This window comes from Diceros bicornis, chromosome 13, assembly GCF_020826845.1.
Source record: "Diceros bicornis minor isolate mBicDic1 chromosome 13, mDicBic1.mat.cur, whole genome shotgun sequence".
In the NCBI taxonomy this organism is placed as follows: domain Eukaryota; kingdom Metazoa; phylum Chordata; class Mammalia; order Perissodactyla; family Rhinocerotidae; genus Diceros; species Diceros bicornis.
This window is the reverse complement of record NC_080752.1, coordinates 44,036,253-44,098,906: the sequence shown is the minus strand read 5'-3', so window position 1 is coordinate 44,098,906 and position 62,654 is coordinate 44,036,253. Positions and strand designations below refer to the sequence as shown.

Below are 62,654 nucleotides of genomic sequence, written 5' to 3'. Positions count from 1 at the left end.
AGTCAGAAGGACCTGAACATGAATCCTGCCTCTCGCCCCTGCACCAACGAACAGAGTGACCTTGAACACGTCCCTTAACCTCTCTCGACTTCATTTTCCTCGTTTGTAAAATGAGGATAATCGCATCACCTCCCTCACAGGGTTGTTGGGGAGATTGAATAAGATGATGCCAGTGAAGAACTTAGTGCCGGGCACGCAATAAGTGCTCCATAAATAACTGTTATCATCCGTGGTTTTCTTGCGCCCCATTCATTCGCTCAATTGATATTTTTTTGGTGCCAAATATAAGAGCCGGGTACTATTGGGGATCCACCACTGCACAAAATCAGATGCGGCCCCTGCGTCCTGGGGCTTGCAGCCCAGTGGAGGAGAGAGACATCAATCCTAACACTACACTAATGAAGACAGAGTTACACACTGAGGAAAGTGAAGCATTCCTGTGGCAGGGCCTACAAAACCCAGAGGTCAGGACGGCTTCCCTGGGGAAATGACACCTGAGGTGAGAGGTGAAGTTTGGGGAGGAACTAATTTAGAGAAGAAACAAGGGAAGAGCATTCCAGACAAAGGAACCACATGTGCAAAGATCCTATGGTCAGACGGACCAAAAGGAGGCCATGAAGAGGAGAGGACAGGGAGCGAGGGTGGGGAGAATGGAATGAGGTGGTGGGCAGGGTCACAAAGACCACCTTAAGGATCACTCTGGTGGCTGTAGGAGCAGATGGAAAGGGAAGCACTTCCCACATCCTCTCCCAAACCTGACCAGCCCAGACCCAGAGCCATCTTCCTTTTTGGGGCTCATGTCCTTCCCAGAACATTCTCTCTACCAACCCTTACTCTGTTCCAGGCACTATGATAGGCGCTTTATCCGTGCATCAACACTTTGGAGTACATTCTATGGTTAGTATCCCGATTTTACAGACGAGAAGACTAGGCAAGGCACTAAATTATCCCAGATGGAAATTATTTCTAAGTGTGTTTCCTCCTTGGGGAGACCAGGCCTGATTGATCCCTGCACCTAGCAGAGGGCTGGGGTCACAATGGGTGCTCAGGAAATACTGGTTGGATAAATAAAGGCCCTGGGGTGGGGGGGAGTTGCCACGGGACAACATTGGTGTTCCTGAGCTCTAAACTCTGGGGTGATGCTCTTGGCCCTGTGAGTGGCTGAGCAAGGACCCCTCACTCATATCACTCTCTGACTTGAGTCCTCCATCTATGTGCAAGGCTCTTACCCTTTCCCGGAAAGAACAAAACCAGATTTCCCAAGTTCACCCTCCTCCCCATTCTCTTTGCCCCTCCCAGCTACTATCCAAGACCCCTTACCAGCTATAGCGGACTCCCCACCCCAAGGCTTTCCCACTCAACCGTCTAAGGACTCATCAGACAGATGATTTTTGCTGTGTGGTCACATGTGCTGCCAAAACTCTCTCCGCTGTCCCAAAGGGCCTGGTACTCAGAGATTTTTCTGGTGCCGGGGAGAGAAATTGGGACAGGAAGGAAGGCTACTTTTATTAGAGTTCTGGCACCCTCCTTACCCCTCCAACAAGCCAATTTTTTTCCTACCTCAGGACATTTGCACACTCTCTCTTTTCTACTTGGAAGGCTCGGCCACTTCCCCAGGCTAAATGTTATTCATCCTTCAAGTTTCAGCTTAAACATCACTTCCTCCATGAAACCTTCACTGACTGCACCTCCCTCCACCACCTAGACCAGGTGCTCTGTTATTTGTTCTCATAGCATCATGCACCTCTTCTTTACAGAATTCCCCACGTATTTGTTTGTGTAATCATTGGATTTTTGTGCATCACTCTACAACAGTTCTTGTGCGCATCTGTACCCCCACCTTGCTACAGTCCCTGATGCTCAATGAGTGATGGAATGGGAAGCTCAATTCCAACTTTGGTGAGCTCCCATGTTGATGAGGGAAACAGCAGATATCGATTAATATAGGACGAAGGGATTCTTTTAAGCGCCTAAAACCTTTTGTATAAACTCTGTAATCACATCTTATTTGGAACTGCAATACTAGTTCCCAGCTCCACCCCTGCTCTTGGCTTTTAGCTGTAACCAAATCAGTCTACCCTCACTCCTTGACAGTGCATTTGGGGCTTTCCCCAGTCTGGTCCCAACCAGGGGTTACTGCTGCCCTCTTCTGACTCCACCCCCCATCCCCGCCCCAATCACGTGCTCTGGTCATACGGGGCAGAAGGGAACTTTTAAAAATTGCATTCTGCAATGTTTTTTGAGTCCCTCCTGGGTACGGAAATGCTATGGTGGAAAGTCATAGCTATCGTGTAGGCAACAGACAGAAAAAGAGTTCCCTTAACTTCACTGAGCCTTAGTTTTCTCATCTATAAAGTGGAGAGGTGCAGGATTGGTGCAACTGAGAAAGGCTGCATGAGCATGAGTTATTGAACCGTGAGGTTGAGTAAGACCATTGCTCTCTTGAAAGAGCTCACAGTCAAGAAGCTGTGAGAGATATGCAGATGACCAAGTACATGAGTGAAATAATGGCTAAGGAAACATACATGCTGTTGTGGACTGCCCCTTTTAAGAGTTTGCTTGCTGCCTCTGCTCTGTCACGTGAGAATACAACAAGAAGGTAGCAGTCTGCAACCTAGAAGAGGGTCCTCACCAGAACCTGACGTGCTGACCCTCTCAGACTTCCAGCCTCCAGAACTGGGAGAAATAAATTTCTGTTGTGTGTAAGCCACTCAGTCTATGGTGCTTTGTTATAGCGGCCCAAACTGACTAAGACACGTGCCAATTGCACGTGAATTGCCCCCCTTGAGGACATTGGAAGAACACATGGAAACTGGAAAGGCATGGGAAGGGGTTTCTTTCATGGCCTCCCACAGAGAGTACTTTGAAGAGCTCAATTCTTACTTGGATGTGAGCATTCTAGTCTATTTATCTTTAAAAGGCAATCTCATTTCTGTGGTGACAACTCATAAATAATCATGTTGGCTGCCATTTATAGAGAGTTTGCTGTGTGCCAGGCACTGGGCTAAATGCTTTGTGGATTATTTCATTTAATCCTCAGCAGCCCTATAGGCATGAGGTTCTACTATTATTATTCCATTTTGCAGAGATTAGCTTAGTGCCCAAGCCAGAGCTGGGATGCCAAGCCAGGTCTGTGTGACTCAAAAAGCCAGTCTCCTTGGGCCGGCCCGGTGGCGCAAGCGGTTAAGTGCGTGCGCTCTGCTGCGGTGGCCCAGGGTTCGCCGGTTCGATCCCGGTTGCACACCAACACACTGCTTGGCAAGCCATGCTGTGGAGGCGTCCCATATAAAGTGGAGGAAGATGGGCACAGATGTTAGCACAGGGCCAGTCTTCCTCAGCAAAAAAAGAGGAGGATTGGCAGATGTTAGCACAAGGCTGATCTTCCTCACACATACACAAAAAAATGCCAGTCTCCTGACTACCACACTACGCTACCTCTCAGAGCAAAAACTAGAAAGTCACCCCCCAAAAACACAAGAACCCATCGTTCTTGTCTCTGCTCGGCAGAGTTTCCCCACTATGGAGGGTGATGAGTTCCTGGGAGCTCAGGAGATTCTTGAGTCCATCCCTCCTCTTGGTGGAGCAGAGTAGACACAGCCCTCCAAGCCTGGGTTACTGAAAGGTTTGGGTCTGCTTGGAGCTTGTCCCCATCCTTGACTTCAGGGTAAAAAAAAAAAACAAAAACAGATGGGAAATCCTGGGCCAACCCAGGGCATCAGCACGCGTCAGCACTGGAGAAACAGAAATCACTGAAGGAGTCAGAGCAGAAAGGAACTCCATGGGGAAGCTATTAACAATTTAGTACGTGGGAATGTGGCTCCCACCTGCCATCAAGACAGATCTGCCTGATGGAAAATACTGTGACTGCCTCTGAGAGAGCCGGCAGCTCCCCTGGGATGCCTTTCAGTCTGGCTCCATCCGAAAGCCCCAGGAGAGGGAGGTCCTCAACAATAACCATAAAATAATAACCACTTGCATTTGCAAAGTACTTTTGACTTTCCGAAGTGCTCCCAGATTGATGACTTCATCTTATCTTGACACCATCAGATACATAGGGAGATCGGGTTTCCTTATCTTCTTTTTATAGCTAGGAAGACAGACATCTAGAGAGCCTGGGTGAGATCCCCAAGGATACACAGCAAATCAGTGAAAGAAATAGGGTTGGGACCAACATCCATCTGGTTGCCCCGGCCAGACACCTGAGAATCATTCTTGACTCCTCTCTCTCTTTCCCCCCAATTCTCTACCTCTAAGCAATCACCAAGTCCTGGTCATTCTTCCTAGAGAACCCACGAATCCTGCCATTGTTCTTCATTCTTACCACCATCTTCCTAGTCTGCTGTACCATCATTTCTTGCTGAAACTACTGACATCGCCTCTGAAATGGTCTCTCTGCATCCAGGCTTGCTGCCTTCAAGCAGTAACATGGCTGCAGGATGCTCCATGCTTTTGCTCTCTCTCTACCTCACTAGTCTCTTGTTGTACCACCTTCCCCTTCACATGCTATGTTCCAGCCAAAATAAACTGCTTTCGGTTCTAAAAATATCCTATTTCTCTCACTTCTGGGTTAATCTGAGTGGTTAAGAGCAGGGCTTCGGTGTCAGATTCATTGGATTTGAAATCCCAGCTCAGATACTTACTGGTTGCCTGACCTTGAGCACGTTGCTGAACTTCTTCTGTAAGTTTCATAAAATGGGGACAACGAAAGTACCCGCTTTATAGTAACTGGCATGTAGGCAGTGCTCAGTATGTGTTAGCTATTGCTGTGATGATGGTTCCTCTGCCTGGAACACTCTACCGCAGGCTCCCCAGCCCTTTCGTCACCTAACCCACTCCTACACCTCTGTCACATCTCAGCTGAGATGTTGCTTCCTCCTCTGCTCCCCTAGATTAGTTTATATCACACATTGTCTGTTCCCTTGGGACATATCTTCTTCCTAGAAGCACAGTGAGGTCCTGGATTCCTAGAAGATCATCCCACCCAGACGTTGCTGGGGAGACCTGGGTCTGTCAAGAGGAGGGGGGCATGGAGTTGAAGAGAGAGGGTGGCCAAGGCAGGGTAGAGTTGGATTCCTTGAGAAGGGAGGACAGAGGAGGTTGTAGGTTCCTTGAGTGAAGACTTTGATGAGTAGTGAGAACCCAGAAAATTTCTGCAACAAGTTCAGAGTCAAGGGAGCAGAGAGAGAACCTCCCACTTTCAAATGGACCCCTGAGGCTTGGACAAAAGTGCCTCAGAGGTAACCTTGATGGACCAAATGCCAAGTCTTTGCTCCATGTTTCCTGGATCATGCAAACCTCAGGGAGGAGAAGGGCTAGACCCCTCCGCTGCGCACTCTCCAATGACTGACGCTGGATTTTCCCACAACCCTGGTGAATGGGGGCAGAGGCAGAGGTCATTTTATTTTATTTTTTTTTAAATTGTTTCTGCATCTGAGTGTCATGGAGGAAATCCATATACCTACCTGTTAGAGGAACCGTCATGAAGCCCAGACCAGGCATCAACAAAAGACAGAAGAAAATCACCCTCTTTGGAAGGAAGGTGACTTAGAGAAATTGAAGCTGCAAAATCTCCTTCCCCCTCCTTGTGCCTCGGACTAGCCCCCTGTCCAGACACTGTCAGCCATCTGACCAAGAGCCACCTCCTCCCCTTATTCCCTGCAACTCTATCTGATCAGGGGGTAGGGGTATTCCCTTGATTTTTATGGGGAAGGGAGCCTGCTCCCCTGCCTCAGGGGATGCATTGGTTCAAATAAATTATGGTAATCTGTGGTAGATTGCAAAATGGTCACAATTCTTCACTTTTCTCTATATCTACACCCTCTGCAATGTGAGTTTGCTACTCTTCCCATCAAGCGGTAGATTCTGTTTTTCCAACTCTCGTACTCGGGCCAGCCTGTGACTTGCTTTGCCCAAAAGAGTGGGATGGAAATGACAACATGCCAATTCAGAGCCTGGGTCTCAAGAGGCCTTGCATTCTTCCACCCAATCTCTTGGAACCCAATTGCTGCCATGGAAACAAGCCTGGGCTAGCCCGCTGGATGAGAGACCCAGTCACCCCGTCACCCCAGCTGACAACCAGCCAATACCAGACATGTGAGAAAATAAGGCCATCCTAGACCAGGAAACCCCCAGCTGACCCAACAGCTGACCACAGGCACACGAGTAAGCCCAGCCAAGATCAGCAAGGCCTGGCTCAGATCGGCAGAACTACTCAGCTATCCACAGACTCATAGCTATAATAAATGGTTGTTGTTTCAATCCACTAGGTTTTGGGGTGATCTGTTAAGCAGGAGCCATTATAATACATACATTCCTACATCAGTGATTGGTCTAGGGATGGATATGTAACCAATGAGATGTAAACAGAAATCTGCTGACAACATTTTTTTCCAGGATAAAAAGCAAAGCCGTATCAGAAGAAAACTGTTTGTCCAAACCCCTTGGGATGCTGGTGTGATGCCTGGAGCTATAGCTGCCTTCCTGCAATCATGAAGCAATAAGCAGAGGGTGAAAAGCCAATATGGTGAGATTGCCAGTGGAAAGAAAGAACAAGCCTGAGTCTTTGGTGATGTTGTTGAGCTATAAGTACATCAGCTCTGGACTGCCTGCTTCAAGATCTCTTGTTTAAGCCACTCCCAGTCATGTTATTTTGTTACTTGCTGCTTAAAGCATTTCTAAAGAATGCACCAGTGTGTGGGGAACATCCCAGGAAGAAGGAGACGTGGTTTATTGACATGAAAACATTGTTTTGAGACTGGAAGGTGGAATTCTGTGATTAAGAGTATGGCCTCTGGGTTAGAACACTGGGTCTGCCACATTCTAGTTACGTGACTTTGGATAAGTTTATCAACTTCGCCAAGCCTCAGTTTCCTCATCTATTAAGAGGAAATGATAATAATATATATTTTACAGGATTATGAAAGAGATACATGAGGTAATGCAGATCCAACGCTTGTGGCAGTGCCTGGCACATAGGAAACATTCAATAAGCTCTTAGCTAGTACTATTATTACAATATCATGTCTAACATTAATAACAATAACCATGTTGATATCAAACTTCCTTTCTTGCTCTTTTTTTTTTTTAAAGATTTTATTTATGTATTTTTCCCCCAAAGCCCCAGTAGATAGTTGTATGTCATAGCTGCACATCCTTCCAGTTGCTGCATGTGGGACGCGGCCCCAGCATGGCCGGAGAAGCGGTGCGTGCCCGGGATCCGAACCCGGGCTGCCAGCAGCAGAGCGTGTGCACTTAACCGCTAAGCCACGGGGCCGGCCCACCTTTCTTGATCTTTTGAGGCAAAGTGACCCCAGATTTAGACCGATCCATCCCTGGGACTTAGCCAGTGTTGGGTACACGTACTGAATAGTGTGCTGGGTCCTGCCTGGAGTTAATTCCCATGCACCAAACTGCAGAATTTGTTTGTTTAGAGTGGAAGGTGATGAGGGGAGGGATTAGAAGGGACTCGAAAGATGAATGAGCAGCAGCAGGGAAGGGACAGTGGCTTGGAGGAGAGAGTGGGACAGGCTTGGAGTTCCCCAGCCCATTGCCAACTAGACCTGCATGAATAGAGGTCTCAGTGTTACAGGCAGAAGGCGAGGGGCCTCTGAGGCATGGGGCCCCGGGAGCCCAGGCAACCAAGTGTGACCCAGTGGGGAGAAGGGCCTTCTCCAGACCTGTACTCCGAGAACAGTGCCCAGTGCCTAGTGCCTCTCCTGCCTGCCTCGGGGCAGGGGTCGGGGGGAGGGGCAGGGAGTGGCCGGTGAGTGAGCAACATGATGGTGGAGGTGAACATGTTCTGTCTGTCTCCTGTTTTTTCTATCAAGCTGTCATTTTCCTAGACAAAAATCAGTTCTTCCCTTTCCTTTCTCTGCTTTTTTTCATTCCCTTCAGCTTCCCGCCCCATCCCAAACCTCTCCCTCCCCCCCATTTGGAGTTCCCATTCCCTCCACTGGAATCCCTAATGCCATCCACTGCCTTTCCTCCTCCTGCTTTCTCCTCTGTAATTACTTTCTCAAGCATCAAACTGCCCACCTCTCATCTCCACACTGATGCTGAGGATATTAAAAATTGCTTTCAATTGACCTTGTCAGATGGGTACTCCCGGCTGGCAAGTCCCCAGTCTCCTTCTTCCAAGGTATCCTTCTCCCCGACCCCATCCGCATCCTCCCCAGCCTCTCCTCAGGCAGCCTGGGCAGGACCCTGAACCAGAGGGGAATGCTGCGGAGCCAGACTGAGTGCCCACAGCCCCAGCCTTCATGGAAAGTTCCTGCCCCAGAGGCATCTCTCCCTCTCCTGCAAAGGGCCTTCAGGCTGGGGTGCTGGCCTCCTGGCTGGCACCCAGGGCCATTCTGGTAGTGAGGGTGGGCGGTGTGGTGAAACAAATACAGCTTTAGGAGCCCTGGGATTAGCATTCTGTCACCAGATGCACAGAATTGTAGGACTGGAAAAAAGCTTAGGCATCATCTAGTTCAACCCTCCTTTAATTTACAGAAAAAGATACTGAGGTCCAGAGTGGTGAAGGGACTTACATGCAGCAAGTTAGTAGCAAAGTCAAGACCAGCATCCACGTCTCCTGAATCCTGTAACAATGCACTTTCCCCGACGTTGGGCGGGAAGACCTCGGGCAACTGCATCTCCTCATATGCTGGGCACTTTGCAAAGCACTTTTATGTATATGGTTTGAGTTAATCCTTCACATAACTCTTTCAGGGAAGGTGTGTAATGACCCCCAGTTTACAGAGGAGGAATCCAGGGCTCAGAGCAGTTCAGGAGCTTGCCCAACGTCACACAGCACATACAGGGGCTGGACTGGAACCCAGGTCTCTCCGGCTCCAGAGACCTTCCTGGCCAAGGCACAAAACCTCTTTGTGAAACAGTAAGCACCTGGGCCTCAGTTTCCTCGCCTATGAAATGGAGGAATTGAATTCCGTGGCCCTGAGACCCACCTATGAGGCATTGAAAGGAATGTCGAGGAGAGGCTGGCTGTTTGCTAGTTGCCCAATTAGTGGGAGAATTTCTCTGTTTTCCCCCATTTGCTTCAAAACATCTCGCTCTCAGGTTTGCACCGAGAGGATCCTAGGGAAGGTGCCATGGCAACCACAGTGGCTCCAGGGAGCCCACTTCACCTGACTTGGCCAGTCTGGCAAACTGAGTGACCTGAGGCCTGCGCTACCGAGAGGGTCAGGATGGAGCCAGGGCCCCCCCACAGAGGACTTGAATCAGACCACAGGGGGTCGGGGGAGGGGTTGAGTGGCCTGCACGCTACCCCTGAGATCTTGCAGCCCTGCCACCAGGGCAGAGAGAAATGGGTTTGCAGCCTGCAAATAAGGCTCTATGGTCAGATCTGTGACATATAAATTTGAAGATCTTGGGCAAATCATTTACTCTCTCTGAACCTCAGGGGTTTTTTTGTGGGTTTTTTTCCCTCATCTAGCACTTAGAATATGCACAAAATAAATAGCAGCTGCTATTATTATTACTAATACCCAAATTTTGAAGAGTTGGATGCCCACCAGATAATGAACTTGAAATGCTTTATATACTGCAGCACGACACAAGTGCAAGAGATTATTATTACCCAGTAAGAATATTCACACTCCCCTGGCTATAGAACCCCTTATTGCAGATAATAATTGAACCGAGCACTTTCTATACAAAAAGACACGTTAGACACCATGTTTGGGGAGAAGCACAAAGATGAATCATACATGAATCTTTACAGTCTAGAAGGTGGCATATAAGATACAAGGGAGGAGGCGTGTTATGAGAGAGGAAAGGGTCAGATGCAGTTGTTGGGAGTTGAGAGACAGAGACCATTGATTGACTTGGGGGAGACTTTCCTGGGGACATAGCCAAGTGGGCAGGCCACATCCTCACTGTGCCACCACTGTCCCCCCAACTGCAGACACCTCTGTGAATGCAGGTACCTCCTGGGTTGCAGTTATTTACAGACACTGTTTCTATCAATCAGGACTCTGTGGTTGCAAGTAACAGAAACCCACTACAACTAACTTAAGCAGGAGCGTTATTGTAAGGGAACAAGGGTGTCTGAAGATCCCTGGTCAGGGATGTAGACCGGCTCTGGGAAGACCCTAAGACCGGGAATAGAATCCGGAGGATTCACTCTGTTTCTCATCTCTCCTCCATTCTGTCTCTGCTGAGCAGCCTCCTCTGCTACTCCAGCAACAGTAACGGGTCTGACCACGCGCAGCTCCTAAATCCTCAGGTTTAACACCCAGCCTGTCACACAGTAGATAGGGTGACCAACCATCCTGGTTTGCCTGGGACTCTCCTAGTTTTACCAACGGAACCTCTCGGTCCTGGGGAAATCGGGATGGTTGGTCACCCTAGAGATAACTCCTCAGGACATGTTTATTGAGCTAATAAATGTTCTAGCGCAGGGGCAAGCAGGAGTAGCTTTTGAACCTCCCAGCTGTGCTGGGAGAAGGAAACCTGATTGGTCCTGTTTAAGTCAGGTGACCTCCCGCCCCGTCCAATCAGCCATGGCCGCAGGATGGGCTTGCAGAGTGCAAACATGGCTGCCACCAGCCAGCAGCCCTGGGTGGTGCAAGTTCCTGGAGAAAGTAGGGGGTGGGATGATTGATTCGTGGTCTGGGTAGATCCCCCCAAAAGGCGTCAGCTATAATTTCTGCCTCCATGAACTCTTCAGAGGAAAGGACCACGCCCTGTTTATCTTTGTATCCCCAGAGCCTATCACATGCCTGACAGAAAGTATGCAATACAGTATTTTATTTCTATTCTAACACATCAAGCTTGTTCTACCCTATGTCTTATAATTTTATTTATTTATTTATTTTTCTCCCAAAGCCCCAGTAGATAGTTGTGTGTCATAGCTGCATCTCCTTCCAGTTGCTGTACGTGGGACACGGCCTCAGCATGGCCAGAGAAGCGGTGCGTAGGTGCCCACCCGGGATCTGAACCCAGGCCGCCAGCAGCGGAGCGCGGCGCACTTAACCGCTAAGCCACTGGCCGGCCCCTACCCTATGTCTTGGCACTTGCAGTTCCCTGTGCTAGAATGCTCTTCACCCAGTCCCCATGTGGCTGGGGTCTCTCCTCAAACACCAGCCCTGAGCACAAATCTAAATTACATCCCTCCCCAACCCTAGCACTATCTTTCATATCAGCCTATTGCAACCTGTTATTACTTCCTGATTTTCTTCCCTGCGCTTATCACCACCTGAAATTCTCTTGTTCATTTACTGGCTTGAGTTGTGTCTGTTTTCCCAATACTAGAACGTGAGCTCAGGAAGGGCAGGCTCCTTCTCTCTCTTGCTCATCACCGTGTGCCCAGTGCAAAGATAGGACCTGCCCCCTGTAGGTGCTTAAGAAATTTTTGTTGAATGAACAAAAAAATGGATGAAATGTAGAGGAGGGGGAGGTGCATTCCAGGTAAGGGAACAGCACCAGGTGAAACACGGAGGAAGGAATTCATTGCAGGGTCTGTACGGGGAATAGGAAGTAGCTTAGTTTGGCTGGAGGGTAAAGAGCTCAAAGGGAAGTGGGCAGGGATTTGAGGAGTAGGTTAGTGGGTTAGGGCCAGACCTCCACATCCTAGTGTCCAGCTCTAGCTTCTTTATCCTGCAGGAGAAAGTTTAGGTGAGGCTCTCCTTTTTGTTCAGGTCTTCAGGTCACGCAGGTAGTGAAAATTTCTATCAAAAGACCTACTTTGTAATAATGCCAGAGAGGAGTGTAGACCTTTGTGGAATATAAAGAGCTTGCAGGAGAATGTCTTGTGTTCTGACGACAGCCATAGGAACAACACAAGTCTGGCTGTGGTCACTGTTCCGAGAAGCCTTGTGGTGGAGTGGAAAGAACAGCTGCCTGCATCGAGTTCAGAAGACCTGGGCCTTCTTTTTTGCCAGCTGTGTGACCCGGGCAAGACTCTCACCCTCCTTAAATTCACTCATTCATTCATTCAGTCAGCCACTCCTTCAACAAATAGTTATCATGTGCCTATTGTGATGATTAATTTTATGTGTCAACTTGGCTGGGCCACAGTTCAAAGATATTTGGTCAAACATTATTCTGGATGTCTCTGTGAAGGTGTTTTTGGATGAGATTAACATTTAAATTGGTGGAGTTTGGGTAAAGCAGATTGCCCTCCATTATGTGAGTGGGCCTCATCCAATCAGTTGAAGGCCTGAACAGAACAAAAGATTAACCTCTCCTGAGCAACAGGGAATTCTGCAGCTTGACAGCCTTCTGACTCCAACTGCCACGTCGGCTCTTCCCTGGGTCTCTAGGCTACCAGCCCACCCTACAGATTTTGGACTTCCAGACTCCATAACCACGTAAGCCAATTCCTTAAAATAAATCTTTCTTTCCATATATACACATCCTGTTGACTCTGTTTCTTTGGAGAACTCTGACTGATACAGCCTACTATGTGATTAATTCTGAAGACAGAGCAGTAAGCAAAACAGACTGGGTCTGTGGCCTCACTGAGTTTACATTCTAGTGGGAGAAGGAAACAATAAGAAACAAACACTACATTAAACACACTGATTAGAGATGTTTGCAAGTGTATAGAACCCCAGGGCTTAGCTCTGACTGAGCTGAAGGCCTAGCCAGGTGAAGGGCCAGACAGAGGGGCTTGTAGGCAAGGGCCCAGGCTTTCATTTCCGTTTCCTGTAAATTGGAGAAAAGAATATCAGCTCTGTTGTCATAGAGAATGTGTAGAATGAGCTCATTTTTGTTTTTTTTCTAATAAAAAAGGTGGATATGTCTAGCAGGATGGAAGGAATTGTCGCCTTAACAGATGGCAGCAGGCTCCTTAGAGAGAGAATTGTCTCTTTTTAAGATAACACTTCAATAAACCACTTGAGGCAGGAAGTGTACATGCTCCCATGGGCATTCACTCTCAGAGCAGCCTATGAGAGAGATGTGTCAGAAACAATGTGAAGAGGGGTGGGGGCAGCAGGAAGAGAGGAAAGGAAGGACGATGGAGGTGAAGCGCCCTGACAGAGAACCCAAGGACTTTCACCATTCGATTTTAAATAGTTTGTGTTCCTGTGACACAACCCCTCCTACCTTAGGAATGTTTGCAATACACATATGGCTTCTTGTGAAGAGGGGTTTTCTGGAAATGGAGGAAAGGAGCTAAATTTCAGGTCTCAGTTACCACCAGGCCATGTTGCCCCAGGAGTTACACACCAGAGCAGCCAAAAGGATGCAGAGCAGAGACTAAGAATTTGGTGGAATTAGTAAGTAGGAGCCAGGGCTGAGTGGGCCCACTTATGCGCCCTGGAGAAACTTGGTTTTGAGGAGGGAATGGGAATTTCCACTGGGCAGAAAATGAAGGGTTCAAGCCCATTGTTGGGGAAGAGGGAGAATCCCCCTCCTCCCTTTCCCTTAAGGTTCTTATGGCTGGCCAAATAATTAAAAGACAGGTTAGCAGGAGAAAATAATACCAAGTTTAATAACATGTATACATGGCAGAAACCAGGGAAACTGAATTTCTCAACAAAATGGCAGAGATTCTCATCTTAAATACTATCTTCAGCTAAAGACAAAGGAGGATGTTGGGGGTGGGGGCAGTCAGTTATGGGAGATCTCCAGAAAAGCGCACAGTAAACAAGTAAGATTATTATGTAGGTATAAGGCCTCCCCTTCCACATTGATAAGTTTCTAGAGATGGGGTCATCCCTCCTCTTCTCAGTACAGAGAGGGAGATACCTTTACAAATGGAGATTTCCCTTATAAATGTAAATGTTTGTCTGGCAACTCTTTTCAGGGCCACCTAGAGAATGTGGCCAGGAAGAGACAGAATTTTTCATAAGATGGGCTTGTTGGTGCCTTTCCTATTGTAACATCTATTTTACATTATATTACAGCCATCATATGAGAGTGGCTCCTTCCTGAAACAGGTCTTCTATGTTAAATTCTTTAGGCAGTTTGGGGGAGGTCAAATGTCCATCAGAGAAAATAATCAAGGTAAAGAGATACATTTCAGGGTGGCCAATTTTGATCTTCCACACCATCTTGTCTCAATCTTAAGACCCCAGCTGATTTCTGGGTGATCTGGATAATATGGATGCATAGGAGAACAAAGTGTGGAATGCTTGACACCAAAATGCTAATGGGTGCTGTTTCTGGTTGATGAAATGACATGATTTTGTTTACTTTAAATAGATATATAGATATAGATTGTAGATATAGATTTAAATATGTATCTTTATCCAACTGTCTAAATCTTTTACAATAAGCAGAAAAAATCCAACAAAGCTGTTTTCATTTTTTTAGAAATAAGTAAATCTGCTGCTGCCAATCTTGCCAGAGAGCCCAAGACAGCAGGTCTCTCCTCACCAGCAGGGGATGTGGAGAGGGGCTGGAGAGGAGAGAGGCTGGGTCTCCTTCCTCCACTGCACTTGGACACATGACTCATCTCGCTCCTCAGGCTGCTATGGAAATGAGAAGAGAGCTGCCAAGGAGACTCAAATTGCCCATCTCTCCCCTCTCTCTTCCCACGGCGAGAGCGAGATGAGCCCAACTGTCCCGCTCTCCTCTCTGAAGAGCCACCTCCTGGCCATTTGCCTGCCAGACCCAGAACCACCTCCGGCTCACCCCTCGAGGCCAGGCCAGTTAACAAGGTCAGTTCACTTCCATTTCTTTTCCTCCCAGCTCCAGACTCAGGCTTGGGTTCCAGAGAAGGCCTCCTCCCTCTGCAGCCTCCAACACCCTCCTGAAGCCCCCAGCCTTTGCGGCCCGCGGGCCCTGATGGCAGAGAGGGCTGCAGGCCTCAGAGGAAGCCAGGCCTCCCTCCTGGAGGCACCACCCTGACCCCGGCAGCGGCTCCTGCCCACAGCCCGGGTTTCCTAAGACGCCTCCTCACCCGCCTCACAGGACACGCCTCCTCCTCACATTATGGTCCAGGTAGAATCTGGTTACAAAACGCATCTGGGGAGGGGGGGGCATTGAAAGGGAAATACAGGTAAGAAAAACCTAGAGTGAAATGCAAGAGTCCATTTAGTAAATGGTCCAAGTGAGAGAAATTATTATGAAGACAATGGCAGTTATAACCCCAGAGCTCCTGTTTTCTGATCTTCCTGATTCTCCTTTTCCTTTCACATCAGAACCAAATAGGGAGGGGCCGGCCCCGTGGCGTAGTGGTTAAGTGCGCGTGCCTCGCTGATGCGGCCCTGGGTTCGGATCCCAGGCGCGCACCAATGCACCGCTTGTCAGGCCATGCTGTGGCGGCGTCCCATATAAAGTGGAGGAGGATGGGCACGGATGTTAGCCCAGGGCCAGTCTTCCTCAGCAAAAAGAGGAGGAGTGGCAGATGTTAGCTCAGGGCTGATCTTCCTAAAAAAAAAAAAAAGAGCCAAATAGGGAGTCCAGTCTTCTTGCCAGTATTTCTGAGGGTTCCTGGAGAGGAAGTACTTGTTAATAATAACAATGACAATAATAATAATGTCCTGTGTTTATTGCGACCTTATTAGGTTGAACCATATGAATTTACCTCTTAACCATATTTGAACACAAAACAGCAATTTCACATGGTTGAACTGGAGTCTGTGGGGCATGCGCTATGCTAAGTGATATACGCACAGTGTCTCATTTAACCCCCATGACAGCCCAGTGCTTATTTAACAGAGTAAAATTGAGGCTCAGGGAGGTTAATTAACTTGCTCAACATCACACAGCTTGTAAGGTAGAACCAGGAATCGAAACAAGACCATCTGAATCCAAAACTCAGAGTTTAACCAGAGTCAGGGGCCTTGTTTCCATGCAATCTGAATAGCCGCTCTGGTTTCTTCCTGGTTGTCCCAAGCTGTCTTGTACCCACTTTTTCAGGCTGCCGCCAGACTCCCAATCAGCTTCCCCCGAAGACAGGGCGGCTGTTCTCGCCTGCACTCCCCGAGCAGCACGAGCCTCAGGCTGAGTCCGGGGTGTGGGGGCTAACCAGCCTTGCCGACCCCGGGGAAGTCGCGAGCAAATTGCAGCTCAGTAAATGAAAACTTAAAAATGCTACCCCACCGGAAAGCTCCAATACGGACATCTCAAGGCCCCTCGGTCGTGGCCCTCTGGTCCCTCAGCCTCCCCCACCCCCGCCACATTAGCGGGGCCTTCTCTGCTCCGATCAAGGTCTTCTGTGCCTGCCCTTCCTCTTCTGGGTCCAAACTGTGCCCCACGCCCATGTCCTGGGTCCTCCAGAGAAAGAAAACAAAAGCAGCATTTATAATCAAACCAAAACAACATCCTAACAGCCTCTCCACCCAAAAGGATGCCCTTTCTCTGGTGGTGCAAGGTGTCGATCTCCTTTGGTCTCAACTCCCCCTCCACGTTCATTCCAAGACTTGCTGTGCTTAACGGAAGACCAAGGAGGTATGTTGCTCAAAAAAAGGCAGTCTTCCACCAAGATGAAGTCTGCCTTAGAATAGAAAATACTGCCAGGCAGCTTTGTTTTTTTTTTTTTTTTTGCTTTTTTGCTTTTGTCATTAAATAGACGTAACATGAAATTTACCGTTTCGGGCAGCTTTTTAAAATAGTATTTTTTTTTTCATGCCTGCTATGTTATGAATAAAATGGGCAAATGAAGTCTGACGAGAATGTGAATGGCAGGGGGCAGGAAGGGGGCATCATTTGGCCAGGGAAGTGGCCTCAAGTGCCCAGCGGGTGGCATGCGCTTCTCCCTGGTGTCCCCTGAGTTACCGCTCTGCCTGCCTAGTGGCCTCCCTGCTGGGCGTGACAGTGATGAGACTACTAAGTGGGTTGATCCTGCTGTAGACGCCTGAAATGCTACTTAGTTAACTATGTGCTACATTTCTAATCCATGGGGAGCCATTGAAGGTTCTTGAGCATGATCAGAGCCGCACTTTACTAAGATGCATCTGGTGGGAGGGTGAAGAATAGCGAGGGAAGATTCCAGGGTGAGGAGATGAGTTAGAAGATGGTGAGGGTATAGCTGGGTCCAGGTTCCAGCGATACAGGGTAAGGAGATAGAACTGAGACCCTCATATATATCAGGACCTCAAAGGACTACCCTCAGTGAAAGAAGAGATGAGGAAAAAATCTCTCCTCCGGCACAGAGAAACAAGGAAACTTGTATGTCAGCTAGGTAGAGTGGGAGCGTGGGTATCTCCCTGGGGAGTTTGTAATCCAAGCTCAGGTTTGGAGTTTGACTTTACACTACTCACAAGCTAAAGAATTAACATAAAACGCGTCCTGGACCCATAAACCTGCTCTGGAGAGACACACTTTCACCCCAGGCCTATATAGCCTGGGGCGTGCCAGAAGTCCCTCCGAAGGTGAGGGGATCCCTAGAGAGACATGGAAGGAGTAAAGGCTGGCTCAGAGCCTTTTGTCTGGGTTCTTCCTAGTTGTCGTGGTCTCCTCTGGGCACTGCCTTTGGGGATCAGACTGAGGGCCCCAGGGTCTGCACTCAGCACTCCCCCCAGGTTGAGGGCAGAGCAGCCTCAACCCCAAGCCCAGGAGCTCTTCATGAAGAGCCCTGGACTAGGTTCCGGAGGAGACGCCAAGGACAAGACCATAGGCCTCTGTCTGGTCTCATTGGAAGTCACAGCAAATGAGGAATTTTAAATCACCCATGGAATATTCAACACACACCAAGTGCATGCACACCACGAGGCTGTGAAATAACCCAGCAAAGGGGCTCAGTCAGGAACAGCTTCTCAGAAGGTCCATGTCTACACCAGGTTGGGAGAGAAGAGCCCTGGGCAGGGCAGAGGAGACAGAGTTTCACTGTTGGCTCTGCCTCTCCCTGGCTGTGTCCTTGGCAAGTCCCTTCCCTTCCCCAAGCCTCCACGTTCCATCTAAGGTCTCTCAGGATGCTAAGATTCTGTGTCCAGCTCGGGGAACAGAAGGGAGCAGAGAGATTCAGAGGGACTCAGCTCTGAGGCAGGGGGGAGCTGTGGAAGGAGGTGGGGAGCCCAGAAGGAGCTGAGGGCAGTGACAGGCTAGGGCAGGTGGCAGAGAGCGTGGACTTGGGGCCTTTGTTCTCATCTGCCTGAAACTCCACATCCTCGTCACCCACTCAGTCCCCAACACTCTGCACACTGGCCTCAGCACAGCCCTGAAGCTGCTTCCTCCGTGTTGCCGATGACCCAGGCACCGAAGCCCTTTCCTGGTTCTCATTCTCAGTCTCTCAGGAGCAGTTGACACTGTTGCTCACCACGTCAGCTGGCCTAGGTCCAAACTTTTCCTGCTTCACACAGTCCTCTTGTGGGTACCAGGGAAATCTTCCTAGAGTACAAATAGAAAATCTTGTTCCCTTGCTCGAAAACCTGCAAGGATCCTTACTGCCCACCGGTTTACGTACAAACTCATCACCCAGACATGCAAGGCGTCTGCCTCAACCTGCCCTCCCAGCTTCATCTCTCACCCCCCCCCCCGCCCCCTGCACAAATTGTGTCCCTAAGCACAGCCTCAGTGTTCTCTCCTACCTCCCTGCCTCTGCTCGGGCAGTGATGCCTTCCTGGAATCTTCCTTCTCTGCTGGTCAAATTACTTTCTACCATCCATCTCCATGCTACCGCTTCCTTGAAAATCTGTCTTGATCGTTCCCAAGTGTACCTGTAATAGTTAAGCTGCTGAAACAAAGACATCTTAAAATACACGGGCTTAACTAAGCCATCCTTGCTTCCTGCCTGTTTTCTGACCCTAGTTCTCCACTTTTCCTTTTTTTTTTTTTTATAATTTTTTATTTATTTTTCCCCCAAAGCCCCAGTAGATAGTTGTACATCATAGTTGCACATCCTTCTAGTTGCTGTATGTGGGACACGGCCTCAGCATGGCCGGAGAAGCGGTGCGTCGGTGCACACCCGGGATCCGGACCCCGGGCCGCCAGCATCGGAGTGCGAGCACTTAACCACTAAGCCACGGGGCCGGCCCTCCACTTTTCCTTTTGAGTCTGTGACCTGTTTGACAACCTCCCAATACACTCCTTCTCTGCTTAAGCTACCCAGAATTGGTTTCTGTTGCTTGCAATGAATAACCGTGACTGATATCCCTCCCTCCCTCCTCGATTGCAATCATCGAGTGAGATGCTGTGTACACAGGTGCTCTGTGAACACTGGAGCTCAGCAGAAATGTGATTTATCATTCCACTGTGTATTCCCCATCCACTGCCTGCCATCATCCAGCCGCCTCCGACAGAAGAGAACCAGCGGAAAATTCGCAATCACATTAGCCAAAGGGAGTGAAGGGCCAGAAGCGCTGGCAATGAGGCCCAAAATAGAACACTCATGTTACACTTAATCATTACCTCCCTAACTGTGATTTTTGCAATTATATAATCCCAAACTTTTTTTTTTTTTTTTGCGTTGCAAACAGATAGCAAATAATCTCCAAAACCACTTACTGATGATTCCCGACTCCATTAAGGGAAATTTAAGTGCTTTGTTTAGATCCTCCGTTACTGAGTCACCGAGAGAGAAAGTGGCCATTTCCCCCCTGCAGTTCCTTCTCCAGGCCATGCAGCCTGCCCTGTCCACTTAGCTAGAAGAAATTGCTCCCTTCTCTAAACCCCTCTGGCACAATTTTTTAAAAATATAATTTACATACAGTAAAATGCACAAATCGTAAGTGTACCATTGGATGAATTTTTACATATTTTGCATACACCCCCGGGTCCGCTACCCAGATCAAGACAGAGAACACTTCCAGAAAGTTCCCTTGTGCCTCTTCCCAGCCAATATTCCAGCAGGAACCACTCTTCTGACCTCTATCACCATAGATTGTTTTGCCAGTTCTAGAGCTTCATAAAAATGGAATTGTGTAGTATGTACTATTGCTTCTAGCTCCTTTCTTTCAACAAGTTTTTGAGTCCCCTGTTTGTTTTTTAATAACCTTTATCACTTTGTACGTGAAAGCTTCCTTACTTATGTACTAGACTCCTCTACTAGACTTAATAGCAGGGTCCATGTCAAATGATACCCCCCATAGGACCTTCCACAAATTAGATGCTCAATAAATAGTTCCCAAATGATTTCCCCAGTGAAGATCAGAACCGTGAACCTGATTTCTCTGTCCCCCTTACCATCTCTGTCATAATGCTGTGCACATCTATTGAGCACTTACTGTGTGCCAGGCTCTGGGCTGAGCCCTTTATACACATTAGTGTCGCATAAGCGCTTATGACAACCCTAGATGCAGGTATAACTTTGTCCCCATTTTCCATATAAGGAAACTGAGACTCCGTGATGTTACATTACTTCCCCCAAGGTCAGCTTACTAAGAAATGACAGAGCCAAGACTCACACTCTGGTCTGTCTGACCCAGAACCCAGACTGCTCACCACTGACCCCGCACTGCCTCTCGGTTAAGAAAGAAGCTGAGGTTCATGGCCTGCGGGTCCTTTGTGACAGCTCGTAAACTCCTCCCATCAACCCAGCAATGCATGTATTATTATGCCTGTCTTTCCTACAGGGAGGAGAACTGAGGGTCAGAAAAGTTGAATGACCTGTTCACACAACTACTAAGTGGCCAAGACTGAAAACTAGAATCCATCTCAACGCGAAGCCCTTGTTCTGACACCCAGGAGCTGCCTTTCTGTAGGAGACGCTGACTGCATGAAAGGGCTTTAGCAGCAAATCTCTGTGCAGGCTGGGTGTTTGCTTTCTTGAATCAGGGAGAGGTCAGGATCAGTGGTCTCCTTTAGAGCACAGCACCAGAGCGTGGTAGACTTGATTGTGCAAGGCTATGACTCGGGTGGCCGTGTCTGTGGCGGTATTTAAGATGTCATCCTCAAATGTTCTAAAAAAGCAGGTCCAAATGAAAAGGATACATCCTTTCATTCAGAGCAGTATGTATGGAGCTCACGATAGGAGCCAGGCATAGTGCCGGGCACGGGGGAACATGGCAGAGCTGGTTTTTAGTCTCCTGGAGCCTCTGGTCCAGCAGGGGAGACAGACATGAGTAACGAACGGCAAGTTCAGGACCATGGGAATCTATTACAGGGATTCCTAACTGAGTCTGAGAGGTCTGGGAAAGCTTCAAAGAGGAAATGATGTTTAATTTTGACCCAAATGATGAACCGGAGTTAGTAGTGGAGAGGAGTAGAGTATGTATGTTGGAGGAGGGAGTTCAGGCAGAGGGAGCAGCATGTGAAAAGAGCCTGAAGCAGGAAGAGAAAACATAGGAGGCTTCATGAGGGCAGAGACGTTCACCATGTTCACACCCAAGCACCTAGCACCACACCTAGCACAAATGAGACACTCTATAAATACCTGGTTGCCTGAATGAACAAATGAATGAATGCTTAAATGAAATTCAAATTGGTTGAAGTAGAGTGGGAAAAGAACAGCAGCATGAGATGGAGCCTGAGAGGTGGGCATCAGCCAGATCATGCAGGGTCTTAAAGGTCACAGTTAAAGGGCTTGGATTTTATATAAGGGAAATGGGAGGGTTTTGGAAGAATTTTGAGACATGGCATGATCTCATTTGCATTTTAAAAAGTCACTTTGGCTACTGAGGAGAGAATGGTCTGGAGAGGGGGCAGCTCAAGATGATGGTAGTGATGGGGATGGAGAGCAGTGGAAAGATTCAGGAGCTCTTGAGGGGGTGGAATGACCAGGACCTGAGTCAAGGATGACTCACACAGGCTTCCGGCTGAAGCAACAGGCTGGGTGATGCGACGATAAGGACCCTGGAGGGGGAGCAGGTGGGGAAGATGAGGAGTTTTTATACATGTTGAGATTCAGATGCCTAAGAAACATCCAAGTGAAAAGGTCAAGTAGGCTGTTGTGTAGGTTGTGTGGGCTGGAGCTCAGAGAAAGAGCTAGACAGAGAGCTCTGAGGACTGCTGACATCTAGATGGTAACTGAAACCACGAGGAAGAATGAGATCACCCAGGATAAAGCAAGAGGAGGCTGGGGCCTAGACCTTTAATGGCTGCAGAGAGGAATAGGAGAAGCTGGCAGATGAAACCAAAAAGAGGAGAGAGGCAGGCAGCAAACTGGAGAGCACAGGATCACACAAGTAGAAAGGAGGACGTTTCGAGAAACAAGCAGCCCTCTGGGGGCTGGCCCAGTGGTGTAGCGGTTAAGTGCGCGTGCTGCACTGGGGCGTCCTGGGGTTCGCAGGTTCGGATCCCGGGTGCTCACCGACGCATTGCTTGTCAAGCCATGCTATGGTGGCGTCCCATATAAAGTGGAGGAAGATGGGCACAGATGTTAGCCCAGGGCCAGTCTTCCTCAGCAAAAAGAAGAGGATTGGCATTGGATGTTATCTCAGGGCTAATCTTCCTCACAAAAAAATAAAATAAAAGAAGCAGTCCTCTGAATTAAGTAAAAATGAGGATTGAAATGTTTACAGTGGATTTAGCAATATGGAAGTGATGGATGACATCAGTTGCTATAAAAATATGTGATGATTACTATTGTCTCAGCCCTAAGGAAGAAGACTATGTTCTAGGGACAGGACTTAGGAATCATCTAATAAGGCTCTGGACGCCAGGGACCTCACAGGTTATTGCAATCCTTTCCCCTTTGTAGTCAGCATTTCTTGTCTTTAGAGGAAAGAAAAGCTGTCTATGAAGAGCTTCAGACACAGGGGGAAAGGATCTTGGAAAAAACACACTCGTAAACCATCAGCAAGGACATATGATTTAGCAAAGAAACCACTCGGAGTTCCATGATTCATTCATTCAACAACACATTTATTGAGCCTCTACTCTTTATCTGACACATAAATCTTAATCCATTGACTATTTCTTGAGCCCCTACTGTATGCATTGCATTAGTTAATTTCATAAGTCTGGGCCGGCGGCCCGTGGCTTGGCGGTTGGGTGCGCGCGCTCCGCTGCTGGTGGCCCGGGTTCGGATCCCGGGCGCGCACCGACGCACCCACCGCTTCTCCGGCCATGCTGAGGCCGCGTCCCACATACAGCAACTAGAAGGCTGTGCAATTACGACATACAACTATCTACTGGGGCTTTGGGGGAAAAAATAAATAAATAAAATTTTTAAAAATTTTTCATAAGTCTTTTGTCCTTTCATCAAAAATGTAAAACTCAGAGAGCAGAACGTTTTCTTTACCTTTTTATCTCCCACCAAATTAGGATAACCCAGCCATCCTTGGCAATTCACCATTCTCCCAATTTCCCATGAATCCATTCCCTCTTCCTAGAACATCCTCCAACTGCATAAATCCTCCTCATTTTCAAGGCCCAGTTCAGATGTCACTTGCTCTATGAACTTTCCCCAAATGCCTCAAAGAAACTTAATCCTCCCTTCTCGGGGCTCCTAAGGGCCAGAATATCACTTATCTTCCTATACAGAGTTAATTTCTGTGTGGGGCTTCTGTCTCCCTGGCCCAGCCGTGCCTCTTCTCACAATAGCCTCCTGCCTAGCAGAGTGCTTAGTAAATTTGTCAAAAATCAGCTACCTCCTCCCCTGGTCAAAAGAGGGCTCTAGGCCCCAAACTGTAAGGATCCCGGTGAGCTGACAACTCAGAAAAAACTCCTCTAGTGCCACCTCCTGGCACAATGAGGTATGACAGCTCCTGATTCCGGGCATTTTCATTGTTCCGAAGTGCCCTCAACAATTTTTCTTTCTTTCATTCATTCTTTTGTTCATTCTGTTCCAGGCTCTAAGTATACTGGTGAGCAAGAGAGACTTAGTTCCTGACCTCAGGGAATTTAGAATCTAGTGTAGTCTCCAACAGAAGAGAACCAGCTTTCTCAGAGAACCAACAAATCTCAGAATTGGAATCTAAGACAGTCTCAGAACTGGAGTGTGGTAGGAGCTGTGATCCTGAATGTTTTGAGGCCGCAGGAAAGGGGGCTGTTTTGACTGTTCCTGAGGCTGCTATCTCCAGAGGCAATAATTAGGGCATGGTCTGAGCAGAACATTGCCCTCTTGTGGCTGCATGGGCTCTCAGTAGGGAAGCGCATCTGTGCCATGCAGGTCCTCCACATCCCGTCCCCCACTACACTCCCCATCATTTTTTTTTTTTTAAGTTTATTGATAACAACAAAGAGAAACAATATACCACACTACAAAACAATTCAGTATCTCTCTCGGTGCTTCTGAATGGCTGGGTCCTGAAATCCATGTCTTATATTCCTGAAGACCTAAGATTAGAACCTCAATGTTAGAACTGGAAGAGACCGTCAATCTTTCATTCATTCATCCTGTAAATACTTACTGAGCACTACTAAATGCCAGGCGCTGTGTTAAGTGCTGGTGACATAAAACAAGAAAGAACATGGTATACACTTTCATGACGTTTAGGTTCTCTTTGGGGAGATAGGAAACAAAGCAAGTACACAACTTTTAAATATTTACTTATTTATTTTTAATAATACCACCTGGTACATTATATGATTCAAAATACAAAAAGGTGCACAATGAAAAGCCTCCCACTCCTGCCCCCAGCCACCTAGTCCCTTCCATAGAGACAAGAAGTGTGATCAGTTTCTTCTATACTCATCCAGAGATAACATACACATATACAAGCAAATATATTCTTTCCTCCCTTATTATACAAATGGTGGTATTCTATATACTCTGTACTGCACCTTGGGGTTTTTTCACTTAACAATCTTAAGAAATCATTCTATATCAATACATAGATTTCTGTCTTTTTTACAGTTGTAAGGTATCCCATTGTGTGAACATTGCATGATTTAAAATAATGTTACATTGTGATAAATGTTATGATGCAAACAGAAAACAAGTAGGGAGCTGAATTTTAAAATAGCAAGGGTGATCTGGCTTTAGATAAGGCAGTCAGGAAAGGAAGCTCACTCAGGAAATGACATTGCAGCTGAGTCCTAAAAAGTAAGAGGGAATCCACCGGCGGAACATGAGGAAGAACGTGCAAGCGAAACAAAGTATTGCCAAGGCAGGAATGAGCTTGGCATATTGGAGGGGCTGGAAACCACTGTGGCTGGAACCAGATGAGATGCAGGAAGCACAGAGCCAGATGGCAAAGGGCCTTGTAGGCCAGGGTAAGGAGCGTGAGAGTGATTCTAAATGCAATGAGAAGCCACTGGAGGATTCAAGAGAGAACTGGGATGCTCTGATTTATATTTGTAAGAACCTTCACTTAGGCAGCTATGCAGAAGGTGCATTAAAGGACAAGAGGGAAAGGAGGAGATCAGTGAGGCGGCTGACGCAGCAGCCCAGGCAGGTGATAACAGCACGGAGAGAGGGTGGTGGCAGCTGAGATGAGAAACACTCACAGCGTTGGGATTTATTTTGGAAGTAGTTATCAGGATTGGAGGTAAGTTAATTTCATAGATCACTTAGCCCAGTTCCCTCACTTCCCAAGCTGACCAAGCCTAACGACTTGCTTGCCACAGGTCAGAGAGCTCCTCAGTGATAGATCCAGGCCTCGAATCCAAGGTTGCTGACTCCCAGGTCAGTGTTCTATCACTCCAGGAAAGCAGGAGTTGGAATTTGAGAATAAAAACTGTACTTTAAAAATTCTGTTAACTAGTCATTCCTGATACTTTCAATTTTTTAAATTGTTTGACAGCTTTTTATTAGCTTTCTTGACTCCTCACCCAGGAGTAAAATGTAGGTAGTAAAATCTAGAGCTAGATCTAGGGTGGGTGGGGTCTCAGGTCCAGCACTGTCTGTAAGCCTGGAGCAAGGGAGGCAGGCAGCATGGGCGATGGGGATAGCGAATGCAAATAGGATGGCCAGGGGAGACTTCGCTGATAGGTAACCCTTGCTGGAAAACCTGAAGGAGGAGGAGTGAGTAGGCCTTGCAGATATATGAGGGAAAGGTATTCCAGGCGGAAGACACAGCTGGGGCAAAATCCCTCTGAGAGGAACCTGGCATGTTTGAAGGGTAGCAAGGAGGTAAAGGTGAGTTGAGCAGATAAGAACAGTGGAGACGGGAGCAGGAGAACAGTGAGTGAAAGCAGGAATGAAGGGTCAGATGGCATAAGGCTTTGTGAGCCAATGAAGGCTTTGGCCTTTTCTCTGAGACAGGAGCCATGAGAGAGTGCGAGCTGAGAAGTGACATGATCTGATGTACATTTTCACAAGATCTCTCTGCTGCTGTGTGGAGGGCAGACTGTAGAAAGCAAAGTGGAAGTAGAGACCAGATAAGAGACTGTTGCTGGCATCCAGGTAGGAGAGGATGGTGACTTGGCCGACAGACATGGCAAGAAGTGGTCAACCAATAAGATTTGCTGACAAATGATACAGGATGTCAGAAAGGGAGTCAAACATTATTCTCAGGATTTGGCCTGAGAACAGGAGAGATGAATTTGTTATTAAATGAGATGGGGCAGATGAGGAAGGGTAAGTGTTGGGTTTGAGACGTTGGTGAGACGTCCAGTGGAGAGGCTGAACTGGCAGTTGAGTATACCAGAGTTCAGGAGACAGACCTGGACTGTTCTACATTTGGGAGTTGTTGGCACATGGATAGTGTTTAAAGCCACAGAATGAAATCTACTGAGTGTAGAGGGTCAAGGACTGAGCCCTGGATCACTCTGGCATCAAGAGGACAAAAAGCAGAGGAGGAACCAGCCAAGGAGACTAAGTAGGAACAACCAGTGAAATAGGAGGGAAATCAGGAGGTACGCTATGCTAGAATCCAAGCGAGAAAGTATATCAAGGAGAAAACAGCAACAAGGCCACATGCTGTTTATAGGCCAAAAAAGATGAAGACTGAGAATTAACCAGCTGAGGTCACTAGTGACCCTGACAAGACCAGTTCCACCAGAATGAAAGGGACGAAAGCCTGAGTGGAGTGGGTTAGAGAGCATGGAAGGAGAAATGGAGCCAGTTCATAACAGCTTCCTCTTTAGGGTTTTGCTGCAAAGAGGAATAGAGAAATGGGGTAACTGGCAGAAGAAATGGGAGAAACAACAGCATGTTTGTATGCTGATAGGAATGATCCAATAGAGGTCAAATTGGGATGTGGGAGAGGGAGATTTGATGGATCCATGTTCTTGAGCTGGTGAGAGACTGAGGTCTGGTGCCCAAGTGGAGGGATTTGTTCTAGACAGAAACATGCACAGTCCTAGGGCACTGGTTCTCTAAGATTCATTGGAATCAGCTGGAGCACTTATTAAAGCAGATTGCTGGGCCCCACCCGCAGAATTTCTGATTCAGTAGGTCTGAAGTGGGGCCCAATAATTTGCATTTCTGCCAAGTTCCCGGGTGGTGCGATTCTGCTGGCTGGGAAACCAGGCTTTAAGAAACACCGATCTACAATTATGTGAGGTGAGTAAATGCAGTGGAGCGAGTCTGTGATGTTTTTTTCTGATTGCTTCAATTTTCTCAGTCAAGTAAGAAGTCATTAACTGAGAGTAAAGGTGTGATACAAGATGTTGGAGGTTTGAGGAAAGGGAGAAGGTATGAAATGGGTGTCTTATGACTAGGAAAGTGAATAGATGGAGGAAATGTTTCCCCTTCTGAGGTTGATGATCATGAATTTAAAATAAGACACTGGTTGAATGTTTTCCTCCAACCCCTTTAAACTGCTATGTAACCAGGATTGTGGTTTGTTGATTAAAATAGATGAAGCAAGAGAAAGGGGCAAGGGAGTTGATGTGAATACGAGATGGGGAGGAGGATTATGATGGACCCTGGAATCTAAACTGGGAAAGGAGAGGGACATGAGGCATGGTGAGGTAAAATGATAAGGTGACACACTTTCCTCAAAAGTGGATGCTTTCTTCTTAAAGCCTTACCCAACTTGTCTTCATCTCTCATCTCTCTGGGCTTGACTCTCTCTTCCAGTCTCAAACCCTTCTCTTGTTACTTTTCTCTATAGTACTCATCACCACCTGACAAATTTCTCTCCACCAGAATTAAAGCCCCATTCAAGGCAGGCGCTTTTAGTTTTCTGCTGTTACCCCAGTGCCTAGAACTCTGCCTGGCATGTGGCAGCCCTCCCCGACGTTATCCTCCCTATCCAGTCACGGCCAGCTTACTCTTCAACCTCATTGCCCAGGACAGGTCCTATGCTTCTGCATTGAAATGCCTTGATTTGGAATGATATTCATCTAAAAATGGAGTGCCTAACGCTTCAAAAGTTGAAAGGCTTTGGGGAAGCAGAAATCTGGAAAAGTTTGGGTTCCAATGAACAAAGTTAGAAGCTTCTGCCAAGTTGCTTTTGATGACGGAGACCCAGGCCCTTGGGGTGCTGCTCACCCCAGGATCCTAGAAGGCTATCCATATTAGGTTGTCATAGAAGACCTGGGTCCTCCTTTAGCTGACCAAAATAGAAAATTCATGCTATTATGACTAAGGTGGGGGGGGGGGGGGTGAGAGGAACCGTGCAGATGGTTTGGCATTATTCTATTTTTGTAAAACAACTTAAAATTATGTGGATGATACATATTTAGGAATACACACATGCTACATATGCTGATTGTATATGTTAGAAAGCAAAAGTTTTTTAATAGGTTTAGAAGGATAGCAAACTGTTGTACTAAGAAACACATTTTTTATTCTATATGTGTAACTGTTTGAATTGGTTGTTTAGTTTTTTATTAGAAAAGCACTAGTTAAAATGAATTTAAATCTCTGCAAAAATCATACAATCAAGTGGCTTTAGAAGTCATTTCCTCTTCCCAGTGAGGAAATATGTGCACAGAGCAATCCCTTGACTTGTCCAACATCACACAGCTTTTGTGTGTGCGCGTGTGAGGAAGATGAGCCCTGAGCTAACATCTGATGCCAATCCTTTTTTTTTTTTTTTTTTACTGAGCAAGATTGGCCCTGAGCTAACATCCCTGCCCATCTTCCTCTACTTTATATGGGACGCCGCCACAGCATGGCTTGACAAGCGGTGCCGTCAGTGCGCGGCGGGGCTCCGGACCTGTGAACCCTGCGCCGCGGAAGCGCAGTGCGTGCACTTAACCACTTGCGCCACGCAGCGGGCCCAACACAGCTCCCTAATGATGGAGCAGAGTACCCAGGAGTGAGAGCTGAAGCTGTGAAGGAGATGAAGAGGCAAGGGGCTCACGTGGTTTCCAAGATAAAGAAAAGCTAGGAAGGAAAATCCAATAGGGAAAGAGCAATCTTCTGGGTAGATGCCTCTCTTCTCTCCTTATAGCACCCTGTGTGTATCTCCCACAACTCCAAACTGTGTTACAGTGTAATCCTTAAACTGAATTCTGAGAGAACAAGAATCTTATTTGCCTTTCCCCTAGTGCCCAACATTAGCACCAAGATGGACCCACAAAATACATGCTGAATGACTGAATAGATAGAAAAAAACACGAGTACACTCACATGCAAAACCAAACAAAGCAGCAAAATTGGGAATTTCTTCAGGGAGCTTCCCCTTCAAGGGCAATTCTTAACTTTTTCTTTTTTGAGCACGTGAACAGCGCCTATGGCCAGTAGGTGAGGCCAGAGTAATACCTTTCGAACCTTTAGCCAGCCACACGTTTGAGCATTATTTTAGAACATAAAAGCGTAAGCCATGCTTGACACATATGACATCTTTGCCCCCCAGCAGGGTAGGGCGAAACGCCATTTTCCCGTCCCTCAGGCGACCTAGCTCACCTGTTAAGGTAAGGGGTTTGGCACGGGGGAGGGGCTTTTGCGCAGGTGCAAAAGCAGTGGCCGACACCATCTTGAATCCAGTTTCTCGCGGCAGAATTGCCACTCGGTCAGGGCAAGGGGACAGCGTACAAAAACAGAGGGTCTGCAGAGCGGCCCCGCAGGCTGCAGCGGGCTAGAGTTGGCAGGGGTCGCGGGAGCGTGGAGAGAATCAGGTTAACAGGGACAGCTCCTACGGGCCACAACGCTGCAGCCAACCACGCGGACGCCGCGCACGCGCTGTCCATCGCCGAGTCCCGCAGCCGGGCGGGAGGTGCCGTCCTAAGCTGCCCCGCAGGCGGAGCTACAGAGCCAGTCCCGGAAACCTGGAAGCAGAGCCCAGCAGGTTTGTGGGACCTTCTCAATCCACTTGACCTCGCTGTTGGATGGCTTATCCCACAGCCATGTCAGCTTTGCACGTGCAAACCCAGCAGATGTAATAAGTATTACAGTTCCAAAGAAAGGCTTCTCAGGGGTAAGGAGTTTCACCAGCTGCTCAGAAACCACTAGCAATGAGTGATACAGCCATAAGAAAGTGGCATTACTTTACATTGAAAAAAAAAAAAACTATTGTAAACTATCAGATCTGAACCGTAGGGACACTTTTACTCTCACATTTTCAGAACGAAGAGTCCTACATTCATGACACAGACCATATTTCAAATAAATCATTTTTCAATTAAAGGTCAAAATAAGTAGCAATATTCAAGTGCTATATTAGCTGTATAATAAGAAACAGAAAACTTTAGTATATGACCATTTATTTTCTCACAGGTAGAAAAAGCTCTGAACCTCTAAAATAGTTGTGGGGTGGAAACCAGTATTTCCAACATCTTGGGTCTCTATTTACAATGATAAAGGTAGAAATTATGGAAGGGTGCAAACCAGTCCACATTCATTGGGCCTCACTCTAGGTGAAGTATTATGTCAAGTGAAAGCCCTCTCGGTAACTCCAGAAGATTCATATATAGCACTACAAAAGGGGAGGAAGAAATGAAGTGTTTAGATGTTCTGATTAGGCTAAATAATTCTCCACGTACATCAGTGATAAAACCTCACTTTATAATCTGGTGCAATGTAAAGAATTGGTTAAAAAAAAAAAAAAGTCAAGGGATGCTTCCTAAATACCATTCTCCAAAAAAAGGAACCTTTGTTCCTTGGAAAAATAGGGCTGGGGGCAGGGAAAATACAAGACTAGCCAGGAACAGAAAGTAAGGAAGGGCTCCAAAAAACACTGGGGGCATGTCAAAAAGACACAGAAGCCACCTTGCAGGAGCTCCCAATGGCCAAAGCCGGGACAATCTGAGCAAAAAAATAAATGATAACACTGACCCCTGGAATAAAATATCCCTAAGTCCATACTGATATAATTGAATAAATAAAATGGGGAGAAGGGACAGCTCCTTCTTATAGTAGGATTCTAATTTTTATAAATGTAGAAGGAATAATAGCGAATTAACATTTGGCAAACATCACAGTAATACTTGTTGCACGCAATAACAATCCAAAGATGTCAAAATTAGAGAACCAAAGATTGATAGTTTTAAAGTATATCTCTCCACGAGTTACTCACTAATTACAAAGGGAAAATCAATAACTTTACAGTGGAGAAATCTGGCAGACACTATGTTAACCAAGTGATCAAAGTCAACATCACCAGTAATAAGACATATGGACATCATGTATCCTGATATAATGCACTGAGAAGGGTACATGACTTTTGTGGTATTCTAGCCAAAAAATAACCTCAATCTAATCATAAGAAATATCAGACAAATCCAATTCGGCAGTCATTATAAAATAACTGGATAGTACTCTCCAAAAGCATCGAAATCATGAAAGGTGAAGGCTGAAGAACTCACAGGCTAACGGCTAAAGACAAGTAAATGTGGGATCCTGGACTGGACGCTGAGCCAGAAAAAAAGACATTCCTTGGACAACTGGCACAATCCAAGTAAGATCTGTAGATTAGTTAATAGTACTGTATCAATATTTACTGTTTTTGATAATTATACTATGGTTATGTAAAATGTTAACATCTCAGGGAAGCTGAGTGAAGGGTATATGAGAACTCACCATATTATTTTCAAAAAAGTCTAAAATTATTCCAAAATAATTTTTAAAAAATGGAACATGTTGAGGGAAGATAGCCAATCAAATATAACTAAGATTAAATTGAGTGAATGTTAAGATTTATACATTTTGTTCATACTAAAGGTTCAAAATGCTTTGAATTAACACTGATGGTATGTGGTGAGATTGTTCAGTTTCTCCTCATCTTTAACAAAGGAGAAAAGTAAACATGGCTATCCAAAGTCTTACATTCACAAATAACAGAAAAGAACAAAGCATTGAGGGCAAATAGTCAAAAGTGAATCATTTCCACTGGCAAAGCTGTCATTAGCAAATAAGAAAACTAGTTTAGCTGCATTCTGGGGTCTTCACCAAACCAACTTTTGAACCAAACTCTTACGAGTAAACATAATTTTTTATACTACAGAAAAGGCCAGTATGTTGGGGTTTTTTTGTTTTTTTAATATACATATCCAACATCCTGACCCCCTCAACACTCACGGAGAGCTAAATGAGCAGCTCTGTTAGGGGCTCCAAATTCCCTTCAGTTTGCCCACAAAGACATAGTGGTATATGTGACATGAAAAGCAAGACTGAGAAGCATTGGCTTTAACAAAACTAACATTTCAAATCGCAAAAAAGCATCTTGAATAATTTCCAACTTGAATATCCAACTTGAATACAAGGTAGGAAAATCTAGGTAAAATTGCTTTTAAATTTGCTTTTCTCAGGGTATTTTCCCTTTTGAAGGTGAAATATTAAACAAGTCACAGAAGTTTGAGCTAAAATTGAAGACACTGAATGTTACATTTCTAATTCAGAAACTGGGCATCTTCAAAGTGATGAAAATACAAAGGACTCCCCAGTTTGGGGGGAATGTATTTCAAAAAGCTTGGCAAATAGGAATATGTAGGTATACTGTACTGTGTCTCAAGCAGCAAAAAGTTCTCAACTGGACTATAATGCTAATTACAAATCAGCATTTGCTAATTTTATCGCACCCTTGATTTAGTAGCCTGGTCTGTGTAGAATAATATGCATAAGTCATTTGAGGGCAAAACACTGTCCAACAGTATTAAAACCCATTTTCAGAACCCTTTCTTATTATATAAGTTCTCACACATTTAACTAACTCTCCAAAACTGGGACATCTTAAGGGCCAAAATTCTTTAAAGCAGAGAAGCCCCAAACCTTAGGAAATAAACAAGGGTGAATCAAACACCATTATGGTTATATGGTTCACAAAGACCCAAGCTCACTGCAATTTCTTATTCTTGGATCTGCATCCATGTGGAATCCTATCTAAATAAGCCGTATTTCAGATTAAACACTTGCTTCTACACGGTTAGCACAGTGCCTGGCACCTGATAAATACAATCAGATATTTGTTGAATGATTTAGCAGGGCTCTACCTTCTCTAGGAAGTATACAGAAATAAAGCATTATGAATTTTGGCCCACCTTGCTTTGCAGAGGTCATGGTTATCCAGCCCTGGGTACAAAAGCAAGTCTGAACTATTTCATCTCAACAAACTTTCTAAAAATAGTTGCCATCTCCTCTTAAAACTCCTTACACTCCAAATCTTTCATAAAATATAGCAGACTCAAATAATACTAATAAATGGTACTAGAAGTGATGCTCAACAGGATCTCACGTTTATTGAGAAGTGATTAATGGTAAAAAGAAAGGCAATGCCCTTTCCTCATTGGCTGAACAAGAAACTGAAAAAACATTCACTACACATTTTACAATATTTTTCTCTTCCAAAATGCATTTCTGTAAACAAGTTTTTACCACTGTTCTTAGCTTTGAAATCAAATTAATCCTGACTTAATCAGTATAATGTACAAGAACAGAACATTTCTTAGGACTCCTAGTACTTTACTTTGAGTAACAAAGGGTCAGAGAAAATGAACCACCCTTAAAGACACAACCTTGGGTAACACTGTTAAATCTCCAAGACAAAAATTCTTCATAAAAATGTTCTTCCAGTTCGGAAGGGAAAAACCAAATTCCCACTTTCTGGGGTGGAGGCCCAAAACCTTCGAAACTCAAGTGTTCTCCAAGTGCAAATGTCAAAATGGGGGGAGGAAAGGGTTTAAAAATTAGAGAAAACTGTATGCACTTACGGACTTTAAAATCCGAAAAACATAGTAAAAAGACAAAAAAACAAAGCATTATGCTCTGAAATCACAACCAAAGCCAAAATAAAAGGGACATTTTTCACCTAAGCTACCTAGAGGGATTTTTTGTTTAGTTTTTTCTTTTTCTTTTTTTTTTCATTTTCCAGTTAAGTCCTATGTCTTTTGTGAAATTCCAATACTTAAACTGCAAGTCTGCAATCGTCTCTGAAGTCAATGAAATTAAGAAAAAAGTCCTAATTCTTTTGAAGGTCATTTTTTTCCTCTTAGGATACGCAGATGCAACCGTTGCTGCAGTCTGTGCAGAACTGCCTTTTATTTCCCACGACCTTGACGTTCCTACAGAGGTAAAAAAAAAAAAAAAAAAAATTGAAATAATTAGTTAAAACTTATCTGAACATTCTTGCTTAAGAATTAAAACTTCATAGAATAACGCAACAGAAATTTAATTATCTCTGCTAGACAGAATATTCCAGAAAAACTTTTACTTCTTATATTTTAAACCAAAGTAGTAACACTCAAGCATGATATCAAATTATTTTTCTTTGACTATAAAATTTCTTACGTGACTAAACAGGTGTGTTTTCCTATTATAGTTGGTTTAGGCTCATACTTGTCAGTCCCCAAAAATATGGGCCTAACGGGAGTAACTCAAACATATATCAATAGCCTCAAGAAGGGAAGGACCATATATAGTACACTAAAAAAACCCTAACAGTACTAGAGTCCTCTCACAGGAGTCCGAAGGCCTTAGACATAGTCATAAACCTCAATTTACTTTTTTGTAAAGTGAGGATATGTATCTCACAGGGCTGTGGGAGAATTAATGAGGTGACATATAGAAAGCTTAGTCCATAACAAGAACATTATTCCCTTTCCCTAAGGAGAGTTTAAAATTCAGTTAGAGATGGTTTTTGAAACCTGACTGCAATACTTAAGTTTTCCCTGAAATAAATCTAAATGCTCATTTAAGAATGATTCTTCATGAGCCTTTCATAAATTTATCCTAAACAGTCTTCCATTTCACACACTATCTCATGTATTGGAATTTTTAAAAATGACTCAATCTACATGCTTTTTAAAAGCAAAAGCATCAAGTGGTTAGGAGTACACAGGCCTGAACTTACACTTCATTGATTAATCTACTTGAGTAGAGTCATTCGCTCCCATTTACCCCATGGTAACTATGGTTCTAAAGTTAAATATGATTCCTATTAAAATGAATAGCAACTACCACTCATGGGCTTCCATGTTCTAGGCACTGTACATAATAATAATTTTTATAACCACCCTGTAAGAGCTATATTATTCCTGATTTATTTTTTTTGCTGAGGAAAATTTGCCCTGAGCTAACATCAGCTGCCCGTCTTCCTCTTTTAGTATGTGAACCGCCACCACAGCATGACCACTGAGTGGTGTAGGTCCACGCCCGGAAGCTGAACCCAGGTCACCAAAGTAGAGCACGCCAAACTTAACCACTAGGCCACCGGGGCTGGCCCTATTCCTGCTTTAGTGATAAGAAAACTAAAGCTCAAAAAAGTTACTTGACCAAGGTTACCCAACTAAATAAGAACCAAGATTCAAATGTAGGGCCATATGGTTCTTTTTCTATACCACATTATTACAAATATTTATGTAAAAGTCAACAAATTTAAGTGAAGCTTTGTGATAGACTGACTACCCTACCACTAAATTACTCCATGGATATAAAAACAGCAAATTACTTATTCAGAAAGAATAGTCGTCTTTTTGTGACGTCCCACTTCATGTATCTAGAATCCAGGGATAAAGTCACCAACACACCAGACATGGGACGTTAAAATAAAGTCATTTTGAGATTTCAAATTTAATAAAATGACTCACCCATACACTCCTATCTCTGGAAATCAAAATCGATTCAAGAAAAAAAAAATTCAGTCCAGGGGCCAGCCCCATGGCTTAGCGGTTAAGTGTGTGCGCTCCGCTACTGGCAGCCCTGGTTCGTATCCTGGGCACGCACCGACGCACTGCTTGTCCGGCCATGCTGAGGTGGCGTCCCACATACAGCAACTAGAAGGATGTGCAACTATGACATACAACTATCTCCTGGGGCTTTGGAGAGAAAAACGGAAAAAAAAAGGAAGAGGATTGGCAATAGATGTTAGCTCAGGGCTGGTCTTCCTCAGCAAAAAGAGGAGGATCGGCATGGATGTTAGCTCAGGGCTGCTCTTTCTCACAAAAAAAAAAAAAAAAAATTTTCAGTCCAACATAAAAGAGACCTCAAAAATTTTCAAGTTCCTGGGCTGCGGTATTGCTCCCTCCCCCTTTGTTTGCTCTTTCTATATATACTCCCAAAGTTTTGATAATGAATATATTGTTTATAATAGAAAAACGCAATTTTAAAAAATCTCTGGAGTCGACCAAAGTCAAACTTTCAACAGCACCTTGCCTCTCATAGCAATTTTAAACTCACCTACCTGGTTTCGTCTTTTATAATTTGGATCGATACCATTTATTTAACCTCTCTTCCATTACTAATCAAAATATCTACCTTTGGCTTCAGGAAATCTGGACTCTGGTGTATTTCTTGATTAAATCTCATTCCTATGCTTTTATTTTTCTTTAAATCAAGAATGTCTGGCCTCAAGGTACAGTTCAAAACCTCTTCCTTCTTTGAGACTTCCTTAACCACTGCAGCTTTCAATGTCCTTCTAAATCTGCACCCACAATTGAGAATTAAATTGCATTCTGTCTTGTTTCACGTAAAATTAGTCACAACACAATCAAAAGTTCCTAGAAAGCAAAGAATAGGTCTTCAACTAACCTTACTCACAAACTACTTATGAGTTTAGCAGTGGATAACAGGTTACAATTGACTTTTAAATAAAATTCTGGTTCTCATTACAAGAAAAAAAAATTGTAACTGTGTTAGGTGATGGATGTTAACTAAACTTATTGTGTTAATTATTTCTCAATATATACACATATCAAATCATTATGTTCTATAAATACATATAGTTTTGTATATCAATTATATCTCAATAAAACTGGAAAAAAATTCTGCCTATTATCTCTTATTTTAATGTAGTGTAACCCCAGGAATACAACTTACATGCCTCAAATTTACCACTAAATTAGAAAACCTAGACTTTGCCAAATCCGTTTTTCCCTAAGAAACACATTTATATGTAAGTTCATTAGCATGTTTAATAACAGCATTTAAAATATTTAGTCAGAATAACTTCAAAACAGCATTGTGTAATTGCACTTACTCCATCATCTCATTTTTTAAACACAGAGTTTGTTCCTCTTTATAATGTGCTACTTATGTCCCACAAATACCTCTCTGTTCAATTTTGCCTCAAACATAATGTAAAACTATTCCTGAATCTTAACTATACAATGATACCAAGAAGGCAAGTACAAGCTGCGTCCTAATATAAACCTATATGCCAGGTTTATTTTAAATTATGCAAATTACAAACAAATGGCACTAGCTGCCTTAATCTCCTGATCAACATCAAGAAAACATCATTTTGATACAATTCAGCAAGCTAAATAAATTGCTCTATTTCCAAATACAGTTTTGATGTGTACATAAAAAATAAGCTTATATATTTAGAAATATTAAAGATAACATCCATCTTCTCAGAGATCACAAAGATACATAAGCATTCACATCATTTGTTATTAGTGCTGTCAAGCTGATTCTGACTCCTAGCGACCCTGTGGACAGCAGAGGGGAACTCTGCCCCGTCTTTCTGCAGTATCCTCTCACCTTCCAGTGCTCTATCAGACAATGCTCTGCTGCTATTCATAGGATTTTCATAGCCAAGTTTTTTGGAAGCAGGTGGCCAGGTCCTTCTTCCTAATCTGTCTAGTCTGGAACTCTGCTGAAACCTGTCCACCATGGGTGACCCTGTTATTTGAAATACTGGTGGCATAGCTTTCAGCATCACAACAACACACAGCTGCCACAGTATGACAACCGACAGACAGGTGGTGTGGTTCCCTGAAACGAACTTGGGCTGAGGCGTTGAGAACGAATCTTAACCACTAGACCATCAATTCACATCATACTATCTTGAAAAAAAAAATAAACGAATTTGGCACCAATTTAAAAAAAGGTACGCCATTTACAAGATTTCAAATACTAGATTAGATTTTTTAAACATTAGTTTCATTAAAAAAAAAAGACTGATTAGAAACAGGAATGAATCAGTAGGATCCTGTTTGAAGGGCCTCCCACTGCCCAAATTTGTGACAATTTGAGCATTACATAACCTTAATAAGTAAACAACTATCACAGTTAATATCTGAATTAGGCAAGAATTAGCAATGGATGCTAAAACTAAACGGTGAAAATTTCGATGAAGAACAAGATATTTATATACTATTTTCCCACTTATTAAAAGGAAATAGCTTTACAGTGGAGAACCTGATAAACACCTTAAATAAGTGATCAAAATTAACATTCCCCATAATGGCATAACAGACATCTTATACCTCCTAATGTGATGCCCTGAGAACACAAAGTCACTTAAGTAGTATTCCTGCCAGAGAAGCATAATCTGAATGTACGTAATGAGGAAACAGACAAATTGAGGGATATTTTACAAAAATAAATAGCACATATACTCTTGAAATTTATATAATATTACAAACCATGTTACCTCAATAAAAATAAATAGCATACACTCTTCAGAAACGTGAATCACATAAAATAAAACAGGTGGTTGGGTGGGGTGTGGGTATATGTAACCTTTGCGATTCAGAGACGTTGAAAACTAAAAGATCCTGAACTCGAACCTGGACCACAAAAAAACTGCTATCAAGGACATTAAGGCTACTGGTAAAATATGAGTAAGATCTGTAGATTATAGTACTGTGTCAATGTTAAATTTCCTGATTTTGATAACTGCACTGTGATTATAAGTGCATGTTCTTGCTCTTAGGAACTACACAGCAAAATATTTAGATGAAAGGGTGTGATGTCTGGAACTTGCTCTCAAATGGTTCAGGAAAAAAATCACCCACAACAAAAAGAATGATAAAGCAAACGTGGCAAAATATTACATTGGTAAATCTGGGTGAAGAGTATGTCAGACTTCTTTGTACTATTCTTGAAATTTCTCTAAGTTTGAAATTATTTCAAAATAAAAAATTAAAGTGGAAGGAAAAATGACAGTTTATATTTAATTCTTCTGCAAAAATTAGCTGCACTAAAATATTTAACAATTCATAAAATTTTGAAATGTGTTTTTTTCCTCAGACCTACACTAAAAGTCAAACACAAGGGTATTTTAGCAAAAATGAAAATAAAGTCTGCATAGCAGCTTATTACAAGTCTTTGAGAATGAGAAAAGAGGACATAGAGAAGGTTCTAACACCAGAATCATTATTTTTAACCACTTTTGGATATTAAAACCTTTTAGGTTTTCTCCTACAGGTTTTCTTTCACTTTTTTGACTATTTCCTATTACCACTAGGAACAGCTCCACTAAAAGTTGTGACTATATTTATGATCAAAGGGCTTCACTTATACGTCAGCTGTATTTACTGACATTTCTAACCAACCAATCCTACCCTGGTAATATCCAATAAAGAAAAGGGCGGTGGGGGGGCGCAGAATGATGATTGATATACGATAAAGGGAAAAGAGCAGAACACATAAAAGCAAACTTGGATCTCCAACGGGTCCAAGTCCCAGCCGGAACTGCCATAACCACAACATACATTTGTGTCTTGCTGGACACTCCAGCTTTTATACATGAAGATGCTATTAACTCATTGTAGCAGGGGAAGTGGTATGGCAAGCCGGTTTTCCCCATGGTGGTGTCATGAGATGCCTGCCTACCAATTTTTTAACCTAGTTCCCCTAGAGCCATGTGCAAGGCAGCTACAGTGACACCTGTGGTAGGAACAGGCTGGAGTGGCCACTCCAGGTTAAGCTCCTGCTATGGACTGGCTGTCCACAGGTGCAAAGACATAAACATAAGATCCTCAAGCACAAACACAAGATTAACTATAAAGTCCCAGTTAACCAGAAAACAGCCCAAATGCTACAGGGAAGGGAAGATGCATTCCCAGAGCTTGAGGATACTGTGATGGTAACAAGCAAAGAGCAGAGGAAAACAGCAGAGCCAAGATTTTTCCGAATTCACACTCCATCCCAAAATTCCCACTAGGAGATTTGAAATCAGTCCACAATCTCAAAAATAACAATGAAAAGACTAAAGAAACAATCTTAAGAAATAAAGATAAATTTAAACATATTAAGAAAGTATAGGGGTCAGCCCCATGGCGTAGCGATTAAGTGCGCGCACTCCGCTGCTGGCGGCCCAGGTTCAGATACTGGCACACACCAACGCACAGCTTGTCAGGCCATGCTGTGGCGGCGTCCCACATAAAGTGGAGGAAAATGGGCACGGATGTTAGCTCAGGGCCAGTCTTCCTCAGCAAAAACAAGGTGGATTGGCATGGATGTTAGCTCAGGGCTGATCTTCCTCAAAAGAAAGAAAGAAAGTATAAACCAGAGGAAGAAGTTTCTAACCCTCAATATCTGGACCACACTCTCCAACCACCTCAACTCAGCCCCTCTCCACTTGACATCTGAGATTATAAAATACCAAACTTCATCTCTAGAGGAAATATCCTAAAAGCCACAAGGTGGCAATGTTACTTAAGTCTGCACATTTGAAATCTCTTCCTAGTAGATCTCTCTGCTTATTTACTTTTCCTCTATTTAGCTTAGTATCCTTTCTCACTTCTACTATCACTCCTCTCTCTCCACTTTTAAGTAGGCCATAAAACACAAATGAAGCATATTTATATTTATTTTTTGGGAATAATTTTATTTACTTTAAAATATGATGTTTATCCCCCCAAAATTAAATTTACTTATATAGCCCTCAACTAATTTCTCCTATGTCCCCATGGGCCTTGATGGAAAAGAAGACAAATTTTAGTGCCCCTGGCTGAAAATAATGAATGTTTAGACAGGCTAACATGAAAAAATGTGATTATACTAAAATCACTTTCACTGCTTTATATGGTTTATGAAATCATCTTTATAGTCTCTGATGCTGTGAATGAAAGCTAAATGAGTCTAACAGCAGAAAGACTGAGTTATATATAATATTCTGCTTTCCATAGGTAAAAAGAACAAAAATATTTTCCATCAGTTCTCCAATTTAAAGTAGGGCTGTGATATTTAATTTAAAATATTTTCTAGCGCCAGCCCCGTGGCTTAGCGGTTAAGTGCGCGTGCTCCGCTACTGGTGGCCGTGGTTCGGAACCCGGGCGCACACCGACGCACCACTTCTCCGGCCATGCTGAGGCCGCGTCCCACATACAGCAACTAGAAGGATGTGCAACTATGACATACAACTATCTACTGGGGCTTTGGGGAAGGAAAAAAGTAGGAGGATTGGCAATAGATGTTAGCTCAGAGCTGGTCTTCCTCAGCAAAAACAGGAGGATTAGCAAAGATGTTAGCTCAGGGCTGATCTCCCTCACCAAAAAAAAATATATATATATTTTCTATCTTCTCATCCCCTTTTGAGTTTTCTAGGTACAGAAATAAACTTTAGTTGGAATAAATTTCTGGGAACTGAAGTAGGAGCACCAAGATGAAGTAAACACATTAACTAATAACCTTTCCTAAAATCAACTTCTTTTCCAAGACTGTTAATTAGTAGCTGAACTCCTATATACATTTTCACCAAAAGGATAAATAGTAAAAAGCCTGAATAATCCACTATTTTCAGTACCTGAATAATAAATCTGACTAGTAACAGAACAAAGGGTAAGATAAATAGATACATTAACACTTTTCAGCTTAACTAAAAGGAGAAAACACTAGTTCCAAACCAAAAGAAGTACTTCGACAGCCTTGACTATTCTCTGAATCACTCTTGGCTCTCCAATAAGAACTACATTTGAACCACAACTAACTTCACAAATAAAACCAATCTCTCAAAACACTTCAGAACACAATTAAACAAATAAGGTTTTTAATAGCTTGTCAAATCCCACCCCCCAACTCCCATAGGAGCATATTCTGCATTTGACAAATAAGTTTAGAAAAAATGAAACAATCATTAGAATATGCTTTCCAGCTATCTGATAAATGATATTCTCTTCCAGCTCCACCTTCAAAACTTTCCAGTGGAACCCTCCTCAACACCTCCATTAATACCTCTCTAGTCCAAGCTATTATCATCTCTCACCCGGACTTTGCCACAGACTCTTAACTGACTTCCCTTTCTACCCTCTTGAGTCTATTCTAAGGATTGAACCCCAAAATGGAAACCCAGTAGCACTAATAAGTACCATGCCAAAAGTTACTGAAGAATTTGACGACTGATCCAAAGTAAACGTGTGTGTATATCTATGCATATATATAAATATACATATACATGCCTAAGATTATGGATCACAATAATCATTCCATAAAAGACTTGTATGCAAACACTTCATTTATATACACATTTAATCCTCCTAACAACCCAATAAGGTATTCTATTTTTAAAAAATGCTAGGACTCAGAGAAATTTACTTGTTCAAATCAGTGATAGTGGCAGACAAGATATCAGGTCTTCTAGAGCCCCTAGCCTTTCCGCTACTATACATGATACGTTAATAAGACCACAGAATCTAGGATTCATGCTCTATGGATAATATCAACCATATATATATATATACACACACACACACACACATACATATATATATACATATACATACATACATATATATATATACACACACATACATATATATATACACACACACACGTATACACACACCCCTACATATTTTTTAAAGCCATATGTTATATACTTAATAGAATCCCTTCTCACACCCCAAAAAACTGATCACCTTTAAAAACCAGCCTTTAACATTAGTTTGGGCAACTTCAAGACTGCTAGTGGACTCTAAATCTTATAGCTTAAAATTATCTAACTCTCTAAAATATTAACGTGCTCACAAAAAGGAAGCTACAATAACAAAAACACTAAATAATGTAAAACTTAAAACATTAATGCCTCTTAGAAATAGTCATAAAGAGTAGCATATAACGTGAAGTTACACATGTAGGATATCAAGCCAAAGACACTGCCACTTTTTAACGGACAAAAAGTATAGGCAATTCACTGGAAGCTCATAATATTGATAGTTGATGAAAAATGGGCAAACTACTCAAATAACTCTCTTAGCCTTAAGGTAGGCCACAGTACTGAAAGGTACAGCCAGGCTTATCAGACACATGTGAATTCTAACTGCTTCTAAAGATGAAGTCCCAAGTCTAGTAAGCAATAGAGACCTTGAGGGGGGGAGCTGGAAGGACTACAGTACAAAGGAAGAAATTTTAGAAACCGAACTTGTAGGAAAAATAAGCACGAAAAATTTGAGGTGGGGGGGCACACAAAACACTGACATATGACATACATAATCCAGGAGTTCTTTAAATACAAGAGAATCACCTACATAGCTGATAAAATGCAGATTCAAAGGCCTCATCTCCAAAGATGCTCATTCAGTAGGTGAGGGAAGACAAGAATCTACAGTGTTTAAGTACTCTCAGATGGTAACTTGTACAAACTGAGAAACTTCTCTTCAATCACTTCTAATCCTGTAAAAAATACCTAGGGAGATTACTAAACAAAATTTCTAGTATAGTAAGTCTGGAAGTAGAGCCTAGTTACCAGTATTTTGTAAATACTTTCCAGATGACTCAAAGTTTGTTTTAAATCGTTGTTGCCATTTTTTTGGAGTTTATACTCTGAAGCTCTCACCCAAGTCCACCCTGCTCCCCCATCCCCCTCCCTTTGCAGGTTCATGGACTCCAAGTAAAGAAACATTTGTCATAAAGGACTTTGAATTACTCAAGAACTTGTCTGGGTTCTAGTTCTAGCTCTCTGCCACTGAAGTGGGGTAACCTTGCAGTCTGCATAAAAAATGAAAGCAGGTGGGGCCCATGCCCCACCCTGCTCGCTCCGCTTTGGCAGCCCGGGGTTTGCAGGTTTGGATCCCGGGCATGGACTTATGCACCGCACATACAAAATAGAGGAAGATGGGCATGGATGTTAGCTCAGGGCCAGTCTTCCTTAGCAAAAAGAGTAATATTGGCAACAGATGTTAGCTCAGGGCTAATCTTCCTCACCAAAAAGAAAAAAAAAAAAAAGGAGAGAGAGTAGGATATACTAAAACGTTCCCAATTTTATAACCTCTCAGAGTACATTATCCATTCCCCTTTATTTCTGCTGCCCGGCATTAGCAGCAACTTTCACAAGGTTAGGTAGAACAGATCCAACTCCCTCCGTTTTGATGCTTGCGATGAGAGAAGATTAAACCTGAGTGCTTAAATAAAGGTTTAAATTTCAACTAATTATGCTCTCCTCATATACCCACAAAGAGGTGACCGGCTACAGGTATGAATAGATAATAGAACACTGTTGGTAGCTATTTTAAATGATAAATGTGAAGATGCAAGGATAAGAACAAAAAAAGCTTTGGGGCAAAACAAATTCCAGCCCTTTTACAATCTAGCTGCTGATCTTGAGAAAGTCATTCCTTTTTGAATCTCAGTTCCCTAAGTGTAAAATAAAGACCTTAACTATTCTGCAGGATTACTGCAAGGGATCAGAGATAAGATATGTAAAGGGCCTAGATGTCAAAAAAACAGCTAAATATGGGTCAAGACCTGAAATATTAAGGGAAAAATATTAAGGATAAAATAAACACTATATAGAAAATGATTGTAACTATATAAACCACTTGTGCAGGCAAAAGATGAGAAGGAAAAATGCTAAAATGAATGAAGAAAAATTATGGATGATTTTTCTTTCATTTTCTATACTTTTTATAATTTGGTTATATTTTACAATGAAAAACAAATGCAAGGGCAAAATTTGCAAATATTAATAAAAATATGCACACTGTGAATTTTTTTTATATGCACTTTAAAAATTCTATATGCTATCCACCCCATGATTACCAAAAAAAAGTTCACATGAAGTCAAAGGTTTATATAAGTCTACCTTTTCTAAATGGTTTCATGTATTACACAAGTGATACGGCCAAATTTTTAACTTTGATATATGTAGCAGAGTACTAAATATCTCATAAGACCCATCAGATATCACAATAACAGTAAGTGTAAATGAATTGGAAAGAAGAGCAACTGCCTGTCTCTTCCCTTTCCCCTCCACAGCCAACAACTCAAACTCGGAGGTTTAGCCATTTTCTTCCTTCATCTTTCCACTATCTTTTCCTATCCATCCTTCCAGAACCAACTCAGATCCAGTTCCATAAAAATGTCTTGACTCTAGTCCTAACTGGTCTTGCTATTCTGTACTCGGTCTCATACTATAATATTAGCACTTTAATATACACTGTCCTATACTGTTTCATTTGTGATTATCTCATAATTACTTGATACCTTCTCCCTTTGGCTAACCAGAGTTAAATCAGTTCAGTAGGGATTGTTCATTCAGCAAAGGATGGAAAGCACTAGGGCACTATTTATTGAGCTAGTTGTTCTAACTAGAAGAATTTGGTCTGAAGCAGATGGCAGCAGCACGCAAATTTAAACTGAACTGGGCCGGCCCCGTGGCTTAGCGGTTAAGTGTGCACGCTCTGCTACCAGCAGCCTGGGTTCGGATCCCAGGCGCGCACCGACGCACCGCTTCTCTGCCATGCTGAGGCCACGTACCACATACAGCAACTAGAAGGATGTGCAACTGTGACATACAACTATCTACTGGGGCTTTGGGGAAAAAAAGGAGGAGGATTGGCAATAGATGTTAGCTCAGAGCCGGTCTTCCTCAGCAAAAAGAGGAGGATTAGCATGGATGTTAGCTCAGGGCTGATCTTCCTCACAAAAAAAAAAAAAAAAATTTAAACTGAATTACCTGTTTCTTCAAGATGAAGGAGGAGAAAGGCAGAAGAGATGACCTGAGCTACCACACTCAGGGCCTTTCTCCTTGCTCATTTGCAAACTTGAAGGATTCACAGGAAAAGATGAGATCACTTGTGTTTGCCCTAATTCAGGAAATAGAGCTTTTCCTCTTCCTCTACACGAAACTCCTGAACAGCTGCAGGTAACACTCCTTTGTCATACTGTCCCTTAAACTAGGGCAATCAAAGCCAATACTGTAGCCTCCTCACCTTCTGCGAGATGTATGTCTTCCTCACCTCCCCATCCCTAGACTAAACAAACCAACACACCTAGATGAGATGCTGAAGCTGCAAAATCCTTACATTTCTTCAATTTCAAAACAAATCCCCCACCCCAATTTCCACATGCCACTCCTCCATTTTAAAAAATTCACGTCATTCAATGAGCTCCAAATTATGCTTCAGAGATCTCCCAGAGGGAAAATGAGCCTGAATGTGTAAAGTCAGTCATTAATGGGGTTCTCAGTAAGATTTTGTATCGGGGGTGGGGGGGAGAAGGGGGAGGGAGAATTCCACTACTAACAAGTTTGAGGGGCCTGCCGGTGGCGCAAGTGGTTAAGTGCACATGCTCCACTGCGGTGGCCTGAAGTTCGCCGGTTTGGATCCTGGGCGCGCACCAAACGCACCTCTTGGCAAGCCATGCTGTGGCGGCGTCCCATATGAAGTGGAGGAAGATGGGCACAGATGTTAGCCCAGGGCCAGTCTTTCTCAGCAAAAAAAAATGAGGAGGATTGGCAGATGTTAGCACAAGGCTGATCTTCCTCACAAAAAAAAAAAAAAAGTTTGAAAACTGTTACAGGAGTGATCTTTACTTCTGGCAGGTAAGGAGAACGGCTCAAATTTGAGTAATGCTTGGTTTAAACTATTTAGAGTAGATACCAAATAATTCCAGAGCTGCTAACAACCCCTTGTTCCAAAATGTTTAAGTTTTGAAAAATGGTATTTCCCTTTGGATCAATCTTTAGCCATACCAAAAACATAATACTGCTATTTTTAATACCCAACTGTATTTCAGACATTTTTATATGGTCTAATTTACCACAACAGCCCATAATAACTATATAAAAGCTGGTCTTACTTCACTAAATCTCTTTAAGGCTTGGAACAGACAACTTGGAAGACAGCTTTGTGGGTGGGGAGGAGTTAGAACAACATAGAAACAACAAATACAGAGTCTGTTGAATGATGTGTGGTGACCAAAACCTGCAAACCCCTAACAACAAAGCACTCTCATGTTACTTGTATTCAACAGATAGCTGTTGGCATTTGCAGTCCTCATCTGCTACCTCTCTGCAGTCTCTGAATAAACAATTATACCCCACTGCCTGAAATTCTATTCAAAATACAGCCCTCCCCTTGTTCTTTCTAAAGCTCAGACTATTCCCTCTCAATCTCTTTCACTGTGTTCTTTAACCCACCCTTTAAATTTTGTTATTTCTGGGAGTTCTTTCTTTGGCCCTCTTCTCTCACTGTGTGCTGGCTCTAGAACCCCACTACAGAAGCAGGAACACCAGCTCTGCTTTCTTAGCTTGTGTGACTTGGCAAAGTTATTTACTCTTTTCTGTGCTTCAGTGTCTTCATCTGTAAAACTGAGATAACTGCACATACTTCACAATGAGAATTAAATGAAAACTTACTTACAAATACATAAAGTATTCAGGATGGCTGTGTGACAGACACTGGAGAGAGTGCTCAATAATTTCAGCCATTTTTTTATTGGCAATACTCTTGAATAATCTTAAATTCTTCCATGACTTTACCTATACTGAGGGTGGAAAACTCCCAAATTTTTATCAACAGATCTCTCTCCTGAGCTCCAGATCCTACTATCATCTTTCTATCCCACAGGCAACCCAACACTATTTCCAAAAGCCAACACATTTCCAAACCCTGACCCTAACCTGCTGCCCTTCTCGTATTCTCTAAATTTTTTTTAGAATAACTAATCAGCAAATATGTCTACCACATTCTTCAAATCCAACTTCCCCATCACCACCGTCTTGGTTCAGGCTCTCAATGTCTTTTTCTCCCAAACTATTGTAAAAGCCTCTCATTTGGTCTTTGAGCCACCTACGCCCATTTCTCTTCATTTAATAGCTGAGTTTAGGTAAGCTGCTAACCTAAGTTTCCATTTCTCTATCTGTAAATATGGAATATTACCTCCCAGGGTTACTGTGAGGATTAAAGTAAGGCTATACAACTGCCTAACAAAGTCAGTGCTCACTAAGTGTTTCATCCTTCTATCCTCCAAACTGTCACTCCACATTAACTACCCTCCCTTACAATCCAACTAAAGCAAAAGTATAGGATAAAAATCCAAAGCCCTTCATATACTGGGCCCAGCCAACCTCTCCAGCTTTATCACTTGCCATTCTTTTCCACATTAAACTTTTCATTATTCTGAAAACATAACCTAAGTATTCACAAGACCATGTTTGTGAACATGCTGTCCCCTCTTCCTAGAATGCCCTTCTCTTCACTATTCTACCTGGCAAACTCCATATACCACACAGAGGTCTGTGGGCTTTGGGGCTAGAGAGACTCCGTGGCTCTTTGGGTGACATTTCAACATACTTTATCATTTATTTATTAAGACAAAAGTGAAACAACAAAGGCATATGTCAGAACTTCACTGGTTCATCAATGATTTGAGCAACTTCTTTGCTAATATGGATGATAATTTTCAAATTCTGAAAGACTATTTCCTCAAATTTTTGTGTTATTCAAAATATGTCAGAGCTACAGACATGACACACTTAAGTTTAACCTGCATTAATATCTTCTCCATTACTTAAGTCTAGAAAAATAAAAAATCAAGTCCTGATTTGTATATAGCATTTACCAATTTCCACTGTGTAAATAACATGGCTGATTTCAAGCTACCAATGTGATATCACTGAATGTGGGGTTGAGAAGAGATGTGCAATAGCACAGTCATTATATATTGATAGGATAGGTGTAAATAACCTCGAGTGATGAATTTGAGTATTTATTATGGTTTAATGGTAATAACAGTGGTATTCTAAGTTTATGTAGTGTAATTGTAATTTATAATATTACGAACTGTAGTTTATAATGTAATTTAATGTAAACAGAAAGGCATTTAAAACTTTTTAATACAATGTGTTTAATTTTAAGTTTATGTAATTTGTTTAATAATGACTGTTAACAAGCAGCTGGCTAAAATTCTTGAAAGCTAAGCAGTTCACTCACTTAGCCAGCTCCAGCACATCATCACACTTACACCGAAATACCAACTCCACTGCTTATAAACTATGAGATCTTGTATAAATAACTTCTTTGAGCCTGCTTCCTCATCTGAAATATGACAATGACATATCAGATGACAGCTAAACATTTTTGTGCACTGTGTGCCAAGCACTGTGCCATCATTCGAGTGCTTATTACTCATTCTATTTGGCATGAGTCAAACAATATTTACTCCATGAAGCCTTTCCTCATTTTCCCAAATTTATCACTCTTCTCCAGAAAGCCAAAACATTTCTTCATTCCCCTATTACAGCTCTTAACGCCTTATTTTATCCATTTTGTTGTCCTCCTAACAACAGTGTCTGGTCCTAAGGCAAAGATGGTGCTGTGTTTATCTGTTCTATCCCAGCAATTAACACAAATATTTGTTGAAAGATGGATACAAACAAAGGGCATGGCTCAAAGAGATCCAAATTCAATGTCATCTACTCTCTTCCAGTCCTCCATTAAGGGGCCTCAGAAAGACATTTTATCTATCCACCAAGCAAGGAAGGTGATGAGTAATACAAATAGAATTTCCTCAACCCTTCTGGGAGAGAGACAAGTAAATTTATCTGCAAGATAGAAGTAGACATAGCCTTAGAATTTTATGAAAAGTTCAAGTTTGCCATCCCAATTAAAACAGGATGCCCACTTACTAGTTCTGAAGAGGAAATTTAAAATAGCAGTGGAGTGAGGAAATGCTAAATGGAAAGGAAAAATACCCCAAGGTTATTTATTTCCTAAGGATTTAATAATAAGAAAATATATTTAGCTAAAATGATGTTTTCTTCCTTTCTTTTATAGCACTAAAACTTGGATATTTTTAATTTTTTTCTACTGTTAAAAATGGACCCAAGGTGATTACTTCAAATATTTCTCAACAACTAAATGCTCAAATTAAAGGGTTAGGAGGGAAAGGAAGAAACAAACAAACAAAACTTCCTTATAAAGAGAAACATTACTTGCGCCAACACTGTAAGAAAACTAGACTAAAAAAAAGAAAAGGAGGGGCCGGCCCGGTGGCATAGCAGTTGGGTGCACGCGATCTACTTCAGCGGCCCGGGATTCTCGGGTTCAGATCCCGGGCGTGCACGACACACCACTTGTCAAGCCATGCTGTGGCGGCGTCCCATATAAAGTAGAGGAAGATGGGCACAGATGTTAGCCCAGGGCCAGTCTTCCTCAGCAAAAAGAGGAGGATTGGCACTGGATGTTAGCTCAGAGCTAATCTTCCTCACCAAAAAAAAAAAAAGAAAGAAAGAAAGAAAGAAAAAGGAAACATTTCTCTTAAATAATCACTTCTATGTTCCTTTAATAAGTAAATCTTTAATACACTCTCAGTAACAATTTTCTCATTAATATGTTAAGAAATAACTACCCAAATATTTAACCTGTACTAATATTCACTGGAAATCCACCAATCCTTTCTGTCACCCACGTCCTTTTAGCCTCAAGTCCTTTCCTATTTTTTATAAGTATTTAGGTCAGAAACTATAGAAGAGAAACAACCACCTTCCTAAAAAGACCTGTCTAGTAGCATCAATTCCTCTCCATGAACCTCAAATCTTATCTTGGGCCAGCTAACTCTCTCTTATCCTTGGTTTCTCTGGTCTAGACTATCCCATGTATGAGTCTTCTCTACAACATATTTAATAAAAGTTTCAGTCTCTTCTTGAAACCATCCTGTGACTAAAAACTCCATTTTTAGAAAGTTCTCCCTTTTATTTACAGAATCTTCCTCCCTATAACCACTACCCATTGGTTCTAGTGCTGTCTTTTGGCATGGAGAATAAATCTACCAGAATTTTAGAAGCATTTGAAAACAGCTATCATAGTCCCCTTCTAAATCATCTCTTCTAAGCTAAACCCTCTGCTAAACACTAAGGCATATTATGACGAGAAATAAGATAACGTATGAAACACACTGTGGGAAGAAGTGAGCTGCGTGTATTCAGTAATGATATCTAGTCACCTTTACTTCTACAAGCTTCCCATCGCCTTCCATGCAAAGGTTACATCAAGGAGCTCCTGGGCCAGCCACGTGGCTTAGCGGTTAAGTGCGCGCGCTCCACTACTGGCGGCCCAGGTTCGATCCCGGGCACGCACCGACGCACCGCTTGTCTGGCCGTGCTGAGGCTGCGTCCCACATACAGCAACTAGAATGATGTGCAACTATGACACACAACTATCTACTGGGGCTTTGGGGAAAAAAAGTTTAAAAAAAAAAAAAGGAGCTCCTCTATCCTGATTCAAAGTAGACCTTACTCCTCACTTTTTTGTTTTGCTGAGGAAGAGTCACCCTCAGCTAACATCTGTTGCCAATCTTCCTTTATTTTGTATGTGGGTCACCACCCCAGCACGGCCACAAGTGGTGTAGGTCCGCACCTGGAACCAAGCCCAGGCGACTGAAGCAGAGTGCGCCAAACTTAACCACTAGGCCACTGAGGCTGGCCCCTCTCCTCCCTCTTTTAAACTCGAGTACTTTTTTTTTTTTCAAAGCCAACTTTGTACCTGTCTCAGTAGATTCCTTCCATATCAAACAACTGCATAAAACTTTCATTCAATTCCCTTTTCCTAATTTAATCTCCAAACTTCCCTTTTGGGGAACTCATTCCACAATACCAATTAGACTTATTCTTGAATTGTACAGGAATTCCTGTTCTATGTTATTTATCTATACAGTGTCACAGATTTGGGCTACTCTGAACCTATGTTCACAGAGGTGTTCCTAAAACACCTCTGGCTATCTTCTATACATCTTTCAAGGCTCAGCTCAGAGATCACTTCTTCCAAGATTCTTCTACGACCAATCCACCCATGCCCCAGGCTGGGTTAGGCAATCTTCAAGCTTCCAAACTGGTACCCTGTGCATACCTTGAGAAAACACTTTCTGTTTTGTACTGTTACCTGTCACTAATGTAAGGCTCCCTGACAATACAATCCTGGTTTCTCTGTAGTGTCTAGCACACAGTAAAGTTGTTCAAAGAAAAGATAAATAGCTTCATCTCAATTCTTAAACAGCACAAATTTTAAGTACATCCAAACACACTCCAAGTCACTATTTTTAGATCTTCTGCTTGAAAATAAGAATAATTCTAGAGGTATTTAAGAAATCCTGCTATTCTCACTTAATAGCAATGAAATTTTTAAAAATATATACCTTAAGCTATTGTCCCTATAATCACATCATCTCTAGATCTCTCGCCCTACTCTCCCATTAGCTTTCCTGTTATTCAAAAAATCAGCTACCCAAGTGCCTGACTGAGTCTAACACTGGGCTAGGCTTTAAGAGAATTACACAGTCCTTAGTTCCCTCTACTTCTCTATTCTTATTTTTACCCATATTTAAAAGGCTAGATATATAAGACAAAAATTAAACCAACTATTATCAGGTTTATAAAAAACATAATCCAGGGAGTAACTCTCCCTTTATGCCACACTATTCCAAAGTTGAGACAAAGGGAAAGGTTAACTCACTGTTTTCTGCATAACAGCTGACAGTAATTCTCTCAAAAAATTTTTCAGAAGGAAAAAAAGCCCATATGGCAACATACAGCACAGCCAAGACCTTCAAAAAGCATACATCCTTTCACCCAGCAATAACACCGAAGGACAGATGTCAATCAATACTTATATCAAAGTATGTTCACTGCAGTGTTATTTTAGCTGGAAAAAATTATAAAGCTGACATTCAACAATTAAGGATTGGTAAATTATAATAAATATATGATAGAATACTATGTAACCATAAAAATTGATGTCACAGAAGAACATTTAACCATTAGGGAAAGGTTCTAAATAAATGCAGACAGCAGGTTACAAAACAGTATCTGAAGTATACAACAAAGTAACCAAATATTGAACATGTCACTAAAATTTGCTGAAGTTTCAAGCCAGATAGATCCAATGCTTGAAGGTTCTATGATACTGAATTAGACCATGCGACAGAACAAGTCAGTAATAATACTAGGCAAAAACAGCTACAGATCTGATTCAGTGTGTTCTCCCAAGATACATGCCCAAACACAGAACTTCAGAATAGCTATAACATTTTCAGCATGAAATTTAAGTTATTTCCCTACTTATTGCATTACCATATTTGGCATGAAGATTTTTTGCCATCTTGTCAATAAATACAAAAGCACACAAACACCCCACCTAAGGGAATCTACTGCCTCAATGAGCTATCAGTCCCATTCTCATGAAACTTGTTTTGTCTTAAAGCCTAATAAAGACTGAAAGAACAGTTTATAGTCAGTTACGTAAGGATGTTAGGATAATAGTGGGCAACACAGGAGTAATGCGATACTGACTGAAATGGTAACTGGGTCTAGAAGCATTCGTAGGGACCTTCCTGAAACCCCAGCAAGCTCTTCTTACAGTAGGTAAACTAAAAAGTAATCTGACACAAGTATAATCGAAGCTTCTATTTTTTATTCTTGTTTTTGGTGGTTTGTTCACCAGCCTCAGAACAATTAGGATATTCATTCATCAAAAGTCTTTATGGAATAGTTTTAAGAAAGATCCATTAGTTAGCTTAACAAAGACCCTAAATCTTGATTATCACACTCACTCTATGAAAACATCACAAGGCTAGTGATGTTTTCATATACAAATCTTACACCTACTTATCAAGTTCAATTATCATTCAATGAACCACTCAATTTAATACAAATACACACTTGATTAAAAGTTTACATAAATTAACAGTCCTCAAATTTACTACTTCATTTTTAAACCCAAGTTTCCCCACTAGTTCTAATACATACAAGTTTATCTTAGCATCTACGCTAAGCATTCCTAAAAATATTCCTGTCCTTGCCTTCCTGCTTTTAATCACAAGACATAGGACAAAGCCTTGCAGATGAAAGCAAGCAAATTCATAATATGGGACAGATATTATACATGTTTCAAGTGGTTAAACCTAGCACCTGAATGCCTCTCACACACATTAATAATCTGCCATGCCACTACATGATGCCTAAAAGGTCATGGCCTCCTTCCTTGTTCCTCTAGAAACAGATGCCTGTGAAGAAATCTTTAGAGCCTTTCAGATGTCTGGTAAAAATAATCAGTTAAGCTATCTTTTTTTTACAAGATTACGGCAGATTTTAAGTTAAACTGTTAGGGAAGAGGGAAATTTAAAGGACTAAAAAAGAGTTTTTTCTGACAGCCAACTTTTCAGTAATCTGGTTCCACATCCCCAATACTTTTAGCAACACTGACATGTATACCTCCGTTTCTTATTCATCTATACACACTAGAAGATAAGATGGCAACCATCCTGCTTTAGCTGGACGACTATGCACCTGATTCTGTGTTATGGAGGTGGAGACTCAACCAAAGAGCCCTGCTCCCACTGCTCAAAGGAATAAAATTTTTATAGAGACATAACAAGTGCCTCAGATCCTAAATCAAATATATAAATCCCTGTGAATTCATGACAAATTCAAGGAAAATATATTTACATAAGCTTGTTAGGTTTTGTTTTTTACTTTACATTTGAAGATGACCACTCAGGATTCTCTCAATCATTAATATACAGATGTTTTAAAAAAATTTTCTCCTTGCCCATAATCTTTTCACCTACTTCCAATATATAAATATGTCTAAGTCCTAGATAATACATGATCTGCCCCAGTATTGTATCATCCTCTTACAGTCCTAAAGATTACATTCACTCAATACACAAGGACCAAGCATTACTAACTCTTTCAAATAAATTCAACTCTTTAGTTTGGACCTAATCTCCATCACTCTGACCAAGATTACCAATTGTTACAGAGGAAACAAGAGAAAGTGACTCTTAGGAATACAACAAAATGTTAAGAGCAAAAGGCCAGCTTTTCCTGATTATCTTGTTTTCCAAGTTTTACATAATAAACATTAATGGGAAAAAGGTTTGGAAAAAAGTAATTAAGCAGAACACTATGAAGGATAGCAGTAAGGAAGAAAGTTCTGAAAAACATCCCCTTAACACTGCCAGTTGTCAGAAGGCAGGCTAAAAAAGCAATGTCAGGGCTTGGTGACACACTAACTTGAAAATAACCACAGTACCCGTTAAGCCAAAAGTTAATCCCAACAAAACTTTTACGTTTTTCTCTGTCATTTTACAGCCTCAATCTTTTCCTACTTTAATTTTCACCATTCTATCACTTCAATTATTCCCTCTGCATTTCTTTCAGACTCCTTTTTCACCTACATTGTTTCTGCTTCAGGCCCACATTTCTGTTCTCCATTAATGTTCCCACATTCCTTCACACTAAGGTTCAAATAGTTAAGACCAACTATACTTCCATAAAGGCTTGAACTGTTAAGTGATACCTGCGTTATTTACAAAGCTTTTATTAATGGTTCAGTATAATACCTCTCCACCTCTCCCGTTCTCTAGTTTCTTCTCCTTATCTAAGTCTTAAGAATGGTAAGCTGGTTACCTTTTTAACACTTTCTTCTTCCTCTTGGCGTTTCTCATAGTGTGAGAAGTCATCAAAAATGGAAGTAGTATGCTTGTAGCTGGCTATGATTTTCAACACCTGCTTAGCCTTTTCCAGAGGCACTTCCTGAGTGTCCCTGGAGTTGGTCACTGGTTTATTCTCGTTGTTCTCTAGACGAATGTGTCGCAGTTGGCTATTGGGAACGTCCTTCACAAAAATCCATCTGACATCAAAACGACCCTTCCATTTGTCCTGGGACCAGACACCTGCACATGTGTTGTAGTCCACAGCAGATTTCATTTCTGCAACACCACAGAAGTGTCCACTGCCGTTGACACTGAAAAGTAAGTAAACGGGGCCTTTCCCGTTCATGGAGCGATAAGCAGCATCCAGTCTCTTGTTACCGTGCTCTGTGCTGCACCAGATATTATACTTAATGGAACGGTGGATATCGTCCTCAGAGTAGCTCTTAATGATGAAAACTCGGCCATGTTTCAGATTCCAGTCAAAATCCTTGGGGTTATAGTTATTAATGGACCGCAGCTTCTCCAACACTGGGTGAGGTTCTGAAGGAGTAGAACCAGATCCGGCCTGAGACTGTCCTACTCCATTACCATCCACCCCATTATGACCGAACCCACTGCCACGGTTCCGAGGTGCTACCCAGCGGGTTGGCTGAGCTGCCTGTTGCTGTACTGAGAGCTGGGCAGGCTGTGGTGGAGGTGGGGGCAATGGCTGTGTCTGTTGCCCTACTGACGCCTGAGCCACTGGTGGGCTATTGTTAGCCTGCTGACCTACAGGCTGGGGAGACCCCTGGGTTGGCTGCTGACCTATATTCTGAACCAAAGCCTGCGAGGGGGCTTTTGCCACAGGACCCTTGTTATCCCAAGTTCCAATATCCATGTTATGCTTTATTGGGGGTGGTGGAAGACTTGACCCTGCAATGCCATTCTTGGTCTTCAACTTAGGTTGCTGTTTTGCAGGCTTGCTAGCAATATCAGCCCAAGATGCTGGTTTTGGCGGAGCAATGGTAGCTGGAGGCAGACTACTGGAAGCCACGATGTTACTAGTAATGGACCCACTACCAACAGCAGAGCCTACAACTTTTGGAACATTGCTTGCAACTTCTGTGCTACCCAACTTCAGTGCTGCCATCCCTTGGTCTAAAGTATTCATGCCAGGAGCCTTATTGAGGGTCTCACTGGCAAAAGCTGACTGTCCATCAATCATGGCTCCACCTAAGGAGCTAGGTGCATAAGCATAATTGCTACTATATCCAGAGCTCTGAGTAGACTGTCCCTGAGAACTGTTATTTCCCCAAGCTGAAAAGTCAATCCCACTGGGAAAGAAATTAAAACCATGCTGACCAAGAAATGGAGTGCTACCTAGGGCTCCTGGTTGTCCAAACATTGCATCTGGTAGGAAGTGAGGCTCTCCGTTGCTCAGCTGTCCATAAGAAGTTAGATAGGGCATGGCTGTGTCACCCCCAGTAGACCAAGCAGCTTCACCCAAAGAATAGGAGAAGCCGATGGAGGGACTGTAGTAACTGGGTAAGTAGGAATCTGACATGGCAGTATATGCATTATTCTGTGGGGAAAAAAAAAAAAAGGCAAATCAAAACTAAACACAAAAATAAAGAAAACAATAATCAGGACATTTCCTCTCCCAATTATTCACACAATTCAAATATTTCAGCCATTACCATAAAAACGGAGAGAGACCATTTCATATGGTCTCTTCCCATGAACTTGCTGATATTTTTATATTGTAAGATATTTTGGCTTAATAACTGAAACATTTAAAGTTAAACTCGTATACAATGAATATGGGCCTTAACTTTAGCACTACAATTCAGAAAGGGAAAACTCAGTATCTCACCAACAGTGTAAGTCTTGCTCTATAAAAGTGTTGAGATGAGGCTTTTATTAAAACGACTATCTCCAGATTGAGGGAATGGGAATTTTGGCATAACGGAGGCGTTTCAAAAGTTTCCTATTAAAACCGTACTATAATAGATAAGACACAAAATGAAAAGAACTGGAAGTTTCAAGTTCTATCCCCAAAATCTGTGCAGCCATTCCTCAACCATAAACCAAAAAGCAAGATTCACTATATCTAGTTTACAGTGTTAGCCTCTTGCCAAACCATCTGGGAACATCAATAGATGCCACTATTTAATTATAACCTGGAAAGGAAATGCACAATAGCTTCCAGAGGATTTAAAACTAGAAAAATGTTTCTACCTGTTCTGCTTCACGTATGAAATTAAGCTGAAATGCACACCTAAGTTTTCCATTAAAAATAGGAGTATAATACCAAAGACACCATACAATCTATATCTTTAAAAAAGGATCCATATCATCCTAAAGAATAACAACCAGAAATATAAACTTACATGCAACTAGTCTTCAAACTAGAAGACAGATTACACTGCAAAAACCTCAATCATTCTTGATCTTTAGTTTGTGCTGAACAGTATTTCAACTTTTTTTTTTTATAAATCCTACAGCACACAGAATAGTCCCTTAAGTGAGAAGCCAGAGGTATACAAAACTGGTCTCTATAGATGTAGACAGAGGTCAACTCAAAACAGAGTATTTTAATCCTAACTTCAAAATAGTTATGGCATACAAAAATCCGTTGACTAATCAATAGGGAATTTTGTTCTTAAGAGACTTGGATGACCATAACTATGTTAGGCCTTAAGTTTGTTTTATCAAAGCCAATAGTACTTCTCCCTAGCCACTAAAACACATCTTTTCAAGATTAAATATTTTAGCTGATGTGGTTTGATAAAATGGTGCTTTCCTCTGACAATTTAAAATTTTCCTTAAAAAAAAAATAGCTAAGTCTTTTCACATATACCCTCAAGTTTAAGAGAAGTCTATTTCTTGAAGATAGTGTTAAAATTTTAACAGACCCAAATCCATTATGTATAATAAATTCAGTCTATAATCAATGGATTAAGCCTAAGGGATTATTCCAAGATAAGGCAACGAAAAATTATTTCAGAGGTAGATGAATTACTCTTGACGATAAACTACAACGGACAAAGATTCTCAAGTTATTCGTCTATTCAACCAAGATTTATATTTTCCCCGCAAATTTTTAAGACATTTAAGCTTTAACTTACTTGAGAAATAAAAAACAAATGCACTTAATATCACAGGTTATGCCATTATATAGCTGAATGCCTACTCCTGAACTGGCAGGTTCCCACATGCCCCTGAGCTCAAAAATCTGAATTACACAATGTTTCACAAGAACTACCTAGAATTATGTTTCCAAACGCTCCCACTCTCCCTGTTATAATGATTATGTAAGCAAACTACTTCAATAGCAGGAACCTATTAATAGTTCATTTCTCTACTTTTTTCCCTACTTTTCCTGATTAACTGGTTGTCTTCTGTGAAAACTTTTCTCCAATCACTTGCTTAAGTGGTTTCTATACTTTCATTGCAGAAAATTTTACATAAAGAATCTAAAAATTTTTATGTAAGGATTAGGTCCAAATATGGGCATGCACTATCATGTCAACTTATTCAAGACTATTATAAATATCACACAGCATCTGTTCAAAATTTATATAAATGTGTCCTAAGCTCCTTCACCTTTTAAGGTATTGTGAATGAGTTACTGTCAATTTTCCTTTTGGTTTATTAGTCTGAGGAGTTATATTTACTAGCTACAACTGGGTGACTACGTCTCTGGGACCCAAGATATTAATACGAAAGAACTGCCGAATTAAACAAGTTTCTACATGCACAGGTCACGTTAATATATGAACCTATATGCAACTAATCTTCACATTAGAAGACAGATTACATTGCAGAAATCTCAAACATTCTCAATCTTAGTTTGTGCTAAACAGTATTTTATCTTCCTTTAACTCCATTTTTTAAGTCCTACAGCTCTCAAGTGAGAAGCCAGAGGTTTACAAAGTTGGTCTCTATAGACGTAGATACAGCTCAACTCAAAACACCAGTACCTAACTCCATAACAGTTCTGATAATCTAAGAACTCACTAACTAGTGACCAGAGAAAAGGAAGACACCCAGTTCTGCAGCACTGAACAAAGTTCAGGTGATTTTATATTAGTTTTCACATCACACATGAATCCAATTTTCCCAAAAGAAAAAGGGTTGGGGGGGGGGTGAAAATTCAGAATACCTAAAACTGGGAAGTATTCTTAAGTTTTGCACTGTTACATTCTCAATAAGGAGGAAGAATTAAACATACGTTACTGCTACTACACTGTAAAACGTTATCAGTATTAGTCTCAGGATACAACGTCTGCTAACAATAGAAATAGGAATCTTAAAAGTCTATTAACATTTGTAGTAACGGTTTAACAACACACTGACTGGTATTAAGAAAGGCACTCCCTGAAAATGAGATTTATTGACAGGGCAGAGAAGGAATAACAGTATACCACACCCTTTGATCAGGCATGTAAATGGTTAACTACTCACGGGCCTTGCCTGCGGACTCAAGTAAGGTTCAAAATCATCATCATTTAATCCATCCTTTTGATGTACAGATCCATTTTGTACTAAAGGAAAAAAATCCAAATTAGGGGTGTCTCTATTATACAATCTCCCTCCCAAATTAATTAAATACATTGTAACGAGAGAAAAACCTTACTAAACAGAGCAAATAAGTTTGAATTTCAAGAGGATAAAGATGAGAGCGAATGCTGAGCAACATTCGTCAGTGAAAATGTCTCCCTCCACCCAGAACAAGTTGATCCAAAAAGGTCATTTTATTGGCTCCTCTAGATTTCAATTCCCTCCCGCTTCCCCTCCCCCATCACATGTGAGTACTTCCAGAGTGCGATCCACGAGGATGAAAAACAAAGGCCTTCTAAGACCTACAGGAAACTAAGGACCTGGGACATTTCAAAACCGAATCCACCCCCACCCTTAATGAATTACTCCTTGTTCGCTACAAAGCTGTTCGCCAGCTGCAAGAGCACACCGAAAGGGTCAAATCCTTAAGTGTGAGGCACCTGCGAACTAAGCGGCTTCTGAAACGTCCTCTGCCCGGGGCGCTTCCCAGAGACCCCGCCCCCACTATTCGGGGTCCCCCTCCCGGCCCGGGGCCACCGGCCGGGCAGGCTCACCTTTGTTTCCTTGACCTTTTGGTCTCTGCGGGCGAAGAAAACGTCGCCGAGCAGCAAGTTGTCCGAGAAGAAATGGAAAAGGAAAGACGAATTAAGGCCGGGCCCGAGAGGGGAATAAAGGAGCAGGCCTGAGGGGAGGCGTCAGGAATGGTGGTGAGGGGGAGGCTGGAAATGGGGGCGGGGAAAAGCGCTAGGCCGGCGGGGCCCGCGGAGAAAACCCGGAGGACGCGCCAGAGGCACCGCGAGGAAACCAGGGCTTCAAGGAAGGGAAAGGAAACAAGGAAGGAAAACGAGGCCCGCTGAGAGGAGGGAGCGCGGCGCGGCCGGTGGGCTCCGAGGCCCGGGGAGAGCGGGCTGAGGGCGAGGCGCGGGGTGCGGCCGGCCTGCGAGGCCCGAAACCCGGCCCGCAAGAGGCGCCGCCTGGGCTCGGCCCGACCGGGGGCGGCAGGCCCGGGCCTAGTCGGGCTCCCTCTCGCCTCACACAATGGCCGAGGCATGCGGGCCGGGCCTGTACCTGCTCCAAGAGGCTGCTGGCCGACATGGCTCTCGGATCCTCACGGGTGGCGACGGCAGCGGACTCTCCTCAGGGCTGCGGCGGCGGCGGCGAATGAACCCCGACGGCGGGAGCAGGCGGCGCGGCGGCGGCTTTTGTCCCTGACACTCGGGGGCCTCGGCGGACGCAGCGGAGACACAGCGCGCGGCTCGGGCTCCGGCTCCGACTCGGCGACGCTCTAGCCCGACAGCTCAACGCCCGTCTCTATGCCTTTACGCGCGTGCCCGCCCCTCGCAGCCGAAATAAGGGCGCCGAGCGGCGGAGGCGGACGGCGCGCGCGGCGCGACGCTGACTCTCACATTCACTCACCCACGCGGAAGGGGCCCGGCGCGAAGCACCCCGGGAAGGAAGAGGCGGGGCCGCAGCGCCCTCTGCTGGGCTGGAGGAGCGGAAGCGGTGTGCGCCGCCTCCCCGCCCCCACAGCCTCCGGATTGGGGCCCAGGAGGGTGGGGGCGCCCAGGGTCGCCCCACGACGTTTTGACTAACAGCTGGAGAGAGTAGCTTTAGCTTGGGAAAACCCATAAAAGCTGGTTTTCCAGTGAGGAAGCAACTCGCGAAGCCTGAGAGACCTTAAAATAAACCTGCTTCCCAGCTGCAGATGGCACCCCACCGCCATCTGAGAGGGAACCCAAAGAGGGGTCACAGAGCCCCTAGGGAAACGTCGTGTGGCTCTTGCCCCGAGAAAGACACCCCGCCCCCCGGGGCCTGATCATCCTCTTTTGTTAGCAGACTGCAAAAAGAGTGCCCAGAGAACAAAAACGTCCACAAAAAATCTGGTGCCCTGAGAAAGAGATTCACCCTTTGGCATTGCAGGGAGGAGAATCTACAATTCTTTCTTAGGGAAGTCACTGGCCTCCGTGATAATCTGTTAAACTGTGGACTTTATTTCCAAGAAAAACACACCTCACACATCTACACAAAATTTTACATGTACTTTCAGTCCTGAGAATCTATAAATCTATGGACTTCAAGAGAGAATGTCCTTATCTGGGGAAGGAAGGAAATTTAATGCTATTTGAATACCTGCTGTAAGCTAAGCTTTGTTATTAGGTGCTTTCAAATATATTAGAGGCTTTCAGCATCTTCAAAATAGCTGACAGTTTCTCCATTTTACAACTGGGAAAACAGGTTAAGTCATGTGCCCAAGTCACAAAGCTATTAAACAGCCAGGTCTGTGTGAGACGAAGAGGAACATAATAGTGCCCCTCCGACTCCCAAGAGAAATCCTGTATTCAGGAACCAGAATCCGGAGGAGATCCAAAGGATGGGCAAAAGCATTTCTAATCAGAGGCAAACCCAACTCAGGCAGGGATATTTGATCCTAAGACAGCCCAACTCCTGATAGCTTTTGTTATTGCCAATAGTAGTAAGCAGATAAATAGTGCGCTATTAAGTGTCAACGGGATACCATCCACTCCCTGGATATACGAGACTTTGGTGGACTCCGTAGTAAAATAAATAACAGAGCGTCTTGGATTTTGCCTCATAATTTTGCTCAAAGTGCTCAAAGCATTTTTCTGCCCATGATCACATTTATGGTTGCAATGAATAAGGTCAGGCATCAAATGTAATGGACAGCTGGCCGAAACAGTAAAATGTCAAATTTCAGAGCATAGATCCCACCAAGGGAATAAAAGAA

At 43.1% G+C, this 62,654-nt stretch overlaps 1 protein-coding gene across 2 annotated transcripts; it reads right to left on the bottom strand.

The window, feature by feature from the left end:
* Window positions 1-33,203: 33,203 nt before the first annotated feature.
* On the bottom strand, window positions 33,204-61,301 carry YTHDF2 (YTH N6-methyladenosine RNA binding protein F2). 2 transcript variants are annotated; one of them, XM_058553439.1, is made up of 6 exons: window positions 60,977-61,301; window positions 60,463-60,487; window positions 59,813-59,892; window positions 55,350-56,927; window positions 48,003-48,010; window positions 33,204-34,050 (listed from the first exon to the last, which is right to left on the bottom strand). In XM_058553439.1, exons 1-6 carry the CDS (start codon window positions 61,001-61,003, stop codon window positions 33,978-33,980), a joined length of 1,791 nt encoding a protein of 596 aa, XP_058409422.1. In that variant the 5' UTR covers window positions 61,004-61,301; the 3' UTR covers window positions 33,204-33,977. The 2 variants fall into 2 exon arrangements, with proteins under 2 accessions (XP_058409422.1, XP_058409421.1); XM_058553438.1 differs by lacking the exon at window positions 48,003-48,010 and having other exon boundaries at window positions 55,341-56,927; window positions 60,977-61,299.
* Between the last annotated feature and the right edge of the window lie 1,353 nt (window positions 61,302-62,654).

Excerpts from the sequence above, each read along its gene's own strand:
- YTHDF2 (XM_058553439.1), bottom strand. The coding sequence starts at position 61,003 with ATGTCGGCCAGCAGCCTCTTGGAGCAG. Across the intron at positions 60,488-60,976 it reads CCAGCAGCCTCTTGGAGCAG|AGACCAAAAGGTCAAGGAAA; the intron begins GTACAGGCCCGG and ends CTTCGCCCGCAG. Across the intron at positions 56,928-59,812 it reads TGAGTCCGCAGGCAAGGCCC|AATAATGCATATACTGCCAT; the intron begins GTGAGTAGTTAA and ends TTTTCCCCACAG.